The 72089-nt window shown below is 42.8% G+C and overlaps 1 long non-coding RNA gene across 1 annotated transcript; it reads left to right on the top strand.

The window, feature by feature from the left end:
- Positions 1-22838: 22838 nt before the first annotated feature.
- LOC308609226 lies at positions 22839-55068 on the top strand. Its single transcript, XR_014014290.1, has 3 exons — positions 22839-22905; positions 23474-23557; positions 54999-55068. It is a non-coding gene; the product is annotated as an uncharacterized lncRNA (long non-coding RNA).
- Positions 55069-72089: the final 17021 nt, after the last annotated feature.

The following is a 72089-nucleotide window of genomic DNA, read 5'->3' as shown; positions in this document are numbered from 1 at the left end:
TGTCAGTTATAGGTTAATAAAGCTGGGAAAAAAAGAGAAAAACACAAAAAGTACAATAAAACAAGCTTTAGATTATAAAATAATTTTTTTAAAAAAGAAAAACTTCTGAGTAGGAACAAATCATTCCACTCTGTGAAATCCTTAGTTATAGCCCTGTTTTATTAATCAGGATTCTTGGCACAGAAACTGCCGCTGGCCAGCTTGAGCAATAGTTAATTTGTTGCAAGGATTCAGGAGACAAAAAGGTTTGGAAAAGCCTGTTTAGCACTGGAGTGATGTGATAAATAACCTTTAACTAGTCTTCATATTCTTATATCACTCAGGCTTCAAAGACATGGGAGAGGGTATCCCATGGTCTAGCCTAGGTCACCTGCCCGCATCAGGGTGAGGGAGCTGGCCCATTAACTTCCACCGAAGGAGGCACATATCACCTCTCTCCAAGACAGGACAGAGCGGGAGAAAGGTGAGCACCCAAAACTAGTTAGGGTGCTATTAGGAAGGGAGATTAAATCCTGTTGACCTGATATGTGACATCACCACTCTCTCTCCTGTTGATAACTTTGCTTCTGAAGTATCTTCTCCATCATTCCTCTCCTATTCATTTCTCATCTCCCTGAAATGAGGCCACTCTCCCCCCATTCCCAACTTTCTCACTCAAGTCACCAATAGAACTGTTAGATCCAATGGATGTTTCTCAGGCCTTATCTTTCTAGATATCTTAGTTTGGGTTCCCCTAAAAGTAGAACGTGGGGCTTCCCTGGTGGTGCAGTGGTTGAGAGTCCGCCTGCCAATGCAGGGGACACGGGTTCGTGCCCCGGTCTGGGAAGATCCCACATGCTGTGGAGCGGCTAAGCCTGTGAGCCATGGCTGCTGAGCCTGTGCGTCCGGAGCCTGTGCTCCACAACGGGAGAGGCCACAGCAGTGAGAGGCCCATGTACCGCAAAAAAAAAAACAAAAAAAACCCCGTAGAACGTGAGGCAAAAATTCCAGTGTAAGTGTTTTATTTGGGAGGGGATCCCCGGAAATGCAGGTAAAGGAGTGAAGAAACGGGAAGGAAAGGGAAGAAAGTCAACACAGTGTGTGTTATCAAACAAGTTACGGCTATGGGCGACCAGACCTTAATCCTGTTCCAGGGAACTCTGGGAAATAGCATAGAACATGCATCTCAGAGTTACATCACTCAAGGGGCAAGGGAGCTGGAGTAGTTGTACACCAGCTTCCGTCAATCATCAGCTGAAGGCTGTTTCAAGGGGAGTGGTATGCCTTAATTCCCTGGCATTTCCAGCCCCCCATATCCATGGACAGAGCAGGTTCTGGAAACCAGAGAAAGTCCAGAATCAAAGAGATGCAGGTTTTGGCAGTTGGAAATCTGGCTGCATACACTGGTAAGAGCTGAGGAAACACGGGCTTGGCACCAACAGCATTTGCTTTATTAGACATTTCTGTGTGCTGTTTCACATTGCTCATGAGGCTTCTTGAAATTCTTCCTTCCCTTGGATACTGGAACATACTACCCCACTGGTTTTCTGCCCTCTTCTCTTGCCACTTCCTTCCATTCTTTTTCAAAGGCTCCTTGTCTTTTTTCCTATACTTAGATATTGGTAATAAGCCAGCCGCTGTCTTCTCATCTCATACAATCTCCTCATCGACCTCAATATATCCTTGCCATGGAGCCCACCTATAGACTGACTGATCCAGATAAATATTTCTAGCCCTCCTCTCTTTTGTGGAGTCCACACTCAACAGCTTAAAAATATCTCCACTTGGATCTCCCATGAGCACCTTAACCCCAACAGGTCCAAAACATACCTCTCCAAATCTTATCTTCTCTCTAAATCTCTCTCTCCTGAGTGCCCTCTCTCAAAATGGCAGCACCATCCATCCAGTTTCCTTTTCACTTCAATTTGCTTCTCAAAAGAAAGGAAGGAAGGACAAAATGAAGGAAGGAAGGAAAAGGTTTCTCTTGTATGACCACAGCGCTGTTAACACAGTTAGAATTATTAACGATTCACAAACACCAGCTATCACGTAGTCCATATTTAGATTTTGAGACAATTGGGAAAACAGAGGAGTACTTTTTTTTTTTTTTGCGGTACGCGGGCCTCTCACTGTTGTGGCCTCTCCCGTTGCGGAGCACAGGCTCCGGACGCGCAGGCTCAGCGGCCATGGCTCACGGGCCCAGCCGCTCCGCGGCATGTGGGATCTTCCCGGACCGGGGCACGAACCCATGTCCCCTGCATCGGCAGGCAGACTCTCAACCACTGCGCCACCAGGGAAGCCCCAGAGGAGTACTTTTTAAATGGTGGGACTTTTTTTTCTTTTACAACATCAGAGCAGATAGAGTTATAGGAATAAATTAGGGGAGCAGAGATTGTACCCTGTTAGACCCTCTCCAAACATCCAGTTGACCCAAACTAAGGTGGTGGAGTCTTGTTAAGCTGAAAAGGCAAATTTTCTCCTTATACTTCTTCAGTCCAGAAAAAAGGAAAGGTGCTCTTCCCAGTTTTCGCCCTGTGCTCCTATTCACAGGATTTTGTAAGGTACTGGGAGGTTACTTCTATCCACCTCCAAGGGCTCCTATCAGTCTCCCGCTAAAACAATGTGAATAAAAGACCCCGTTTACATTCTAAGGGGGAACATTATGGTGTCCACTTGTTGTTCTTTATATCAAAGACTCAGGGAAAAAATGATGAGGATTTGTACATTTGTATATTAGCCAGGAATTGTCCATTAACTTTCTAAATGATCCAGTCATAGTCTACTGAATTTGGAAGAACTGCCAAAGGTGAAACGGCTTTTCCTGCTCAACTGGAACTAAGGGAAAGTGGTTTGGGACAGAGAGTGACAAGTCAGGGAAAGACAAAACTCACCACAACTCCTACCAGCTTGCCTAGAAACAAGATGGCTTTAATTTTATCTGATAGCACTTCTCCTTGCTCGAAATGAGTGTTTTCTAGTTAGAGCTAACATTTAAAATTTTTCCTTAAGTCCCAGGCTCTATTCTCAGGACTCACTATATGAGCTCATGTCACCCTCACAACCCTCTGAAGTAGACCTAATTATTATTCTCACTTTTACAAATGAGAAAACAGAAGTGCAGAGAAGTTAAGAATAACCTGCACAAGATTACATAGCCAGTTATAATTGGAAGAGGTAGGCCTTGAACACAAGGCATCTATCTCTGGCCTGCTTTCATAACCACTATGTCGTATATACCACCTCAGGATGAAAAGCTGTGTTTTTTTGTACACATGGTCTCATCTGATATCATTGCTTAGTTCCATCCCAACACTTCTCACATTGTCCTATGTAATCTCTGCTTACTCTCCCGTTTTTCCCAATAAAGTTGTGAGCTCCTTGAAAGCAAGGGCTGCTGTCCTTAGTAAATGGCAGGCATCCATCAAATGTATGTAACAGGACCAGGACTCACCCCCAGTGCAAAATCTAAGAGAGCTCCAAAAAACTCAGCAATAACACGAGTAACGGTTTAATGAAATGTTTTTTGAAAAATCAGGGACTTCCCTGGCAGTCCAGTAGTTAGGACTCTGCACTTCCACTGCAGGGGGCACGGGTGCAATCCCTGGTTGGGGAACTAAGATCCCACATGCCGTGCAGCTCGGCCAAAAAAAAAAGGTTGGGGGGAAGGAAAATCAAAATCAGGATCAGTCACAGTGCCATGCTAAGCCATAACAGAACCTGAGGCCAAAGGAAAAATCAGCAACAGTGATCCCATCTTTTTAAAAAAAATTAATTTATTTATTTTAGGCTGACTTGGGTCTTCATTGCTGCCCCAGGGCTTTCTCTAGTTACAGCGAGCCGGGGCTACTCTTCGTTGCGATGCGTGGGCTTCTCATTGCGGTAGCTTCTCTTGTTGCAGAGCACGGGCTCTAGGCGCGCAGGCTTCAGTAGTTGTGGCATGTGGGCTCAGTAGTTGTGGCGCAGGGGCTTAGTTGCTCTGCGGCATGTGGGATCTTCCCAGACCAGGGCTTGAACCCATGTCCCCTGCATTGGCAGGCAGATTCTTAACCACTGCACCACCAGGGAAGTCCCTCCCAGTTTTAAAATACTGATGTTTTGGTCATAATAGGTTTTTTGCATTAATTTTGATTTCTTTAAAATATTGCATTAAAATATTACTTTTCTTGATAATTGAGGTTTTTTTGTGTCCTCACCCAACACCCCTTAAATTTTGTTCCCAAGGTGAGCGGCTCACTTGCCTTATCCTAGTTTAGGTCCTGGGTATAACTGAATAAATGGCTGAGTTCACACACCAGTGTCTACATTTTACAGATGGGAAAACTGCAACCAAAGTGCAGAGAAGTGGAACACTTTATTCAAGGCCACACAACTGACTGGTATCAATTCTTTTGGAATTGGAACACAGACTTTGTAACTTCTGGTATCTCAAATTAGTATCTTAAAAATGGAATTTATGCTTTAGCTAAGAATGATGAATAGCAAAAATAAATGAAGTTCACAGGTAGGACAAAAATGTGAGCCAATGGTTTTAAAGGTTGCACTAAACTGCATTATCAGCTACTCACATATGGTAATATTGAAAAAACATGACTATTGCCATCATTTAAAAAGAATTTATAATCATTAATTCATTCAACAAACGTTTATTCAGTACCTACCATGGAGATTTCTCCTTTTTTATTTTTTATTATTTTTATTTATTTATTTATTTATTTATGGGCTGGGGGCTACTCTTCTTTGCTGTGCGTGGGCTTCTCATTGCAGTGGCTTCTCTTGTTGTGGAGCACAGGCTCTAGGCGCATGGGCTTCAGCAGTTGCAGCACGTGGGCTCAGTAGTTGTGGCTCACGGGCTCTAGAGAGCAGGCTCAGTAGTTGTGGCACACAGGCTTAGTTGTTCCACGGCATGTGGGATCTTCATGGACAAGGGATTGAACCCGTGTCCCCTGCATTGGCAGGCAGATTCTTAACCGCTGCGCCACCAAGGAAGTCCTCCTTTTTTATTTTTTTAAATTTTACTTATTTTTTTTTAAGATTTTTTTTTGATGTGGACCATTTTTAAAGTCTTTATTGAATTTGTTACAACATTGCTTCTGTTTATGTTTTGGTTGTTTGGCCGCAAGGCATGTGGGATCTTGGCTCCCCGACCAGGGATCGAAACTGCGCCCCCTGCATTTGAAGGTGAAGTCTTAACCACGGGACCACCAGGGAAGTCTCCCTTAATTTTCTTTTTAATTTTTTTAAATTGAAGTATAGTTGATTTACAATGCTGTGCCAATCTCTGCTGTACAGCAAAGTGACTCAGTTATACACATACAGACATTCTTTTTTTTATATTCTTTTCCATTATGGTTTATCACAGGATATCAAATATCGTTCCCTGTGCTATATGGTAGGACCTTGTTGTTTCTTTTGCATTTTTTTTTTTTTTTTTTTTTTTTTTTCTTTTTGCGGTATGCGGGCCTCTCACTCTTGTGGCCTCTCCCGTTGCGGAGCACAGGCTCCGGATGCGCAGGCCCAGAGGCCATGGCTCACGGGCCCAGCCGCTCCGCGGCATATGGGATCCTCCCAGACCGGGGCACGAACCCGTATCCCCTGCATCGGCAGGCGGACTCTCAACCACTGCGCCACCAGGGAGGCCCTGCATTTTTAAATAGAATCCCTACTAGGCCATAAGACGACCCCAAAACACAGGTAATCAATTAATTTGTTAGATTAGCCTCTGGATAAACCAGCATTAATTGAAATGAATATATATATATGTACATATATACAGTTGCTACTTTCAATGAATAATGGAAAAGACAAATATAGCAACATATGTTAAATCAATAAAGCTTAAAGTCGTAAGAGACATTGTTTCTAGGAAATTCTTTGCATTTGCCTGAGTCATCTGAGGTTGGTTATCTCAATTATTTCAAGCAGGTTGTTAATGAGGTCACGGCCATTGACCAACAGTCCTAAAAAGCCCCTCAAAGAGCATGTCCTGATAACAATGACTCATTCATTAAACAAACATTCACTGAGCACCTACCATGTACCAGGTTGTGTGTTAGATGCTGGGGATGCAGCAATGTGGAGTCAAAGCCTGTTATGAAGTGGGGTGTAAGTGGGAGGTCAATAGGCAAGAGTTCAGAGGTCTATCAGGAGGGTTCTTGGAAGACTTCTCAGAAGGGCAAGGAGCATGCCAGTTTGGAGTTGGGGTGTTTGAAAGGGCCCAATAGATAACTCTCTCCGACCTGAAATCTGAATTACTTATAAAATAAAACAAAGAGTTGGCAGGTAGAGACAAAAATATTAACTTTATCCCTGATATAGCAGATATTGGAGAACGTAGCTTATATCTGCTAACAAGAGAGCTTCCCAATCAGAATTAGACTGACCCACCCACCCAGCATTCCTGGACCAGGGCAGACCTTGCCCACTGCATGGAAGAGAATGGTGGCTCACTGGGGCAGCTTGTACCCAAAAAGTTGGGATTAGACAATGCTTGCCCATATATTGTGTGTATGGTATAAACTGTGATGTAAATGTGTAAACGTGTATAAATGAACTTTAATCTAATCCTTAGAGGTGGTTAGTTAGCATTTGAACCCATATTCCAGAGTGATTTAAGCACTACAGATGTCATTATTTAAATCTATACCCAGAGGATTTGTTAATAAATACGTTAGAAACAATTTTGCATTGGTGAAATGACTGGTATTTGATATATACATGGCAGGCTAGAAAGATTATCCTGGCCCAACTGTCCTCGCATGACAGAAGAAGTGAGGGAGCTCTCTGGGGTCACTTTTATAAGGGCACCAATCCCATTCATGAGGGCTCTACCATCATGACCTAATCACCTCCCAAAGGCCCCACCTCCTAATACCATCACCTTGGGAGTTAGGTTTCAATACATGAATTTTGAGGGGGACACAAACATTCAGTCCATATCAGGGACACAAGTTTGTAGCATCACCTCCAATTTCAAAGTACACAGGTAGGCACAATTCACAGAGAAGTATTCAATCTATAAATATTTATTGAGCCATTAATATATAAATAGCAAATTTATAGTAGTAACTCTAGGTGGGAGATTGTATTTCCAAAGATACCCACCACAAACACAAATTTCCAAGGGTAAAATCCTTTTCTGTATGCTATGTATATAGTGCCCAGAAATGAGGGGTTCCTTAACATATGTTTCTTATGTTTGGTAGATGATTAACCTCTGCTTAGGCAGTGCTTGGCATGTGGTAGTTTCTCAGTAAATACCTGTTGAATAAATGAGGGAATAAATCTAGAAGCATAATACCCCCTGTGTGTTAGTAAGCCATTGCTGTGTAGCAAATTACGCCAAACGTTAGCATCTTAAAACAATAAACATTTCTTATTTCACAGTTTCTGCGAGTGAAGAATCAGGAAACAGCTTGGCTGGTTGGATCTGTCTCACAAGGTTGCAATCAAGGTGTCAGCTGGGATTACAGCCATTCAAAGCCTGATGAGGCTAGAGGATCCTCTTCCAAAAATACTCACAATGTTGTTGGCCAGAGGCTTCAGTTCCTTATCATGTGGGCCTCTTCATAGGGCTGCTCACACAAGGCAGCTGGCTTGCCCCAGAACAGATGATGATGGTGCGGGAGGCCACACTGCCTTCTATGACTGAGTCTCCAATCACTGTCACCTGGGCCTTATTCTATGCATTAGAAGCAAGTCACTACTAAGTCCAGACCCCATTCCAGGGAAAAGGATTACACAATATCAGGGGATCACTGAGGACCATCCTGGTGGCTATCTACCACACCTTGTGAATTGTTAACTGACTGTGCAAATAGCAGCCTCCAAATGCTCAGACAAATGTGTTCTTTGCTGTGAAAGTGGTTATAAATTGTTTATCAACTTTTCTCTCATGGTTCTGCAAACATGGTAACACTATGACCTCTTTTTTCTTCCAATGCAAAGGGCATTCCAGCAGGTACATGGAGAGTGATAACAACGACATTTGCACTGCAAAGACTCCAGGTAGGTTCAGATGAATTGCTTTGAGGCAGTTTTTGGTTCGTGTCTTTGAAGCACAAGATTGTTCCTTGACTAGAATAAAAGTTTAGTTTGTATTTCTCAAGCCCATCTTCACCAACCCAGCAAAGCTAGATACCAGTTTGAGCATTAAAGAAAAAGAACTATTGACTCTGATAATCCATTTTATTTAAATGCTTGGTCTAAGATGACCTGTAAAAACAAGCAAAGTATCGCTATAATCAGGAATTTATGAGTGAAAGTGATCGGTGTTTGAAATGTGGATTTGCTTCAGGGAAGGAGAAAAAATTTTTTTTCTTGGTTCTAAAATACACACACTTTCTCATGAAAAAAATCAAAGTAAGAAAAACTAAATGCTTTTTGCTTGTTAGTGAGTTTGCTAAACAGAGATTTTGGCTGAGTTAGCTAGAGGCAAAAGTGGTCTCACGTGAATATTTTCTAGCTGGTAAGCCTATATGGCCATTTGATGGGTTACAGATATGGGCCTTTTGTCTATTTTTAGCCCATTACTTCTGCAGCCTCAGCCAGTGGCTGTGCAACTTCACTCTGTGATGAGTCTCTTCATGCCAGTTCCAGATAAAGCTTCAGAAGAAGCAATTAAATGTTCGTGGTCAGTATACATGGTAAAGTGGAAAAAACAATTTTCCTCTTACAGATCATTTGAATAAAACTTGATAACAAACAAACAAAGATGACTGAAAGGAAATGTTCCCAATTATGCTGTGGGTATGAACATTTTCACAGACTTTCCCTAAAAACAGTTTTGCATGGTGGCTGCCAAACCTGGCCCAGCTGTTTCACATCAGATGGTATCTTCACCGAGGCCAGCAGAAACTCTAGCTGAATTTCCCTAAACTCTACACCTCCAAGATCAAATCAATCTTAGTCCTTAGAGTTTTGCACTACCTTGGCCAGTTCTGTGTGGCTGGTAACCTTAGCCACAAACAAAATGCTTTTAAATCATTTCTGTGTAATAATTAGATTAAGATTTGTCCTTTGAAGTCTGCTTCTAGTTGGCATTTTGGATATCACTTAACAAATTTAGACTCTGCTTTGGTGCTCATATGTTGGGCCATGTGGTCATAGGACCTATTAAATTTTTACTTCATTAGTGGATAGGAGCAAGTTTATTAACACCAGTACATCTATGGAGAAAGGTGCTTTTATTGGGTAGTATTTTCTCCTTCTCTTGACCAGCTCTCTTTTCTATCAAATGTTTAAATAACCATTCATGTTGGCCTACACTAGTACTTCTCAAACATTAATGTACATATGAATCATGAAACATCTTGTTAAAAACCAGATTCTGATTCAGTTAGGACTGCAGTGGGGCTGAAGAGTCTACATTTCTAATGTATGCCCAGATTATACTGATATTGCTAATTCCAAAGCTACTCTGAGTCTCAAGGGCTTAGAGGTAAACCAATTAAGGGCAAAAACTGCTTTGCTTTAATGGAAACCCAGTTCTTCTTCTTAGGTGAGGGGCCCTAGGATTGAAAAACAACAGCTTTTTACGTAAAGAATCTCTCCCTCTCTCTCTCTCTTTCTATCTCTGGCACAAGGCAAACTCTTGAATTTCCTTCCAGCTAAATCGGTTTGAACAAAGAAAATACTGTTTGAACCACTTTAGATCGATAAACACATTCCTTGTTTCTAATGACTGTAGTAAGTAATGGATATTGGATGGACATTTTTAGCAATTGCCTTTTCTCTTTAAAATGTCAGCACATTAGCTGTGGTTTATTTTCTTCGTTTGAAGTGACCTCCAATTCTGCTCAGGAAACACTCTACAAGCTACTTTAAGGTATTAATCATATTGAATTTGTGACTGGTTTTTAAAAGGCTTTCTAAAGTCAGTACATTCTCAAGGACTTTCAGTGTCATTTCACCTCTTTCTCCATGTCTCTCTGTCTCCGTGTTTCTCCCCCCGCCTCTCTCTCTGTCTCTGTCTGTCTCTCCTAATTGGCCCACGACCTACAGACTCCACAAAGCTTCCCATACTACTAATAATTTAAAATACACAGACAGAGGACGCCCATTTCTTTAAGGATGCTCCGCCTAGCTTCAAGAAGCAAACTAGCTACATAAGAGAGACAGGGGATGGCGCATCAGCTGTCAGAAGAACAGCAGGCTAGAGTAAAATTCCCTTTGCCTCTCACTGGAGAGTTTCAGGCAATTTCAGAGCACTGGCCACACTCTGTTTGAGACACACTATTTAATTTCACAGAATATGTTCCCTTTTAGGTCTTCCTTGAAGAATGTAGGATCTGCAGAGAGCGAAAAGCAAATGATTCCCACTGAATCTCTCCCTTGAATGGGATTTGTTTGCCAGGATCTTGCTGAGCAAATACCCAGGACAAAAATAATACAATTTCATAATTTCTATCTAAGTTACTCCAATGTCTTGGCTGGTCTAGAACATTTAATTTTTTCATTACTCTATTATTCTTTGAGTTGTAATTTCATGGTTGACTACTTCCCTTACTTAAAAAAAAAAAAAAAAGGTAGTAGCTACCTTTCTGCTACCTTACCCTAGACAGAGGAGCCTCAGGAACCACATTGCCAGGGATCAAACCCTAGCTCCTTCATCATTAACTATCTGACCTTAACTTCAGATGACTTAAGTTGCTTTACCTCAGTTTCCTCATCTGAAAAATGGGGATAATAAAAGTTCCTTCTCGGGCTTCCCTGGTGGCGCGGTGGTTAAGAATCTGCCTGGCAATGCTAATTCCAAAGCCATGGTCTTGGAAGATGCCACATGCCACGGAGCAACTAAGCCCTTGCGCCACAAGTACTGAGCCTGCGCTCTAGAGTTCGTGAGCCACAACTACTGAGCCTGCGTGCCACAACTACTGAAGCCCCCACACCTAGAGCCTGTGCTCCGCAACAAGAGAAGCCACCACAATGAGAAGCCCACGCACCGCAACGAAGAGCAGCCCCCGCTCACTGCAAATAGAGAAAGCCTGCACGTAGCAACAAAGAACCAACACAGCCAAAAATAAGTAATAAATTAAAAAAAAGAAAGATGATACACTCTCTTTAAAAAAATAAATAAATAAAAAACAAAAGTTCCTTCTCTATGAGGAGCTCGAAGGAATACAACTGGCTCAGTAAAAATGCTCAATAAAAGTTACCTATTGGGCTTCCCTGGTGGCGCAGTGGTTGAGAATCTGCTTGCTAATTCAGGGGGCATGGGTTCGAGCCCTGGTCTGGGAAGATCCCACGTGCTGTGGAGCAACTAGGGCCGTGAACCACAACTACTGAGCCTGCGCATCTGGAGCCTGTGCTCCGCAACAAGAGAGGCCACGATAGTGAGAGGCCCACGCACCGCGATGAAGAGTGGCCCCCGCTTGCCACAACTAGAGAAAGCCCTCGCACAGAAATGAAGACCCAACACAGCCAAAAATAAATAAATAAATAAAAGCCAAGCATTTGAAGCCCTTTAAAAAAAAAGTTATCTATTATTTTAATTCCATTCAACACAATTAACTGCAAAATGTCCAACATGGATCATCACAACATAACTAACTACCAGGTTCTGTCCAGGTAATTCTAAAAACAACTTGTCAATTGTCTGCATTAAGTCAATCCAATAGTTTGGTGGTATGACAAGGCAATCACATGTACCCATAACATCAGATGATAGCAAATGGAGTGGTCTCTACCCACCCTCCCACCCATGAGAACATAAGTGATAAAAACGCTTTGAAAAGTTGAATTCCTTGCACTGAAAAAACACATACACAATAATAATTGCTATAAACTACTAATATATTACAACCCTGGATTTTATTTTTAGTTTCTGGTTTTCTAAAACCCTGTGTGGTACAGGTCAACCAATATGCAAGTATATATTCGGTCCACTGCCCTGAATTAGGTATAATGAGAACTTCAAAGATGATATAAGACAAGGTTTCTGCCCTCAAAGGTTTGGCAATCTACACTGGAGAGATCAAGTTGTCTGCAGTTCACTGCAAGGACAGAGAGAGATGCTCCAGTACAGATTCAGAGAGCCATGGGGGGTTTCATAATAATCAAATGTCAGCTGAGGCATCCCTATTTAGAACTAAGCTTTACATCTTAAAAAATTCTCTCGTTCATCCCCACAATGGCCATAAAAGTGTGTGTGTGTGTGCGTGTGCACAAATTTGCTGCCATAGTCCAGTCTAAAGCCACTATTTTTCTTTTTTATATTCATTCAACAAATATTGATTGAGAGCATATCACATGAGCTAAGAATTGTGCCCTATATATTCTAGTCATAATTATACACACAAGTCCAGAGTCCTTTAGGCAGCGGCCTTTACAAAAATGAATAAACTGGGGTAAAAATCTTTCACTCTTCAATTACACAAAATATCCACGTAGGCCAATTTGAAGGTAGAGGATTTGTTTTAGAAACAGGCATGAAGACTCTGGCGGAGGGCTTCCTTGGTGGCGCAGTGGTTGAGAGTCCGCCTGCCGATGCAGGGGACAAGGGTTCGTGCCCTGGTCCGGGAGGATCTCACATGCCGCGGAGCGGCTAGGCCCGTGAGCCATGGCCGCTGAGCCTGCGCTCCACAACGGGAGAGGCCACAACAGTGAGAAGCCCGTGTACCGCAAAAAAAAAAAAAAAAAAAAAAAAAAGACTCTGGCGGAGAAATCCAAAGTTTCGTTATGAATAGATGTGAACCAAAACCAAGAAATGGGGACTTCCCTGGTGGCACAGTGGTTAAGAATCTGTCTGCCAATGCAGGAGACACGGGTTCGAGCCCTGGTCCAGGAAGATCCCACATGCCGTGGAGCAACTAAGCCCGTGCGCCACAACTACTGAGCCTGCGCTCTAGAGCCCATGAGGCACAACTACTGAAGCCCACGTGCCTAGTGCCTGTGCTCCGTAACAAGAGAAGCCACCGCAATGAGAAGCCCGCGTACCGCAAGGAAAAGTAGCCCCCGCTCGCCGCAACTAAAGCCGGCACGCAGCAACAAAGACCCAACGCAGCCAAAATTAACAAAAACAAAAAACAAGAAATGATTACAGCAAAAGCAGAGTTGGTTGCCTATCTGAATGTTCCAATGTCATTCCATTGATATTCATTTCATTTTTTGAGTATGAATAGCTACTAAAAGTCAGGTTACAATGAGACCCTTAGTGCAGGAGCACTGTAATAATATCCCAATTTGCTGGATACTGTGAGTAAAACCACCAGGCAGCTGAAGAGATGGGGCCATTTTATGTTCAGCTATAGCACACTCAACCTTTGACATGAGATCTGTTTGTGAACAAAGAAATGTTAGCTTAAACCCCAGGGCCTCTTAAACCCTTGACCTCTCTCAAAAATGCTGCAGGATATATTGAGGCAAATAGTTAGGTAAGTTCAAAATAGAAATAAATGCTCCATGAATGCATTTGAACCCTTGACATTGCAGCGCTGTTGGTCAGGGAAGATCTTGTTATTTTCACAGGGAAATCCTTTCTCCCTTGAAATCACTTTGGAGGTAACATTTTTTCCTTGTCACTCAAAAATTTTTTTACTTGTCACAAAATAAAGTGAAAAAACTCTGAGCCCAAGTACATAAAAGCCTTAAATGCATGAGCTTTATCATTATCTTTCCTACCATAGTTGTTAGTCCTTAAATTTCATGGTGCTGAAAATATCCTTTTTGCAATTCTTTTCTGGATTGTTCCCCCTCTGAGCAATGGTTACCAGAATCTTTTAGAATGACATGTGTTTGCTAATTGGATTAAAGGTGAGATAATGGAAGAGATTTTTTTCAAATATAGCTGTGACATTCTTAATCTGGGACACACATGTTCCCACATCTTTTTGCATCTTTGTGTTCAGTGATTACACTAAGAAAAGGTTTCAGAATCTTCCAAATTCTTCAAATTCATCTTCCACACAGTTGGAAGCAGGAAGCCATTAAGATGAAGGCTTTGAAACTTACATGTAATAAACAGGAGGTAAAGGAAGGTAGAAAAGGGAGGGAGGAGTCCAACTTGTTCTTAGTTGATGTTTTCTATATTTCAGCTCTCAAAATTGTCCTTTTGTTTAATTCATTTATTGAAGTAGTTAATGATTTTTATTATCTCATGCACACAGATAAAAATATTAAAATGCACTAAGTGGAAGATGAAAGATAATTCTCATTTAGGTGGTTACACTACCTTCACTGTAGGTAGTTCTTTTACCTAAAACACCATAAAAAGGCAGTTTATCCACTAGGGAAAAAATGTGCTAAATTTAAAACACAAATAAAACCTCCTGTGTCTCTTTCATCTTTCATCCAACAATGTTTATACACATTTTGTAGGCCATTGGCATTTGAGAAAATGGGAGGAAAATGGTTATTATCGAAATAGAGGTCTTAATGAAAAATATGGTTTCAAATGTTCAAATTATGTTAAAAAAAGGCAAAAAAAAATCTTATTACATTAGCATCCTTGTTGCAAGTTTCAACAAATTTAGTCTTTAAAAAACCTTCAGTGGGCTTCCCTGGTGGTGCAGTGGTTGGGAGTCTGCCTGCCGATGCAGGGGACACGGGTTCGTGCCCCGGTCCGGGAGGATCCCACGTGCCGCGGAGCGGCTGGGCCCGTGAGCCATGGCCGCTGAGCCTGCGCGTCCGGAGCCTGTGCTCCGCAACGGGAGAGGCCACAGCAGTGAGAGGCCCGCGTACCACAAAAAAAAAAAACCAACAAAACTTCAGTAATAATAACAAGAAAGATCCTTTGACTGCGTTTATCAGTGAGAGTGATTAATTTGGCGTTATAAAAACCTCACATTTTCCATAACTGTTACTTGGAATCAAAGATGTGCAGGACCTCTGTCTACATTTGAGGTTATACAAAAGGCTTGGTGTACATAAAAGTGGAAATTCTTGGGTCCTGCACCCAGAGATTCCAATGCATTAAGTCTGGGGGGTTAGCCTGTGAATCTGCATTTTTAACAAACAGCCCTAGTGATTCTGATGTTGGTGGTCCTGGAGAAGGGCAGTTCTGTAGCTCTTCTGAGATTCTAACAATGAACACTGCAAAGCCCTGCCTGCCATCCTCTGCTTGCACAGCTGTTACTAAATATCCTTCAACAAAGATCTTTAGGGAGATGACTTTCATATAGTTTGATATCTTGAAATATATTCTGAATTATCCTCAGTTATGACAAACACCTTTGATTTATTCACTAAAATCCTCCTGAAATTAGTGAACATGCAAGGGCATATCTGGTAACTCTCTATAACCACACTGCACATTTGGCCAGAATCCTCTGGTTGGGTAATAGAGGTGGAGCTGCCTATTCACCCAGTTTTGAAATCCAAATGAAATGTTAGAATTCAAATGAAGGGCACTTAGCCTACCACCATTATATATTGGAGAAGAGATTACATCATTTAGAGCAAATCCTAAAAGTGTCCATACATTAAAAAGATGTGGAAGCGGTAAAGAGAAGGGGTTGAATTTAGACCAAGACCTGGTTATTTTGACAACTGGTATATAGTGTAATCTGTTTTGCTGAATTTCACCAGCTTCTGCTTCTGTTTATCTTTCTAAATAAATTTAGATGTGTTGATGCAAGCAGAATTTGAGACAGCTTCTGGTGAATTCTAGATTGCCTCTGAGAAGTTTATCCTTCATCACAAACACCTGGAGGTGGGGAAGGAGCCAGAATGCTGCCACACCCACAGAATGGCTTTTCTCTACCTGCATGAATGCTAGACCAGCTCTACAAAGGAGGCTAGACAAGCACTTAAAAATGAGGCACAAGGCAGAGTTCCTATGGGAGCTAACCATTTATTTCCTCCCTCCTTACCCATCTTTCTTCTGTTGGCACCCTGCAGAAGGGAAGGCAAGTGTGGTAGAATGTATTGTTTGTTTACAATTCTTCCTTCTATTCCCTTTACTCTGCCATAGCTTCACGAGGCAGATTATGCTCCTCTGTCCCACTGACCTTGAGCTTGGCCATATGACATGCTCTGGCCAAGGGAAAATGGGCAGAAGTGATCGTGAATGTGTTCTGAGCTGAGATATTAAAAGGCACTGCAAATTTCTGCCAGGCTCTTCTTGTACTTGTCATCCACCATGAGAAGTGCATGCCCCAGGAAGCTGCTGATTGCAGAATGAGACACATATGGAAGAGATCTCAATCTGATTCACAGCCTTAAGCAGAGCTGCCCTAAGTGACCCATAGACACATGAGTGAGAACACAAATGATGTTTTAGTAAGCCACTAAGATTTGAGGGTGGGAGTGTTTCCTATGCAGCAGCATCATAGCCTTAACTGACTAATACAGGAAGGTAACTGCCATTTGCTCAGGACTCACTCCTTGCCAAGCACATTAGTTCCTTTAATCTACAAAATTTCCTGCTGAGATCTGCTAATGCTTCCATCTTTCATGAAACATCTGCCCAGAGAGGGCAAGGACTCACAACTAACAAGTGGATGAGTCAGAAATTCACATTCACATGTCCAAATGCAATGATTATTCCATGGCTTTTTCCTATCTTCCTGCAGTTTATACCACCAGTGACAGCAACAACAACATAAAAAATAATTTCACTCTTTTATGAAGGGCTTTACAGTTCAATGCTCTTTCATGTATCTTTTTTCATCAATAAGAAAATGTCCAACTACTAATTGGGGTACTTTGTTCTGTTTAGTTCTGCTCTAGATTGAATCATAGCCCATGAGATTTCAAATGGCTAAGTCTTCAGTTCGGAAAGTATTGTGCTTTAGAAACCACAGGAAGACTTAAAATAGACTGGAATATTCTGAGGTTATAGGTATGAGAGAAAATGTACCAGATAAAAACCAGTTGAGCCAGTGTTTGGAGCTTTTCTTGACCAAAGCAGACAGACTCCATAGAAACTACTCAGGATCCTCCCTGTGAGACCGCTGCAGGAGACAACCACTCAGAAAGCACCACCACTACTGTTGCTATCCACACGCAGAAGGAATGATATTTTCCAACTCTGGCTGCACATTAAAATCACTTGGAGAACTTAAGAAAAAAAAAAATCTGGGCCCTGCTGACAAACTGAATCAGTATTTCTGGGTGAGAGGTTGGGCATGTGTTTTTTTGCTGGGGGGAGGCAGGGAATTCGTATTTTTTAAAGTTCCCCAGGTGATTCTAATTGGCAGCCAGAGCTGAATCCCACTAAGCTAGAAGATGGGACACAGGAAATGTATTTGCTGATTTTTTTTTTTTTTTGGCAGCACGGCACAGCATGCTGGATCTTAGTTCCCCGACCAGGGGTGGAACCGGAGTCCCCTGAAGTGGAAGCTCGGAGTCTTAACCACTGAACCACCATGGAAGTCCCTTTGCTGATAATTAACATTAAAAACCAAATCCATTCAATGGCTCACACCTGGAGATTGGAGTGAGCCGTCAGCTTTGTCTTTGAAGTAGCTACCCACTCCCCTATCATCATTCTTTACCATTTCTCTTTCCTCCATTGAATATTTACTGAATGTATATTTATTTACTGAAATCCATATCTATGTCAATTCCTAAGGTGGTGTTTGACAAGGGTTAGACTGTAAAAGTCTATAGAGTTTGTTAAGGAATTCACTGTTATCGGCTAACAATAGGAGAGATGTCAGTGGCTTCACTAGCCAAATAAATAAATAAAAGCACAGACTGTCATTTGTATTGATTCTATATGTGGTTCACACTCTCCTATGAACATTGTGGAGCACTGACATGCTGGTTTAATTTGCACATTCAAGTTCCCAAGGATTAGCTGTGATTTGCATAGCCCCAGATTGAGACGGGTATGCTAACTTGCTCCTGCATACAGAGACCCCTTGTGGCACTTATCTGATTACCTCCCAGGTTATGTGGGAAACTTTCTATTTCTTTTACAGTAGGACACACAACTCCATTACTGCACTGGTGGCAACTGATTTCAATGCATTTGAATGAAAATAATATCTAAGATTTATGGAGTATTTTCTTTTTTAAAAAATTTTATTTGTCTTTTTATACAGCAGTTTCTTATTAGTTATCTATTTTATACATATTAGTGTATATATGTCAATCCCAATCTCCCAACCACCCCCCCCCCGCCCCTTTCCTCTCTTGGTGTCCATAGGTTTGTTCTCTACACCTGTGTCTCTATTTCTGCCCTGCAAACGGGTTCATCTGTACCATTTTTCTAGGTTCCATATATATGTGTCAATATACAATATTTGTTTTTTTCTTTCTGACTTACTTCACTCAGTATGACAGTCTCTAGATCCAGCCACGTCTCTACAAATGACCCAATTTTGTTCCTTTTTATGGCTGAGTAATATTCCATTGTATATATGTACCACATCTTCTTTATCCATTCATCTGTTGATGGGCATTTAGGTTGATTCCATGACCTGGCTATTGTAAATAGTGCTGCAATGAACATTGGGGTGCATGTGTCTTTTTATGGTTTTCTCTGGGTATATGTCCAGTAGTGGGATTGCTGGGTCATATGGTAATTCTATTTTTAGTTTTTTAAGGAACCTCCATACTATGGAGTATTTTCTATGTGCCAGGCACTCTTAGTGTTCTACATGCATTAACTCATATAATCCTTAACTCTATGAGGTAGATGATTTATTATTCCCATTTTACAGATGAAAAAACTGAGGCCCAGAAAAGTTAAGTAAGGTGCCTAAGTTCACACACTTATTAAGTGATAAAGCTGGAATCTGAACCCAGAAAGTCTAGTTCCAGAATCTGGATTCTTAGCCACTAGACTACACCACACCCCCTAGTAGGTAGGGGATTGGTGGAGTACATTTTAGGAGAGGATGTAGAGTAACCAGTAGTCTCATCACTGCTAGTGGAAGTGCAAACTGGTACAACTACAAACAAATTGACAGTATCTGCTAAGGCTGAACATATGCTTACCCTATGACCTAGTAATTCCTGGGTACATACCCCCAAACAGTCCATACTTGTGTTGATGAAAGGACATGAATTTGAATGTTTATAACAGCACTACTTGTAATAACACTGAACTGGAAACTACCCAAATGTCCATCAACAGTGAATAAATTCTGGTGTATTTATACTGCTATGCAGCAGTGAGAATAAACAATCTATAACTACACAGAGTAATAAGGAAGGCTCTCACAAACATAATGCTGACTGAAAGGAGTCAGGAAAAAAGAGCACAGGCTGTATGATTGTATTTATATAAAGTTCAAAGGCAGGGAAAAAGAATGTCTGCTATTAGGGGTCAGGCTATTGGTTACCATTAGGGGGAGAAGTTGTGTCTGGAATGAGTATTTGGGGGAGGGGCCTTCTGGGGTTGTGGGTACAGTCCTCTTTAGTTATTCGAGCCACAGGGCTTTCAGGATCTTAGTTCCCTGACCAGGGATTGAACCCGTGCCCCCTGCAGTGGAAGCATGGAGTCCTAACTACTGAACCTCCAGGGAAGTCCCAAGTCCTCTTTATTGATCTGGGTACTGGCCACAGCTCGTGTTTAAATTTTTAAAGTTCAGTGAGCCGTACACTTAGGTTATATGCACTTTTCTGTATGTATACTATATATCAATCAAAAGTTTGAAAGGGTACTATCTGTGATCAAATATTACCTAGAGTTAGGAGATTTCGTTAAATATTTTAAAATAAACAGTGCATATTCACGGAAAATAGTCATTCCAGGCAATCAAAGAGTAAGTTTCTGCTCTCTCTAGTTCTCCCCTGCTTTCCTACTTCTTATCACAAATGCCAACCTGATGACGTAACAATAATAAGAGAAAATGATCAACTCAGTCAGGTATATGGAACAGGTTCAGTCTGCTCGCCTCCAGACAGGAGTTCAAAGGCAGGGTGACTAATGAGAGTTGTATCAAAGTATGGTTTGGTAGGAGCCATCAGAACAATGGGTCCCTGGCTCACGCCCTTTGCATCTCCTGGAGCACCCACTTCCAGGGGTGTGGAAATAGGTTTCTTTTGTAGAAATCTTCAAGAATGAGGAAACTGAGGTCTAGGGTATGAAGTGACTGACTCCACATGACATTCTGCCAAAGGGCAGTCCCTCTTAGCAGGGACTCAATGGGAGCGGGTGGGAGCGGCTCACCATAAGAATTCTCACTATCCCTGCACACCTGTGGAATCAAATCATCAGCCGCCCCTTACATATTTGAGAGGTATAGCCCAATCCACAATGCCCCATTTATCCCCCTTCCGCCTTTGAGAGACAAAGACTTCATTAACTGTCACAAAGGCAATGCTTTGCCAGGGAAAGCACTAACTTCTGTTTGCTTTAAGAAGCATGCCTATTAAAAACTTTCATCACTACAGATGCCTTCAGCCAAGTTCTTTCCGGTAAGTTTCACAGGGAAGAACTTTTGAATCTAGATCAAAACTTACAATCAAAACAGCCACAAAATTCACTTCTGTTATCAGGCAAGACAATGATTCCCCTCCTTGTCCTAGCCCATGAGTCTGGCCACCTTACCAGGTTTTCTTTCTCTTCCTCTGTGCATGGCACAGAATTATGGATAATTAAATATGAGATAACTTTGGCAAATACTTTTCTTATAATTCTGCTGATTATTCTCAGGGGTAAAATCATATTTAAAGGAACTAGGTTAATTTAATTACTGAATTCACTCATCAATCATTTAGTGAATTTGCTTCCAGGTCTGATTTCCACTTGCATTCTATTTGGTTTTTTTAAAATTTATATTTTGGCTGCGTTGGGTCTTTGTTGCTGTGCGCGGGCTTTCTCTGTTTGTGGTGAGCAGGAGCTACTCTCCACTGCGGTGCGCGGGCCTCTCATTGCAGTGGCTTCTTTTGTGCCGAGCATGGGCCCTAGAGTACACTGCCTTCAGTAGTTGTGGCATGTGGGCTCAGTAGTTGTGGTGCACGGGCTTAGTTGCTCCGCGGCATGTGGGATCTTCCCGGATCAGGGCTCGAACCTGTGTCCCCTGCGTTGGCAGGTGGATTCTTAACCACTGCACCACCAGGGAAGTCCTCCAGCTCCATTTTAAATCTCCAGCTATTTTCAGAATCAGATTTATTCCCTCCTCATTCTCCCCATCACCGCTCCCACTCCTTCCCTCCCTCTCCATTATAGACTCATCACTACTCACCTGAAGTCTTTCTTTCCCACAAGGGCTTAGTGGGACTGAAGCTCAGAATTCCAACATGGCTTCTGTGGTGGGAAGAATTTCAAAGACTTCCCTGTAGATGGGTCTGGATATTTAAATATTGTAAAAAGGCCTTCATTCCCTTCTGAACTACTGCTTGGGGACATTGCTCACCACCTCATTCCAGTTGTGTCCTAGGGTTGGAAGTGAGAACAGTCACCAACTTTCAAAGCCTTTTCAATGCCCTTAAGACAACAGAGCTGTGGCTTCCCTTTCCCATCATTTCTGCAGACTCGATTTACTAAGGAGATACCAGGGGGCATGACGCATCTGTAACAGGGAAGAGCCTCTTTAGTTAATCACTAAAGGGGTGTTGCCTATAAGCTTAAATTATGCATAATGGCCCACCTCTGGGAACCCTGCCCCCCAGGTAATGAGCATTAAGCTAAAATACCTTTGCTCAGATCACAGTAAACATCCTGACCAGGCCCACCTGGGAATGGCCGCAGGAAGAAAGAAATTAACACATACCCTCTGGAGTCTGGCCAGAACCAGGATTTTACCACCTCCCCTTTCAGTATAAAAGAAGCCTGAATTCCAACTTGCGGAAGGTGGTTCTTTGCGACTCCAGTCCATCATCTTCTCAGTCTAATGGCTTTCTGGAATAAACTCACTATTCTTTGCCCGAGCAACTCATCTCTCCATTCACTGGCCTGTCATGCCGTGACGTGAGCTTCGGTAACAGGTCCTCCTGAAGCAAGGTGTCCTAGCTGAGTCCCCAGCCAAGAGTCAGTGTCAGCAGAACCACCAGGCTACAGGTACCTGCCATCCTGGTCTTACCTGAGTTGATTTGAGGTGTTTTCACTTGGGGGCAAAGAGAGGAGGAAAGACCCCTGGAGAGAGGGGTGAGGGAAGACAAATTCTTGGTCTGGTGTCTGCCCTGTGTCTGATCTGATGAGAGCTCTGAGACCCCAGAAAGGGAAGGGTCAGGGCCTAATGGCTGAAGGGGCTCCATTCATCAGAGGTTGGGCCCAAGAAGGGGTTATGTGATTACTATGCAGAGGAGATAAAATATGAAAAAAAAATTACTCAAGATAAAGTAAAAAAAAAAAAGGGGTTATGCTCTCCAGCCCTACTCTGCCAGAGACCATCACATAGCATTGGCACCATAGGGCCTTAGAGTGGGCACTAATGGAGAATGGCAGTTCATAGAAGCGAAATAGGTGGCTACCTGGCAACTATCAGAACTAGGTACTTAATAAGGACAGCTTAGAAGAACGTGGGCAAGTATTTTCTTGAATACCTGTAAGACACTTGCGCTGTGAAGTCCCAGGGACATCAGAGGGATTTCTTAGGGGTAGTTGTATGGTCAGGCCACTCAAGATAGCTGTTACCTCTCTCTCTCTCTCTCTCTCTGTTTTTTTTGGCTGTGCCGCGCGGCATGTGGGATCTTAGTTCCCTCACCAGGGATAGAACCCGTGCCCCCTGCATTGGAAGTGCGGAGTCCTAACCCCTGGACGGCCAGGGAAGTCCCAAGATGGCTGTTCTCTTGCTCTCTGTACACCCCTGCCCGACCAAGACCTGCTTCACCTACACCCTACTCACAGGACTGACCCTCCTACGTACGTGCCCCAGGCCCCAGCTAATAACTTATCCAAGGGGCAGTGAGGGGCGTGCCCCTCTACTGGTTTCCCTGGTAACTAATGAGCCCACCTGAGGTCAATTCCTGAATAATTGGTAATTCCTCCCCCCCTCCCCCCGCCCCCAGCCCAGGAGCGAAGGCTGCCGCCTTGTTCTGCCCGCGGGCCGCCGTACACGGTGGGGTGTCGCTCCAGGACCTTGCTTCAGACAGGTAAGCTCCCCCATCCGTTAAAGCATGATGTCTCTGTTGCTGACCCCGCCGGGCCCTTTCTTCGGTCTTAAAGCTGGTCAAGCGCCGGCCTCGTAGGCCTGCGAGGTGCAGCCTAACCGCGGGCAGAGCGGCCAGGAGACCGAGGAAACTCCCGTGAGCGCCGCGATGTCGGGACGGGGAACGGAAAGCCGCGGGGGCCGCCCACTACCACGTGGCACCCGAAAGTTGTGTGGGTGATCTCGGGGCGGCCGTCCACTAGTTTGGGGGGTCCTGTGGTGGCCGTCCTTGCTGAGTGGGGCTGCCGAGAGATCTGGACAACAGTGGCCTCCTATGGCTCTGCTGTCGAATCCAAGTGAGCCTTTTGTAATTGGTTAAGCTAGCTTTCTAGAAGGGGTTGGTATTTCTCTTGTGCCTTTGGGATGTAAATGATCCACCTGGGTTCTCGGGCACTTTAATCTTCTGTGATCTCTAAGAGTAAAGGAGAAGAAAGAGCTTGTAGGTAAACTCTCTGGAAATAATCGTGTTAATAACTGGTAATTCCCTGGCGCCACCGCGCGCCTCCCCCCAGCCCCTGGAGGAAGCCTGCCGCCACGTCCTGCCCGCCGGCCGCCGCACACAGTGGGGTGTTGCTCCAGGACCTTGCTTCAGACAGGTAAGCTCCGCCGTCCACTAAACCATGATGTCTCTGTTGCCGACTCTGGGCCCTTTCTTTGGTCTTGAGGCTGGGCAAGTACAGCTCTTGTAGGCCTGTGGGGTGCAGCCCAACAGTAGTGTGGGGCTAAGAGTCCTTAACAGGGCATAAATGTTGATGTGACATCATTTGTTGACGTAAACCACTGAGATTTTGGAGTCAATTTTTGTTGCAGCATAACCTAGCCTATCCTGATTGATACAGGGATTCAGTAGCCCATTAGCACATTAAAGGACATAAGAAGTTTTTTAGTAGAGACATCTGCTTGATGTTATTTAATCCTATGGGACCATGGCACATGTGGGGAGTGAGGGCTTGCATCCTGGCCCACCTTGAGTCTACCTCCTGCCACCTCCTCACCTGCCCCATGAGTTCTTGACCGCCCCCTCGCCTCCATCCACTGGAGCCCCAGCCTTGCCTGGCCTCCGCTGTCTGCCCTGTGAGCACTGCCACCCTCTACCCTGGCAGCGTCCAGGTAGCACTGGGGGAAGACGTGGAGTGGTGTGGGTAGGATAGGATAGGGGTTGGGGGGGACGAGGCTCATGTCCTACCTGACACAAGTGCCAGGAATGTTGCAGTGGGGGTCTGGGTTGGACATGTGCCCCATACGGAGTCTCGAGTGGGGCATGCCAGGCTATCCTCACCCTGGGCTGGCAGCACCACGGTGGGTTCAGGAGACAACTTGGCAAGTGTGAGCCTCTAGCCCATCTCTGATCCAGGTATGGAAGTTGCAATCCTTTGAGGGTTGGCCATCTGCCATGGGTTGGGACGGTGGGCTGTGGGAAGGGGGATTGACTTCCTGGCTGGGGCGGGGACCCTGCACAGGGGCCCAGTGGCTGGTGGGAGGGGGAACCTGGCAGCTAGCAGACCACGTGCACCTCATCACAGAATGGGATCCTCAGGTGCCTGTGAGGATTCAGTGTGACGTTAAATAGGAACTGAGAGGGCTTCCCTGGTGGCGCAGTGGTTAGAGTCCGCCTGCCGATGCAGCGGACACGGGTTCGTGCCCCGGTCCGGGAAGACCCCACATGCCGCGGAGCGGCTGGGCCCGTGAGCCATGGCTGCTGAGCCTGCGCGTCCGGAGCCTGTGCTCCGCAGCGGGAGAGGCCACAACAGTGAGAGGCCCACGTACCGCACAAAAAAAAAAATAAAATAAAGGAACTGAGAGAGAGGAAGGGGAAGTGGGGTGGGAGGGGAGGGGAGGGGAGGGGAGGGAGAGGGAGAGAAAAGAAAGAGAGAGAGCAGAGGCAAGGAAATATTTTATATTTTAGGACCTTAACGGCACTCTTTTCCTGCTTTTTGAACAAGTGGCCCCACATTTTTATTTTGCACTAGGCCTGACAAATTATGTAGCCACCCTAGCCTACAGAATATATTTTCCATAGTTACAGTGAAAGGAAAGGGAGCCATGTCCACCATCTTGCCACAGACTGGCCTGGAGACGGGGGCAGCGCCCACTAGTCTACATATCCATAAGCGTATAAGCAGCCCCTCTCAGCCCACACTTACATATTTTGCTTCTGTTTCCTATTGGCTGTGGGACCGCATGTTGCTGCCTGCTGTAGGACCTGGGAGCAAGGATTTGGAGTTGTTCTTGCTGCTGGTCCTGATCCTAAAACTTGAAGTTCTAAATCTCATCGTTTTGCATTTAGAACATTTTGGAGCTTGTACCAGCTCTCTCTTGCCTTCCTGCCTTCAGCGTGCATGTGCCTCGCCTGTCTTCCAAGCCAGCTGGAGCACATGGGCTAACATTCAGGCACAGGCAAAACTTTCTCGCTTTAAATGGTCTTGCCCCACAGGCGGGTGACAGCAGAACGGAGGTGTTCATGAGACTCCCCCAAAGGTTGGAGTAGCGTTTGGTGGAGGAGGGAAAGAAGGAGAAAGGGCACCACATTTGTAAAGTGATGCGCAGTTGTTTTACCGTTTTGCCCCTTTAAGTGTTAAAATGGAAGTGTAGTTACTCATCTAAGAATTAACCAAAACGCACACTTCCGTGGACAAGGCTGGGTGGAACCTGAAGGTGTCAGGCGGTTGGAGAAAAAGAATACCACCTTTCTGCTTTGAGAGAGGTAGAGGCATTTCCCATTCCAGATTAAAAAACAAAACAAAATAAAAAACTCCAAATGAGCTTCAGTTTCAGGATTCATGGGTAGCTCAGGAAAGAACTGTTGGGTCAGCTGTGCTGAACGTTTTTTTCGGTTACGCCCATCAGTGGTTGAGCTCATCAATTTTGGAAGGCATCCTAGTATGTCTCATTAGGCTGTTTGAAACTATTGATGTCAGAATATAGCACTCTTATCCCTTCTCTTTTCATTGCTAATTAATGAATTAAAAGTCCACTATAAGAGTGTTAGAATCTGTAGCCTAGGAAGAAGGTGGTCCTGGACTGTTGCCTAGTTGCATCTGATCACATCCAGTGCCGCCAATGCCTGGCCATAAGTGTGTATTCTGAGGGAGACAACAAAAACCCACCGGTGAGACATCTGGAATGCTTGCTAAGTTTAGAGGCATCCATTAACAGACTCTTGCTCTTAGCAAAATAGAAGTTTGTTATTTTGAAATTTTGTTTTGAATTATTAATTTATGTAGAAATAAGAAATGCTTGGCTTTTTAGCCAGGTCAGCTTGGGTCCGCAAAATCATTCTGCCTATTTTAAGGTGAGGAAAGGCCATCTGTTTGGCCGGAAGAGAACTGACCAGCTCTTGAGTACCTTGTAAAGTAGCAAATGATGAACCATTTTAAGTGGGTTGGTTTAGTTAAGTCTACAGCCCATTCAGTATTTTAACTGTCTATTTATAGATAAGCCATAAGGTGAAATGAGAATAAACCCTAGTTCTGGTGACATCTGGCTGTTCATACCTCTTGCTTAGGACCTTTAATTCTAACCATAATAGCTTCTACTTAGTGCTTACTCTAACCCAAGAATCACATTCAGTGCTTTCAATATGCTGGGCTTTTTGTTGTTCTGTTTTTTTTTTTTGTTTTTTGGCCACGTTGTGCTGCTTGCAGGACCTTAGTTTTCCAACCAGGGATTAAACCCGGGCCCTCAGCAGTGAAAGCTCTGAGTCCTAACTACTGGACCGCCAGGGAATTCCCTCAAGATGCTGTTTTATTTTCACAAAAATCTTAGGAGCTAAATATTATTATCCACATTTTAAAGATCAGGAAACTACCCTTTAATAGGGTTAAGAACCTGCCCAGGGTCCTACAGCCATTAAGGAACAGAGGCATGTTTGCAGACTCCTAAATCCAAGCTCTGGGGTTTGAAGAAAAAGGGAAAAGTCCATATAAAAAGTGTTGAATTCTAAACTCTCAAATGGTAAAACTTAGATGATCGTCATAGGACCAGTCCTTCTGACATATTTGGAAACCTGGCAGAATCCACCTTGTTCAAGAGGAAGGACACACACACACACACACACACACACTCACACAAAGATACACTTTTATACATATGCACACACACACAATAGCCCTTGGCCATTCACACCAGGGCAATCAGCAGACACCCGTATCCTGGGATCCTCCATGCTCAGAGCCAAGGTAAAAGGCAGACCAAGTGGATAAATGCTCTGAACACCAATCTATAAGGGTAATAACATTCCCAATGGAAATTAGAAATATGGTACCATTTAACTCAGACCTCCACGTGTGACTACTTCTATAACCATCAAATTATAAATCAGTCTCGCTCGTAGAAATGAAAAAAAAATTATCTTGGTGCCAGTTCTGCTCCCCCATTAAGAAAATGTTGCATTAATACTGAAAGGATATCATCAGAAGTACACGTAATTCTTAGTCTGCCTTGAGCTCCAACATATCTTGGTCCAGACCTGTTTGTGCTATGGGTGGTCTACTTTACTTCTGGCATCAAAGTACCAGAGTCTCGAGCACTATGCCTAGCCTTCCATTCCAACTACACTGTTGTCTTCATCCCTCATATGTGGTCTAATGCATGAAGTCCAGTGCTTGTTTCTGCACTTGGACTTTCCTTCTGATCCAGTACGGAATTTGGAGAACAGATCTTGGTTGCCTCGCTGGCCTTCAAGCCTCTCCCAAGTTTGACTTTACATACTAGATTTCCATTTTGGCTTGGGGTAAACTACTTTTCTCTTCTTGTTATTTGGGCAGCAGTCATGCTGCTGAGTCCATCAGCCTGGGCCTGGCCTGGCCTAGCCTTTGGCCACGTGGGGCCAGTAGCCTGCTCTTGCTTCCCAAGCATCCCAGGAATGCTCCTGGGGTGCCCCTGCTTATAGAATGTTCAGTATCTGTCCTCTCCTCTGAATGTACACTCTTTATTCACCACTCTTTCCCCAGCACCTTGCATGGGGCCTGCTGTGTAGAAGGTGATAAATAAGTATTTGTTAAATAAATAAATGAATGGATGTTTATTCACTTACTTTGCAGGTACATGGCACTTACTATGTGCCTGGGAATGTTGTACAGATTTTATACACATGAAACTCATTTAATTTTTTTTTTAACTTGCTGTTTACCCCACTAGACTTATTTGTTTCTTGAGGGCAGAATTTGTGCTGATCTCTAGTACAGTGTCTGAAAATAAATATATATTAATTACATGAAGACTTTTATAGTTTTAATTGTTAAAATTACATTTCTGAATCTCTTTCTACTGGAAGCAACATGAGGACTCACATATCTTAATTTGTAAATTCTCATATTTAAATAGGATGTCATGGCCAAATTATCTTAATTTGATTTTCCTGCGGGAAAATTTCTGCTGCTGTTAAGTTTCATGTTCTGTTCTTCTCTTTTATTGAACTCTATTTGTCAATATCCTTTGCTTTGAGTCAGATTTACTTTGAAAAATGTAAAATAAAGGATATTTTTTGGGGGAATTCCCTGCAGGTCCCGTGGTTAGGACTCTGCACTCTCACTGCCAAGGGCCTGGGTTTGATCCCTGGTCAGGGAACTAAAATCCCATAAGCCCTGCAGTGTGGCCAAAAAAATAAAAAATAAAATAATTTTTTTTTTTGGAAGGAACTTCAGCAGCTGATTGTAAATGATGTGGACCATGGAACTTCAAAAGATGCTATGTTTTCTCCCATTTTTTTCCCCATGATTGTTATAAATAACTTCTAGATCCCATCAATCTGGACGATTCTTTTTCTTAGAGAAATTCTCTGCTGGCAGGACACACTCTGCTTCATCACAGGTCAGGTGTGTTCAAAATGTGTCCAAAAAATGTAATAATTTAGGTGGGTCGCTCAATGAAACACCACTTTGCTTCCCCTGCAGCATGTTTTGCTAGGATATTCAAACACTATTTTATTCAATTGAAGTTAGGTGTTCCCTTCCTACCCTCAAAGTGATTTCTGAGAGAATATGAGGGTGTTGAATTAGTTCTTGGTCACTGCTTTGAGACATTGGAAGGAAGGTAAAAGCTTGAAATCAAGGACTATGATTTTGGAAGATCAGCTGGAACCTGCCTCTTCTCTTCCTCTTGAGGAAGAAAGTTTTGAAAGGGTAGTAATATCTTATGGGGCCAGGAGCCTTTTAGTTTTTGCTGGAAACAAAACTTCTGAGCTTTTTTTTTTATTATTTAAAGGTAGGATTATAAGAAAAATAAACATGACGAATTACCCTCAAATTTAGGGTTATTTTATACATATTAAAATTTCATTTTGCTCACCATTGTGTGAGTCAGTCATTTAAGGAAGGTTCAGCCATACAGTTCTCTCTGGGATCTCTCACACAGTTGCAGTCAAGTGTCCACTGTGCCTACAGTCATCAGAATCTTGACCAGGCTGGACATCCATGGCGGCTGGGCCACAAGTCCTGGCTAACAGCTAGGACTGCAATTAGGACTGTCCACTTGAGTACCTATACCTGACCTCTGCATGTGGCCTGGGCTTCTCAGAGCATGGTGGCTCTGAGAGAGAGAGATCTGGAGAGCAGGTATTAAGAGAGAACTAGCTAGAAGCTACAGGGCCTCTTCTGACAAGGCCTTGGAAGTCACATAGCATCACTTCTCCTAAATTCTGTTGCTTCCAAATAAGGCCAGCCCAGATTCAAGACAGTGGAAAGGGAAAATTAGACCCTACCCTACCAGTTTATGGGAGGAGTGTCAGAGAATTTGTGACCATCTTTTTTTTTTTTTTTTTTTTTTTGCGGTACGCGGGCCTCTCATTGCTGTGGCCTTTCCCGTTGCGGAGCACAGGCTCCGGACGCGCAGGCTCAGTGGCCATGGCTCACGGGCCCAGCCACTCCGCGGCATGTGGGATCTTCCCGTACCGGGGCACGAACCCGTGTCCCCTGCATCGGCAGGCGGACTCCCAACCACTGCGCCACCAGGTTAGCCCTTGTGACCATCTTTTAAAGCTTCCACAAGGTTAGCACTGGACAGATGAATGAATGAATGAATGAATGTGCTGCGCGGCTTGTGGGATTTTAGTTCCCCGACCAGGATCAAACCCAGGCCTTTGGCAGTGAGAGAGTTGAGTCCTAACCACTGGACCGCCAGGGAATTCCCTGCATTTATTCTGAAATATTATTAGGTCCAAAATTAAGACAGTGTTTTTATCATTAGAAAGGGTCTGCTTATACTAACTTCTGGGCATAACGTAAAAGGAAGGAAAGAAGAAAAATAGAATGAAAGGCAGAGCTGGCATCTACTCACCTGGAAGGATCTACCTCCCCAGATATCTCCTCCTTCATCTATTTCCATGCTTGAAATCCCTCCAATGAAGGCTTTTCCTTCTACTGGATCTTGAGGAATTTGTCTCTATAGAAAACACTCATTGTGATACAACACTTAGAGATGAATAGCATGTTAGTCTTTTAAAATATCACCCCTTGGGGGTTAGAGTGGGAGTGAAGAGGAAGTGGAAACTTTGGGTGGGGGAGGTAATGAAGACGTTCGAGATTTTCCAACTGTGATGACTGAGAACAAGAGCCTCCATACTGTGGAAGTGGAATATAAGACAGACTAGGAGTAGGAGGAGAAAAATGAATGGTGAGGTAAAAAGATTCTAAAGGTTAACGTCACATTTCAAAATGCCCAAAACTGACCCTGTGTGGTAAGTTGACAGGTTGTCAAGAGAACTTATCCTGACCCACTAGGGAACGCCTAACAATACTGATCCTCCTGTGTACCAGGCATATATTCACATATTAATCATTACAGTAGTGCTTTACAAGAATAGTGTTGTTATATTCATCTTACACATGAGGAAGACAGAGCCACAGGGTCGAAGGAGTCTGGGCCCCTGGATAGCCATGTAGGAGGCTGTTCAAGCAGAACACTCCTGTTAGACTGTGATGAGAGTGAGAAATAAATCCACTGAGTATTCAAGGCTTATTTGTTACAAAACCATTGCTACCTTTAACTAATACAGCCTTGGTTAATTCTGCATCTCCACTAGTCACAAAGATAGCATATTCCCATTGGTAATAATACTCTAGAGGTGGGGGGAGACCTGGAGAGGAGGAGGGGTGCAGAAGAATGTCTTAGGAAAGGCGTATGTATAGTTTTAAAGTCTCCCACAATGCAGTCCCCTCCCACCCCCACCCCTACTCCCCAGGTAACTTGTCTTCTACTCACCCCTAGGGTTACAAACCATTGCATTGAAGGTTTTAGAGTAGGAACACCACGTGAGCAGAGGTGTGCAGTTAAGAAAATGAGCATGGCAGTGGGACGTTGGATGTATTGGGGTGGTGGAGTGGTGGGTGGAAGCAGAGTGACAAGTAAGGATTATCCGGGAAAGAGTTGTAGGTAGCTCTACAGTGCCAGATGAGAGAAGGCCATGAAGAGTATGGGTGCAGTAAGGATCGGGCAGTTAGAAACATACACAGGAAGACATGGATGGACTGACTGGACGGGGGGCCTAAGGAGAGAGAAGAGCTTTTGAATTTTGGGGACCGGGAAAATGGTAGTGTAATAAACAGATTACAAGAGTCAGGCTTGCTCAGTATGCTCGTTATATCATATACGTGAATGATTTTGGACAAAGATTTTACAAATCATTTGGCTAAAAAGGAATGCAACAATCAGCCTCTACAACAGCTGAAGGAATCCGGTTAATCTCTTCCACTAAAAAGCTGAAAAAAAAAAAAAAAGGCTCTTGGGCTTCCCTGGTGGCGCAGTGGTTGAGAGCCCGCCTGCCAATGCAGGGGACACGGGTTCGTGCCCCGGGTCCGGGAAGATCCCACATGCGGCGGAGCGGCTGGGCCCATGAGCCATGGCCGCTGAGCCTGCGCGTCCGGAGCCTGTGCTCCGCAACGGGAGAGGCCATAACAGTGAGAGGCCCGCGTACGGAGGAAAAAAAAAAAAAAAAGCTCTTTTCCCTCTAGGGGGCCCAATAGACAGGACTCAAGGTGAGCCACAAGACCCTCATCTGATCCCCGAGAGATACTCCTATATCCCTTGACAAAGTCTGGATTTTAAGCTGGTCCAACACAGTAGCCCCCTCCTTACCGGGCCCCAGAGCAGTGGACCTGCCCTTCTTGGATGCTCTGGATGCCCGGGCCCGAGCCCTCCACTTCGGCTTTTCATATCTCTGCAGGAAACACTTTCCAAAGCTCCCAAGCGGCCCTCCAGAAGTCTCCCCCACAAGGCTAAAAGTGAAGGAGGTTGTGGTCCTTCCGCCCTCAAAGCACAGCAAGAGTTCTCTCCAAAGAAACTTCTTCACAGATCTCCTCCCCTCCCCACACCCTGACCTCTTATGATGCCCTTGTTCTGGTTGAAGATCCCAGAGCCTTAAAACAAAGCTTGAACACTTCCCCTGTAGTTTCTGCTTCTGGGGTTTCGTCTCCTGCTCACTCTCGTATCTGTTATCTGCAGTTCAGACACCTCAGCTGAAACTGTGGTGGGAAAATTCCATTCTAACCTGCTGTTATATAGATTACACTATTGTATTAAAGCTAGACAATCATTGATTTTTTTTGAATTTTATTTTTTTATGTAGCATGTTCTTATTATCTATTTTATACATATTAGTGTATATATGTCAATCCCAATCTCCCAATTCATCCCAATCATTGATTTTTTTTTTTTTTTTTTTTGGTGGTACGCGGGCCTCTCGCTGCTGTGGCCTCTCCAGTTGGGGAGCACAGGCTCTGGACGCACAGGCTCAGCGGCCATGGCTCACGGGCCCAGCCGCTCCACGGCATGTGGGATCCTCCCGGACCGGGGCACGAACCTGTGTCCCCTGCATCGGCAGGCAGACTCTCAACCACTGTGCCACCAGGGAAGCCCCAATCATTGATTTTTAAAAATCATAATTCCTGCCTTCAAAAAAAAAAAAAACACCTCAGCCTACATTTTACAAAGTCCAATGCCATTTAAGACTCCAGCTTCTTCAACTCAGTTGTATCCATATGCCAACAGTCAGTGTAATTTTTCTCTGATCCTCGGCAATTTCTTAGCCAGAAATCACTTTTCATTATGTAACAGTCATTTCCAAGCCATCTCTGAGATTTGTAGGGCCAAGTACAGTGGCTTACATTTTTGCATTTCTTATTCCAACCAGATTAATCTAAATGGAGAAGTCCATTGGGAAACAAGTTCAGAGGAACAAAAGCAATTTCAAGTGGCCTGTCTGAATCAGTGCCAGTGCTACTTTGTGTAGACTTCTTTACCAGTGGAATGTTTAATATAAATTGTGGTGTGTTCATAAAAGTCATGCTTTAACAGGCATTTTAATTACAAGAAGGAAGAATGTTTATCTCGGTATTTCTTTCTTAGTGGTTTTTACATAGTCTACTTCTTTTACTTTTTGGCCGCACCGCGAGTTGTGTGGGATCTTAGTTCCCCGACCAGGGAGTGTTAACCGCTGGACCGCCAGGGAAGTCCCCCATAGTCCACTTTTTAAAAGAGACCATATCTTACTTTGATAATCAGAATATATATTTACACATGTATAGGTTTACATACAACACACAGACACATGTAAAGAGTGAGAGAATGGGATAGAAAATTCAAATGGTTTTTACAGTGCTGTCCAATAGAAATATGCGAAACACAATGTAATTTTAAGTTTTCTAGTAGCCACATTAAAAAAGTGAAAGAGGTGAGCTTAATTTCAATAATATATTTTATTTAACCCAATGTATCCAAAATATTATTTTAACATGTAATCAATATAAAAATTATTAATGAGATTTTACATTCTTTTTTTTTTCATACTAAGTCTTTGAAATCTGGTGTGTATAATACACTTAGGGCACATCTCAACTTAGAGCAGCCTCATCTCAAGTGCTCAAGAGGCACGTGGGGACCTCCCTGGCGGTCCAGTGGTTAAGAGGTCCAGTGGTTAAGACTCCGCGCTTCCACTGCAGGGGGTGTGGGTTCGATGCCTGGTCGGGGAACTAAAGAGGCACATGTTTATATTGGCTACCAAATGGGACATCACAGCTCTATAATCTCAATGATGAGCTCCTTATCATACATGAATATTAAAGATCTTATTACGCCTTGTTGACTGAACATGGATTTGTTTTTATGTGCTTGATCAAAATTCTGGGAAAATCCAAAAATTTGCAAAAAAAAAAGAACTCAGTTATTTCAGTAGAAAATTCTTGTATTTGTCATCCTAAGAAAGTTATATTTATGAACTGAACCTCCCATTCTCTTTAGTGATTTGGTAAATCCCAAAGCAGTGTCTAGATAAACAATAAATTGCATCTCAACCCTAAAGGAGAATGTATTCGTTCACATCATCATCTAATGTATGGAGACCACTGCTCTCCAGTATTTATTGGTACTTATCTCTTGAGGTAACAACTTCAAATCAATGGTTCTTTTCTATTTTTAATGTCCTTTTGCCATTAATCTGTTCTTATGTCCATTTTTCTTACTCAACAAAGATTTGTGCAGAGGCTTGAGTGTTTTTCTAGGTTTTTTTTTTTTCTTCTGTAGGAGCAGATTGTATTTCATTTGGAGTGTGATGAGTCAGATCAGGCATTAAAGACTGGCAGTGTACCTTCATTTTAGAAAAAAGGGAAGTAATTCTCAGGTCTGCTGTATGAAAAATAAAACTTGGGTCTTATGTCTCTTTTTATATTATTGTGGTAAAAAACACATAACATTAAGTTCACCATCTTAACTGTTTTTAAGTGTACAGTTTCAGTAGTGTTAAGTATGTTCACATTGTGATACAGCCTTTTGCATCTCTGTGTACTTTTTTGTGTACATCTTGGTCAGAGAAGCAAGTAGCCTCTTACCGTCTGTAGACAGACTGATCTGTTGTCTAAGACCTCAGACATGGTTGAATGGAGACTTTAGAATTAGGTCATGGGCCTCTAAGAAACCAGGGAGGCATTAACTCCATCTTACCCACTATGCAATGGAGGCAGACAAGCCATCCTCTCTCGTCGTTATGAGGTTACAGGATGGGGTATTATCTTTACTACATTACTGCTTGAGTTTCAGAGCACTCTGTGCAAGGGTCAAAGTGATCACCTGTGCCCCTAATGTTTCTCCTGTGATACTCTCAGTCAGCTTGCATCCTTTAGCTTTTAGCCGTCAGTAGATTGGTGAGACTCATCTGATGGTGACAAAGCCAGAATATACACATGTAATTTCAAAAGCTTAGATCCTTCAGTTAATCCACATCTTAATACCAACTGTACAGAGGGACCCAATAAATGTGTTTTTAGGTACTGATGTTCAGATATTTGCATGTTAATAGGTTCCCACGTTAAACAACGTTGGCTTATGACTCTCCTAAAGAGTAATTTTCACTGCTAGAAATCTTAACCGGCCAATGAAGTAAGAGTTGCTCCTATTTTTGACAGCCAGTGATCAAATGATAGATATGAAACTGTATGAATTTTAGATTGCAACTGGTGGCCTCAGTTTTGCAATATCACTACATGATTTCTTAGTTTTCTAGAGATATTTTATTGTTATTAACTTTTTCTTTTGAAAAATTTTAAACCTAATAGAAAAGTTGCTCGAATCATACAATGAATTCCTGATGGTCTGTACCTAGATCCACCAATTGTTAACATTTTGCTACATTTGTTTTTTTTTCTCTCTCACTAGACATGTATTTTATTTATTGAGGTGAAATTTACATGACATAAAATTAACCATTTTAGGGCCTCCCTGGTGGCGCAGTGGTTGAGAGTCCGCCTGCCGATGCAGGGGATACAGGTTCGTGCCCCGGTCTGGGAGGATCCCATATGCCGCGGAGCGGCTGGGCCCGTGAGCCGTGGCCGCTGGGCCTGCGCGTCCGGAGCCTGTGCTCCGCAACGGGAGAGGCCACGGCAGTGAGAGGCCCGCATACCACAAAAAGAAAAAAAAAAAAAAAAAAAAAATTAACCATTTTGAAGGGAATAATTCAGTGACATTTAGTACATTCACAATGTACTAATCTCTATCTAGTTCCACCTCTATCTAGTTCTAAAACATTTTAATTACCTCAAAATAAAACCCATATCCAGTAAGCAGTTACTCCTTATTTGCCTTCCCCCCAGCCCCTGGCAACCACCAATCTGCTTTCTGTCTCTATGAATTTGCCTGTTTGGGGTATTTCATATAAATGGAACCATACAATATGTGACCTTTTTGTCTGGCTTCTTAGCATAATATGCTGGAGGTTCACCCACAATGTAGCATTTATCAGTACTTTCACCACAGATACTTTTCATTGAGTTGTCAATTGAGTGTGGGGCAGCCTTCTATCACCTATGTTCTCCTGGTCCCACTTCTCCCCACAAACAGACTGGATAGGATCTAGTGGTCTTGAAACTGAGCAGGATTCTGTGGGACCTTCCTGGGGACAGACCACACCCCCCAACATGTCCTCTACCTCTTGTTTGTAAAAAAAAAAAGCTTTAGCCTCCCAGGCTGTCCCTGCATTCCAAAGAGCAAATTGAATCAGAGAAGTGAGAAAATGCAGAAACAAAAAAATAACAAGCAAGACAAAATAATAATAGTTTAGCCATAAAATAAAGTCAAGGACCTTTAGTTCCTCCTTAATGGTTATAGGTAATATCCTGAGCCATATCCTTGAGTTGTTTTGCAGTTACTAAAACCCCACCAAGTGGAAGAACTTAACTGCTTGCTGACCACAAGCAAGTAGACCCCAGACTGGTTGGAACCAGAAGGTTGATTTCTTTTTGTTTTTAATACTGTGAAGGTTGATGATGTTAACTCTGGAAATGCCACCCAGTGACCTCATCACCAACCAATCAGAAGAATGTCTACGAGCTGATCATGCACCCTACAACCCTCAAACCTAATGTTGCCTTTAAAAACCCTTCCCTGAAATCCATCAGGGAGTTCAGATCTTTTGCACATGAGCTGCCCATTCTCCTTGATTGGCCCTGCGACAAATGCTGTACTTTCCTTCACTACAACCCAGTGTCAGTATATTGACTTTGTTGCACGTCAGGCAAGCAGACCCAAGTTTGGTTCAGTAACAGTCTCTTAAGTCCCATAGTTCCTTTTAAATCAAGTGCCTCTTTGGGGAAAAGGTGGGTGTTTATTCAAGTATATGTGTGTCACATTCCATAAACTTATTTAATAGTTTAAATGGGCATAAAGAAGAAAGTACCCAAAGGTAACCACACTAAATAGCTATATCACTCTGGATATGTCACTTAATCTCTCTTACTCTTAGTTTCTTCACAACCAGACTGGATCCAAGCCCTAAGAGTCATTGTAATGAAAATTGTATGATTCTATTCCCCAGACATGCTGGCTTACCCATTCCTAAATCTATTATTCCAGAGAGCTACTTTTCCTCTGTGGTATATCAGAGTAAAATTGGTATTGATGAACCACTGGGTGTGTGACCCTGAAGGTTACAAACTATGGCTTCGATGAGTTTACAATTCAGTTGGAGCTAAGAGATAGATGAGCATGTGACAACAGGGGTATTTATAATTGGAGGACAAGTCTTGTTAAGAGAGATTAAATATTCATTGTTGAACCACATACATACCCTGTAGAAAACTGGTAAAAATGACAACAAGAAATATCAGACTGCCCTTATCTTCACGTGTCACTACCCTCTTTGATTTGATTGGTCATCTGTGGGTCAAATGGCTACAGAATGCTTCTGGAAAGCAAGTGGCATTTTAAGATTAAAGTTTACCTAGCTGGTACTCCAGACAGAACATTCTCTCTTGAGTTTTAGTGCTGGGTTTGTTTTTATTTGTTCCAAAATTTTATTATAAAACTTTTCAAACACACAGCAAAAGTGAAAGAATTTTACAGTGAACCCCTATATACCTACCTCCTAGAGTCTACCATTAACATTTTCCTGTACTTGTTTTATCACATATTTATCCATCCTTCTATCCATTCATTGATCCATCTTATTTTTTGAAGGATTTCAAAGTAAGTTACAGACATCAGTATGCATGTCATTAATTAGAATTTTTGTATTTGTTTATCGATTTTTTCTTTTGACGTAAAATGTGTATACAATGAAATATGTACATCTTAAAGTATACATTTATTGAGTTTTTAAAAATTAATTAATTTTTGGCTGTATTAGGTCTTCGTTGCTGCAGGCGGGCTTTCTTTAGTTGTGGCGAGCGGGGGCTACTCTTTGTTGCAGTGCATGGGCTTTTCATTGAGGTGGCTTCTCATTCCGGAGCTTGGGCTCTAGGCATGCGGGCTTCAGTAGTTGTGGCACACGGGCTGAGTAGTTGTGGCACGTGGGCTCTAGAGCAAGGCTCAGTAGTCGTGGCGCATGGGCTTAGTTGCTCCGCGGCATGTGGGATCTTCCCAGACCAGGGCTCGAACCCGTGTCCCCTGCATTGGCAGGAGGATTCTTAACCACTGTGCCACCAGGGAAGCCCCACATTCATTGAGTTTTGACAAATGCACACACCTGGGTAATCCAAAATCCTATCAAGCCAAATAACATAACACTTATTTTTAATTTAATTTTTAATATAAATATGTTGTTTTTAAAAATATGATGGTGGGCTTCCCTGGTGGCGCAGTGGTTGGGAGTCTGCCTGCCGATGCAGGGGACACGGGTTCGTGCCCCGGTCCGGGAAGATCCCACATGCCGCGGAGCGGCTGGGCCCGTGAGCCATGGCCACTGAGCCTGCGCGTCCGGAGCCTGTGCTCCGCAACGGGAGAGGCGAGGCCACAACAGTGAGAGGCCCGTGTACTGGGGAAAAAAAAAAAAAATATATATATATATATATGATGGCATGACTAGTCTTAAACTAAAAGACTGCAGTCACCTGCCCCTTACTCCCAATCCCATTTTCTGCTTCTCAAAAGCAACTACTTTCAAATCTTTTACATGCTTCTTCTGGTAATTCTTTATATATTCCTGTATAGAATGTTATTACTTCTATTTCTTAAGTTTTCAAGTTTAGAATTATCTATCAGTTAGCTACTATGGAAGAATAGGATTTAGCTATCTCAGACAATTCCCTAAACATATTCTTTTTCTTCCCTCCATCCCCAATATATTTATAGCATAGATTTGGTTAAGTTAATATTGAGTGTTTATATTATTTTAACTATATAAATATTGTTCATAGTTGATAGTAGATATGATCACATTCTATATCCTATGTAACTTTGGTTTTTCCCCAGTTACTTATCACCTATTTTTTGTTTGCTTTTTATATGTCTCATCAATTCATCTCTAAACTCTCTAAGAAAACTTAAGAATTCCTTTCAGTGTGGTTTAACACATTAAATAGTGCATCAGTTCCATTTTCTCTTGGAGGCATTGCTCCAGTCTGTATTATTTGTTCCCTAGGCCCATAGCAGGGCTGCCCCCAGGACTCTCCTTCACCTCTTCTAGCCTGTGTTGGATTCCTTATTTCTGGGTCCTACATCTTCCTCATGGTTTCTTCCCTCCTCTTTTTTTTTTTTAATATTTATTTATTTGGCTATGCCAGATCTTAGTTGTGGCATGCGGGATCTTCATTGCGGCACGCGAACTCTTAGTTGTGGCATGTGGGATCTAGTTCCCTGACCAGGGATCGAACCCGGGCCCCCTGCATTAGGTGTGTGGAGTCTTAGCCACTGGATCACCCGGAAAGTTTCCCAGGTGATTCTTATCAAGTAAGTTTGGAAAATGCTGCTTCAAGGACCGGTGGACACTAAACACTGAGCTTTTGAGCCATTTCGATGGCCTCACAGATCCATATGTAATGTTGGAGGGGAAGATGCCTTGGAGGTTGTGTGGCACAATTTCCCCCTTTTACTGATGAGAGAACAGAAGTAACTGATTTGCCAAAGTCGTGTGGTCTGCTGGAGTCAGAGCTAGAACTAGAATCCAAGTCTCCAGATGTTCTATTTTTATTCTTTCCACTGCATTTATGTGTGTTCTTCAGACTGAATGGGTGGGAAAAAAAAAAAGTGCAAGTGATATCTGGTGTACCTACCTCAATCCACATTTGATTTTGAGGCAATAAAAAGTACCACTTACTGAGTGCCTACTATGTACCAGGCACTGTACTCTGTGTGACTTACATGTTAAGTTTAAACCCTCACAACGAACGTGTAAATATTATGCCCATTTTAAGGATGAGAAGAGTAGGAATATGTTCAAGTTCACAAATGGTAAGTGGCAGGGAGGGGGTTTGAAATAGGGTCTGGCTCCTAAGCCATGTCCTTCCCAGCCTGCAGTCCTCAAAGACAGAATGTCCTGCCTACACATGCTGCTGAGGCAAGGGCTGGGGGTTCTAACACTGCACCAAAACAGAGTAATGAGCTTCCACTGGCATGTGACCCAGTCACTGCTGCCATGGCTCTTCCCGATGCTTGGGAGCATTTCTCCACCACAGCCCCCCTCTTCTGAAGGTTGCCAATCCCCCTCAACCCCCTGCTGTTTACATGATCTTCTGGTTCTTACAGCCATCATAGCAAGGATGGGAAAAGTCATCCTGCCCTTTGCCTCTACCCTAGCCAAATCTCCATCCATAGCTCCAGTGTCTAAAGCTCTGCTGGTTGGACTCCCAGGTTCTCTGTTCGAATTGCAGCTGGGAAAGATTCCTCACATACAAATTTGCCATTCGTTGAATTTGGAAAGTACATCCGCTGGAGGAACATGGTGAGGTGGCCATGCCTCTGTATTTGGCTTGGCAAACATCTGGGAGACCTTTCAAGTATTTGGGGTTGATATAATCTAGAACCTAGTCACTAGTTTGGAATTCAGTGAGTATTTTCAGGAAAATGAAATTGTCATGTTCTGATTCATATACACACACACAACTCAGGAAAATGTGTGTGTCTGGAGGGGGTTGATGAAAGTCTTAGAATTGGTATTCCGTGTTCAGAATAGGCAAGGTGATCCCACTTCCACTTCCTAGAAGGATGGGGAGCTTAGAGCAAATACAATTTCTAACCTTGACCCACACCCGGATGTTTTATAAATGGGTAAAAATCAGGTCAAAATCTACAAAAAGTGATCATGGAAATTAGCCTTATGAGAGAAAGTCAAGAACAGCATGCAGAGGGGTAAATACCAAAAGTGGGGGCAACCACAGCTCTTTGCCTTTGGGACTGGGTGAATGGATTGACCACGGGGATAGTCTCCAGGACAGACGAGCAGCACCAGCATCAGCATGTCTTGGGAGCTTGTTAGGAATGCACATTCTTGGGCCTCACCCCAGACCTACTGCACCAGATCCTCTGGGGTTGGAGTCTGGCAGTCTTTGATTTCACCAGTCCTCCAGGTAATTCTGACAGTGCTTTTGGACAGTAGTTCTCAGCTACTGGTATATTAGCCTTGTACCATGGGGCACTTTGGGGGAAAAATGGCATTCTGATTTAATTGGTCTGGAGTGGGGCCTGGGCATTTCTAATGTGCAGCCATCCTCGATCCGAGGCCCAGCTCTGCCCCAGCTATGTGACCTCAGACACTTCACATATCTGCACCTCAGCTTCTTTCTCTCTCAAAAGGCACTGGGAAGCCAGTTGTTGTCATCTCTAGGACATTGTCCAGCTCTAACAAGCTTGGGAGCACTAGCTGGTGGTGACCCCTAAAGCTTCCTCCTAAATCCCTGCCTAGTGCTGCTAACTGGGGAGTCATGCCCCTAATGGGTGGCATCCAGGACTGAAAGGGCTGACTGACCGGCGGCTGAATAATGACATCCCCAAGGAGTTGATATGATCTGTCCAGCTTTCAGAAATGACCTCTAGAAAGGCCTCAGTCTCATCATCTGGAATGATACATCAGTGGGAAGAATTTCACTTTATTTCTGTAAAATTGTTCAGAGGCCAAAGTTGTTTTTTTTTTTAATTATTATTTTGGGGGAAGGCTTTGCCTTGCCAAAATGTGCTCCATGGATGGGTAGTGTCAGCATTACCCGGAGCTTGCTAGAAATGCAATCGCAAGGTCCACCCTAGACCTATTGAATCAAAATCTCTCTCTCTCTCTCTCTCTCTCTCTATATATATATATATATATATATATATATATATATATTTTTTTTTTTTTTTTTTTTTTTTTTTTTGCGGTACGCAGGCCTCTTACTGTTGTGGCCTCTCCCGTTGCGGAGCACAGGCTCCGGACGTGCAGGCTCAGCGGCCATGGCTCACGGGCCCAGCTGCTCCGCGGCATGTGGGATCTTCCTGGACTGGGGCATGAACCCGTGTCCCCTGCATCGGCAGGCTTACTCTCAACCACTGTGCCACCAGGGAAGCCCCAAAATCTATATTTTATCAAGATCCTCAGGTCATTCGTATGCACATTAAAGTTTAAGAAGTGATACTTAGAGCAGGTAGGAGACTTTTTAGTTTGGGGCCTGTTACAGACTGAACTATGCCCCCCCAATTCATATGTCAGTGCCCTAACCCCCAATACCTCAGAATGTGACTGCATTTGGTAATTAAGGGTAACTGAGGTCCTAAGGGTGGGCCCTAATCCAATATGACTGATATCCTTATAAGAAGAGGAAAAGACACCAAGGAAGCTAATGCACATAGAAAGGGCCATATGTGGACACAGCAAGAAGGTGGCTGTCTTCAAGCCAAGGAGAGAGGCCTCAGGAGAAACCAAACTGCAGGCCCCTTGATCTTGGACTTCTAACCTCCAGCACTGTGAGAAATAAATTTCTGTTGTTTAAGCCACCCAGTCTTTTGTTGTGGCAGGCCTAGCAGACTAATGCAGGGCCTCTGCTAGAACATAAGCCTCAAGAGATTTTGCTCAGTGATGTGTATCCCCAGTATCTGGCACATAATAGGAATTCAAAGAATATTTATTGAATACAAAATAAAATGACAAATTCCCACTCATTTGGCATAATTAATCCAGGGACATATTCATAGAACACATCTTTGAGAGGGAATGATTATAGGGTGTTCTGTTCATCTTTTCAAAGAAATAGTATAAAATGCCAAGGGCTATTCTTTTTCCAAATAAGGCCTTCAAGAAATCTGGGAACTTGCACAAAATCTCCAGTACTTATCTTCTTTTCTCTACGCTAACCTCTGCAGCACGTTTTGCTGTGTGACCAGTATCTTTTTAATCTCAAAGAGGTCTCTGCATTCTCAAATTTTTTTCCAGCTTCATTGAGGTATCATTGAGAAAAAAAGGTTTTGTATATTTAAGGTGCACAATGTGATGGTTTTATATATGTATACATTGTGAAATGATTACCACAATCAAGCTAATTAACATAGCCATCACCTCACATGGTTACAATTTTTTGTGTCGTGAGACCACCTAAGATCTACTCTCTTATCAAATTTCAGGTATCTGATACAGTATTATTTTATTTATTTATTTATTATTTATTTTTTATTTTTTGCGGTACGTGGGCCTCTCACTGTTGTGGCCTCTCCCGTTGCAGAGCACAGGCTCTGGACGCGCAGGCTCAGCGGCCATGGCTCACGGGCCCAGCCGCTCCGTGGCATATGGGATCTTCCCCGACCGGGGCACGAACCCGTGTCCCCTGCATCGGCAGGCAGACTCTCAACCATTGCGCCACCAGGGAAGCCCTGATACAGTATTATTAGCTATAGTCATGATGCTATACATTAGATCCACAGAACTTATTCATCTCATAACTGGAAATTTGTACACATTGACCAACATCTCCCATTTTCCCCACCACCCCCCAGGCCCTGGAAACCATCATTCTACTCTCTGATTGTACGAGTTTGACTTTTTTAGATTCCACATATAAGTGAGAGCATACAGTATTTGTCTTTCTCAGTATTTGTCTGGTTTATTTCACTTAGTATAATGTCCTCCAGGTTTATCCATGTTGTCACAAATGGCAGGATTTCCTTTTTCATAGCTGAATAATATTCCTTTGTATATGTATACCACTTTTCTTTATCCATTCATCCACCAGTAGACACTTAGGTTGTTCCCATATCTTGGTTACTGTGAATAATGCTGCAATAAACATGAGAATGCAGGGCTTCCCTGGTGGCGCAGTGATTGAGAGTCCGCCTGCTGATGCAGGGGACATGGGTTCGTGCCCCAGTCCGGGAAGATCCCACATGCCACGGAGCGGCTGGGCCCGTGAGCCATGGCCGCTGAGCCTGCGCGTCTGGAGCCTGTGCTCCACAACGGGAAAGGCCACAACAGTGAGAGGCCCGCGTACCACAAAAAAAAACCCCAACAACATGAGAATGCAGATATCTCTTAAAGGTAGTGATTAAATTTCCTTTGGATGTATATGCAGATGTGAGGTTACTGGATTATATGGTAGTTCTAATTTTAGTTTTTTGAGGAAACATCATATTGTTTTCCATAATGCCTGTACTAACTTACATTCCCACCAACAGTGTACAAGGGAATTGTACTCTTTTCTCTATACCCTCACCAACACATATCTATTGTCTTTTTGATAATAGCAGTCCTAGCAGATGTCAGGTGATATCTCACTGTGGTTTTGATTTGCATTTCCCTGATGATTAGTGACGTTGAGCACCTTTTCGTATACCTGAGGGCCATTTGTATGTCTTGGGACATACATGTTTGGGAACATGTCTATTCAGGTTCTATGACCATTTTAAAATCAGATTATTTGGTTTTTATGCTATTGAGTTGTATGAGTTCCTTATATATTTTGGATATTAACCCCTTATCAGATATATGGTTTGCAAACATTTTCTCCCGTTCCATATGTTGCCTTTTCATTTTGTTTATTGCTTCCTTTGATGTAGAGAAGCTTTTTGGATTGACGTAGTCCCCACTTGTCTACTTTTGCTTCTCTTTCTTGTGCTTTTGGTGTCATGTCCGAAAAAATCATTGCCAAGACCATTGTCAAGGAGTTTTCCTCTAGGAGTTTTATGGTTTCAGGTTTTATATGTAAGTCTTTAATCCAGTTCAAGTTAATTTTTGTGTATGGTGTAAGATAGGGGTACAATTTCATTCTTTTGCATGTGAATGTCCAGTTTTCCCAACACCTTTTGTTGAAGAGACTATCCTTTCTCCATCGTGTATCCTTGTCTCTCTTGTCAAAGATTAGTGACTATATATGTGCAGGTTTATTTCTAACACTTTGGTGGAGTCTTTAGGGTTTTCCATATATAAGATCATGTCATCTGCTAACAGATAATTTAACTTCTTTTCTGATTTGGATGTCTTTTATTTATTTTCCTTTCTAAATTGTTCTGACTAGGACTTCTAGCACTATTTTGAATAGTAGTAATGGAGTCAGGGCTGCTTCAGCATGCACAGACTGAGGTCAGTGGGCCTTCCTCTGAGGGCATGGACAGTCTCCCACTAGGTCCCCGAGCCAGCAGGACTGCTCCTCAACCTTGGCTGAGAGGGGCTAGGGGCTGCTTCAGGGTCCACAGCCAGGATTGAGACTGGGGGGCCTGTTATCCAAGGCATGGGCAGTATGGCTCCTTCCAGGTCCCTTAGTGGGTAGTGCTGATGGCAGGACCAAGGCCAAACAAGACTGTGGCCAAGTCCACAGGGAGACAGGGCTGTTTCTGGGTCTGTAGCTGGGGCCACAGTCTGCAAGTCTGCCCTGGTGGCGTGGGCCTTCCTTCTCAAAATGGCCCTCCTCAGTCTGGGGCTCCACCAGGGTTTTGCAACCTCCTACCTGGATCCCGAAGCTGCCATGAAGGCACTTTTGTCGGTGGATGGCTGCCAAATTATTGTTGCTGTGGGGGAATGTGTGTAGGGGAGATCTCCCATTCTGCCATCTTGCTGACATCACCCCCTGTTACTCAGAAATTTTTTACAAGGATGGTTAATGCCTCCCCAGGGAGAAAGGTAAGCCTTGGAACTATTTGCTCACCAAATGCCAGGTTATCTGAAATTATGGAGATAGAAAACATATACAATACATGGAAGCAAATAAAGACTGTTTAACTGTAGCTGAAGCCCACCCAGCTTAAATGTTCTCTTGGTGAAAGGCTGGAAAAGGAAGGAAGGTACTCCCAAACTCAAGTGTAACAAACTTGTTCAATAAATTAATCCCATTCATACAATGGAATACTACACAGCTGTGAAAAAATTGAGGCGGCTCTAAATATCTTAGATGTTACAACTTACTAGATATAGAAAAAAACCAAACTTTGGGGGCAAAAAGGGGACATATGAACTTACATATACTTGTATATATATAGAATATACCTAGAAGGAGAAACAGGAGTGTTTCTCTGAGGATAAAGTCTAGGGTTCTAAAATAGAAGGAAGAGTTACGTTTCATCACATGCCCTTGTGATCCATCTGCACATGTTACTTTGAATTTGTATTATGTTTTTAATTTAAAATTTACTTACGTGAAAAGAAATAAAAATTTGACAAGTTATTCCAGAGCTTGAAGCAAAGTACAGTTCCCAAGCCCTCCCTGGAACAGAAAGAAAAAAAAGATACTTTCTTCTCCTCTGTGGCGCCTGCCTTATGATACTCAATCCCCAAAGCCATAGTTAGTGCCACAATGACACCTGGCCTCTGCGTCTTGTTAGTGTTGCAGGAAGGGAGACCCCTTCCAGGGCCCACTAACAGTAGTAGCACTTTTCGGTCAATCCTTTGACCAAGATTTTTTTTTTTTTTTTTTTTGCGGTATGCGGGCCTCTCACTGCTGTGGCCTCTCCCGTTGCGGAGCACAGGCTCCGGACGCACAGGCTCAGCGGCCATGGCTCACGGGCCCAGCCGCTGCACGGCATGTGGGATCCTCCCGGACTGGGGCACGAACCCGTGTCCCCTGCATCGGCAGGCGGACTTTCAACCACTGCGCCACCAGGGAAGCCCCTGACCAAGATCTTTTAAATGTCCAAATATCCATGACTGGAATCATTAAAAAGAAATCTGAAACTAACCCTTCGTCCACCTGTATGGTCAGGCCACTCAAGATGGCTGTTCTCTTGCTCTCTGTACATCCCTGCCCGACCAGGGCCTGCTTCCCCTACACCCTACACACAGGACTGACCTTCCTAGGTACCTGCCTCAGGCCCAGCTAATAATTGTTCTTATCGAAGGGGCGGTGAGGGGCGTACCCCTGGGCTGGTTTCCCTGGTAACTAATGAGGCCACCTGATGTCACTTCCCCTATAACTGGGAACCTCCCCCTCTCCTGGGGAGCGAAGCCTGCCACCATGTCCTGCCCGCTGTCCACAGCACACAGTGGGGTGTCACTCTAGGACCTTGCTTCAGACAGGTAAGCTCCCCCATCTGTTAAATCATTAATGTCTCTGTTGCTTTGGTGCAGCTGAACACCACCCAAAGTCCCTCCCACCCCATCCCCACCCCTAGCTTGAGAAAATGTTATTTTTTGTTCATATTTTCCCTCTTCGTGAAATCAGTATGTTTAGGCACTTCCTTTTCAGAAGAGATGCAACTCATCCTCATGAGGGTTCGGAGGGCAGCTCCTTGGAAGCCATACCCCCTAGAAGACAGGGCCCTAAACTTTGAAATAAGCAACAACTAAAAAGGCTCCAGAACACCTGAAATAGCAGTTGTCACCAAACCCTATGTTAACATTCTGGACTTTGTTCCTTAAACCAGTGATTTTTAAACTTGAGTGTGTGTCAGAATCACCTGCGGGGCTTGTTAAAGCACACATTGCCGGGCCCCAGCCCCAGGGGTTCTGATTCAGTAAGTCTGAGGTAGGGCCCACTTCTCATTTCTACCAAGCTCCCCGGTGAGGCTGCTGGTCTTGGTCTGGGGACCACACTTAGACTCTGGAAATTGTAAGGAATTAGCCTAAGGTACTGATCTTCATTAAAATCTTTACTAACTGAAATGTATGTATTCTTAACATCTTTATCATAAGTATAGTGCATATTCATTAGAGGAAATTTGGTTTAAAAATGAAAAGTAGAAAGAAAAATATATCACCCATAATGCCAATATTCCGACCTAACCACTCTTGACTTTTTTGGGATGTACAATTCCTGATAAGCCTGATTATCCATTTCACCAGGCCACTGCAGATTAGAAGCTGCTACCCAAAATGTCATGGGAGTTAGGAGGCAACTGATAATGTGCCCAAAGATGGCCTTGGTGAGAGGCCGCTGGGAGAGAAAGCAGGGAGAGGAAAATGTGAGTGGACTGAGCTATATCATCACGCGATCAAATTAAGCATGGGCTTCACCTTGACCCCATCATATGCACAGGACACTATGGGACCTCAAAGGAGGAGCATCCATCTCAGCCAACAAGCATGGGCAGGGAAGGAGGTCTTTCTGAAAGAGGGGACTTGAGCCTCAGCCTAAAGGGAGAGTTGGAACTGAGGTGGCAAAGAGAAGGAGGAAAGGTATTCCAGGTCCAGGAGTCAGGAGGAGCAAGGCCTGGAGGCTCCTGTGTGCAAGAACTTAAGCAGAGCTGTATTTCAATCAGAGACGAAGGGAAGGTTAGAGGGAAAAGTTTGAAACTCGGAGGCTGTGTCACTGAGGGTGTCGTATGCTCTTTTGTCAAGCTTGGGCTTTATCCTTCAGGCCACTGGAAGCCATTGAAAGATTTTCAAACAACAGCATGACATTAGCAGGTGAGTATTTCACATGGACCATCAGTGAATGCAGAGTGGAGATGCGGCTTTGCCAGTAGTCCAGGTAGAGGGGGTGGTGAGCTCCAGAAATGGGGCAGTGGGAATAGAGATTGAAATGAAGGAGAGAAATAGGTGACAAAATCAACAGGGTTTGAGGGCTGACTCAGCAGGGTTGGGGTGCGAGAGATGGCGCTGTGGAGGCTGGTTCTCTGAGGGGCTGTGTGGTTGGTGGCACCTCCACCTGGGACAGAGGAGGATGGAAGCAGAGCCTGCTCTGCGGGGAAGAAGCTGCGCTCAGGCTGAGTCACGGTGAGGAGAGGCTGGAAATGATGTCCCCCTGGATGAAATCATTTTCCATATTCTCTTTTAAAGAAAGCAGCAGTGTAGATCACACTTCGAAATCATTTCATTTTTTTTTTAGAAAAAGAAAAGATTTGGGCACCCAAAGGAACTAGCTCCAGTAGTTTTCAGAAATTATGGTCTGTGAGTGTCCTCATTCCCTGAGAAGTCAGATAAATGAGACATTGCTATGATATAAATATGCCTGCACATGAAGTGAATTAGATGGGCAGCTTGTCCATCAATCTTTTCTAAGACTCTTTGGGACTTAGAAGTTGAGTATTTTATGCATCTGAATCTCTACAAAACTGTTTTGGAGAAGCTTTGGCCTTAGCTCAGCTTTTCAATGACTTGCTTGAGGGCAGAGGTGAATGTAATCATCTTCTTAGAACACAGGTGGATTTCCTAGAAAAAGAGCAGCAGGGAACACCATGAACAGAATTGCCTCATGCTCTTGGGACAATCTATTCACCACCCAGGTCACTTGAGGAAAGAAACCCAAATCCATGTCCAGAAAGTGAAAGGGGAGGGAAAGGCAGAATTATCGGAGCCTCCAAGTGCTTCTGCTGGTCGAGTCCACTTCAACCTTCACCACAAACCACTGATAAATGAAAATGGGGCTTACCCACTTCTATTTGCAATATTATGGGATGTAGAAAGTCTAAATGAGTTTGTTAGCATCCTTATCAATGGTTTTTTACATTTGGTGACCTTCAGTGAGGTGTTTGAAAAATCAGTCTACCTGTTAGGCTTGCTGCCAACATGAACCCCCAAATCAACCCAACAGGATGTGTAGCAAGCGCCGAACACATGTAAACTCCCTGCTTGTGCTTTCCTTTTGTTAGGTGAACTGAAATTGAACTAGATTTCAAAAAGTAAGATTCCATGTAACTGTCACTAGGGTGTATTGAGAACTAGTCACTGTTGTAAATCCTTTACGTTTGCAAACTCATTTACTCGCACACACAATCCCATTTCACAGATGAGAGTGTGGAGGTGCAGAGAGGGTCAGTGAGTTGTCCAAAGCCACAGCCGAGAGGTGGAAGAACTGAGATTCAAACACAGAACTCTGGAGCCTGCATTTTTAACCCCCATAATATACAGCCTCTGCCACAGAGCAGAGACCCCGAAAGAGGAGAATGGGGAAGGGGATAACGTGCATTCATACTGGGGGTTCTGGCAGGTGCTGGGTGGGCATGGCAGGGGATACAGCGGTGAACCAGGCCATGCCTCCAGGAGGTCACTGGTTTGTAAGAAAGGGTGAGGCAAAGACACAAAGAGCGCCACCAAAAAGTAGAGCAAGGGAAGCGCCGTGAGAGAAGCACAGATCAATGTGGACGTGGGAGCAAATGAGGAGAGAGTTCTTTTTTCATCAGTAAAAGCTCCCTGGAGGAGACAGTGTCAGGCAGTAAGTAATTCCTTCCGGCTGCAGTGCATGCCAGAGGCAGGAAAGCAGCAAGAGGAGAGGTGGAAAGAGGGGCTGGGGCCTTGTTTTAGGGGGCACAGCCCTGTCCCCGCCCTGCTCTCGAAGCCAGCACGCCCGCCCACGGAGTGGGAACTGAGCTGAGCTCCAGAGGGCGAGTTTCCAGGTGGGAGAGTCGCCTCTGCTGTCTCCTGGCCCGGAATCTTACCCCTCCCTCGCACTTTTGTCTCGTTGATACATGTTGCTGCTCCTGGCCCAGCCCCATCTGTGCCCTGACGCTTCTCCTCCTTTAGAATTCAGGCCAAGCATGGAGAAAAGCCTCTTTCTTGGCTTCTTTTGTCAAGTAGGGGCATGCTGTCACTTTGAAGAACTGCATGTCCCAATCCCAGGGTCCTCTCAGTTTGAGTTTCATCTCTAAACTCGGGATAATGAGTAATGACTAAATAGGTCTTGTGTATAAAGTGCCTAGTATGGTATCTGGCACATAGTAGATACTCAGTACATGGTAGCAGTTATTAAGGTGATTTAGGAAGATAATTCTGAGCAGCATAAGGATAGCTAGTAGGGGAAAGGGAAGCGAAAATAACACACTTATCGAGAGCTTACTGTGTGCCATGCACTGTTCTGAGGACTTTATATTTAACTCAAATCTTACAGCAACTCTCCAAAGTAGGTACTATCTTCCCATTATATAGGTGAGGAAAATTGAAGCACAGAAAGATTAATTTTTTGAGATCACACAAGCTAGGAAGCTGCAGACGAAGAATATGAACACAGGCAATCTGGCTCCACAGCCCTTACTCCTTATTTTTTGTTGAGGTATAATTGACATATAACATTACAGTTGACTCTTTTAAAAAAAATATTTATTTTATTTATTTACTTTCGGCTGCGTTGGGTCTTCGTTGCTGCACGTGGGCTTTCTCTAGTTGCAGCAAGCAGAGGCTACTCTTCGTTGCAGTGCACGCGGGCTTCTCATTGAGGTGGCTTCTCTTGTTGCGGAGCACGGGCTCTAGGTGCGTGGGCTTCAGTAGTTGTGGCTCTTGGGCTCTAGAGCACAGGCTCCGTAGTTGTGGCGCACAGGCTTAGTTGCTCCGTGTCATGTGGGATCTTCCCGGACCAGGGCTCGAACTCATGTCCCCTGCATTGGCAGGCGGGTTCTTAACCACTGCACCACCAGGGAGGTCCCCATTACGCTTGACTCTTGAATAGCATGAGTTTGAACTGCACGGGTCCACTTATATGCAGATTCTTTTTCAATAAATATACGCTACAGTACTACACAATCCGCAGTTGGTTGAATCCAAGGATGCAGAACCTTGGATACAGAGGGCTGACTGTAAAGTTATAGGTGATTTTCAACTGCATGGGGGGGGGTTGGGGCCCCTAAGCCCTGTCAACTGATTAGTTTCAGGTGTACAACATAATGATTTGATATTTGTGTATATTGTAAAATGATCACCACAATAAGCCTAGTTAACATTTATCCCCATAGTTACAAATTTTTTTTCTTGTGATGAAGACTTTAAAGATTTACTTTCTTAGCAACTTTCAAATATGCAATACAGTATTATTAACTGTACCCACCATGGTGTACACTACATCCCCACGACTTAATTATTTTATAACTGGAAGTTTGTACATTCTGACCTCCTTCACCCATTTAGCCCCTCCCCCAGCCCTTGCTGTTAATCACTAGGTGTACCACCTCTAAGCAGGGAGGCCTTTTATTTATTTATTTTTTTTGTGTGGTACGCGGGCCACTCACTGTTGTGGCCTCTCGCGTTGCGGAGCACAGGCTCCGGACGCGCAGGCTCAGCGGCCATGGCTCACGGGCCCAGCCGCTCCGTGGCATGTGGGATCTTCCCGGACCGGGGCACGACCCCGTGTCCCCTGCATCGGCAGGCGGACTCTCAACCACTGCGCCACCAGGGAACCCCAGGGAGGCCTTTTAGAAGGGAGGATGAGGAGTTCACATGAGCCAAGAAGGAGACCTGGACTAATCTAGTGCCCAAGGGCATGCAAAGTGGGAAACAATGAAAGACACAGTGCAGACACTATAATCTAGCAAGCTAACTTGGTAACCAACTGCAAATAGTGAATGTTGGATGAAGAGGCAGACCTCATTTCTACCGTGTATGATTTTCACAAATCATGAAAAGATGAAAATCAGTTGTATGTTACCAGGGGATGGGGGGGGAGGGATAAATTGGGAGATTGGGACTGACATATACACACAGTACTATATATAAAATAGATAACTGATAAGAACCTGCTGTATAGCAAAGGGAACTCTACTCAATACTCTGTAATGGCCTATGTGGGAAAAGAATCTAAAAAAAAAAACCAGAGTGGATGTATGTATATGGATAACTGATTCACTTTGCTGTACACCTGAAACTAATACAACATAGTAAATCAACTATACTCCAAAAAAAAAAAAATCAGTTGTATGTTCTAAGACATTACATCACATCCTGTTAAGTTTTCAAGAGATATTTGAGAAACTTGAAACATCTTATACAGTGGATGGAGAATCAGTCTGATTTTGGACTGCCATTGTTGAAATATGAGAAGACAAATGAACCTCTACTTCCTCCTCCTTCAACCTAGAGATTCTACTTCTTCTATGGTTATGCCAAAGCCATCCATGTCAGAAGTGTCTTCTGTGTTCAAGTCTTAAGTAAGTGAAAATTAACAATATGCACATCTGACTCCAATATGGCATGTCTGTCTGAAAGTCAGTCACAACTCTCCACACCTTCCAAAGAATGACTCCCTCACACGCCCTCCACCAGCATCACTCACCAACAACTCTTCTCTCTTCCTTTCTTATATTACGAATTCAAAGTTATTTGCTTTAAAATTGTTGTTTATTACACATAGAGACATGTTTTCACTGTACAATTGATCTATTTTTCTATCTGCAAAAAGTTGTTTCAGTATCTCGGGTTGGGTTAGGTATATCATGATTTTTTCCATTGAAATTAATGGAAACATTTTTTTATTTAATAACTTTTCACTTAGCAGCAGGGCTTTTAGGATAAAATGAAGAATGACTTATTTTGGTCATGTAGTAGAAATTCAGTATGTGTTTGAATGAATAGAATGGGTGCATGCATCAGTGAAAGTCACAGGAGGAAGGAGTTTCTAGATGGAGAAAGAGGGCTGGTGCTACTCCCTATGGCAAGAGCACATAAATGGTACATTCTTTTCTTTCTACTCTCTTATTTCAGTCTTTTAGTAGCTATTTGCAAGACTTATTTTTTCTCATTTGGTCCTTTGAAAGCTAAGATTATGAGATCTAGAGATCAATAATCTTTGATTTTTATAAATAGTCTCCTTTTGAAATGATAAAGTCCTACTACGTTCATCTCCAGGTTCTACTAGGCTACCCTCCCTCGTGAACCAGACCAGTCCTCAAGACTAGGGATTATGCTGTGAAAGGCCTGTGTTACAATGTGGACATTGCCTTGGAAAGGTAGAAAATGAATCCATTAGAAGCCATTAGTTAGTGCCCTAAGGGGTGAGCTCTCCTCTGCCACATTGTCCAGAGGTTGAAACTTGGCCAGAGAAATGTAGATGGCTGAAAAGAGGCCCCTGAAAAAACCAGGAAGGCCGTGTGTAGGTGCTGGATTCCTGGACCTGAGAATGGGTTGATGGGGAAAGCTATAGATTGAATGTTTGTGTCCCCCCCCCGCAAATTCATATGTTGAAATTCTAAACCCCAATGGGATGGTTTTAGGAGCTAGGGCCTTTGGGAATTGATTAAGTCATGAGAGTTGAGCCTTCACAAATGGGCTTAGTGCCTTATAAGAGACATGAGAGAACTTGCTTCTTTTCTCTGCTCTCCGCTGTGTGAGGACACAGCAAGAAGGCAGCCATCTGTAAAGCAGGAAGAGGGTTCTCACCAGAACCCGACAATGCTGGCACCCTAATCTCAGACCTCCTAGCCTCCAGAACTGTGAGAAATACATTTCTTTTGTAAGCCACCCAGTTTCTATGGTACTATGTTATACCAGCCCAAACTAAGATAGGAAGCCATCAAAACAGAGAACAAATATGCTAAAAATAAGCAGTCAACTTCGTTAGTTTCACTAGAGTTGGCTGTACTCGTTGCATTTAATATTGTTTAGAATGTGTTATCCATTGGCCGAAGATTAGACATATGGTCATGGAGATTTTTCATTGCAGTGGTGTTTGTTAGAGTGAGCTTTGAATTCTTTCTTAAAAAAACCAAGCAGTGCCCATGTAAATTAGAAGTCCAGCCTTGGACATTGCTTGTGGCAGACACTCTTGGCTGCCTACCCAACAGCCCTGTTACCTCCTTTCTCTCTAACAAATAGAACTCTGATTTTGTTCAAGCTATGTGTTTCAAGGAAGGTCAGGACACTTCCTAGCCTCAGAGGATGAATCTTGAGTAGTCAAAGGCAATCACTGGTGATTGGTTTGGGAACACATTTGTGACACACAATTCTGGTCAGTTGGACATAAGGGAAAGTCTTCTGGGGGTAGAGTGCAAAGTCTTCTGGGAAACTCAAAGAGATACATAAGGTCTTTCTGCCTCTGTCTTTGGCTGGGTGAGTAGGTGATAGTAGGTCCTGCTGCAGCTATCTTGCAACCATTAGGGGGCAAACGTGGACCAATGCCAACATGCTGAGGATGGCAGAGGGGAAAGAGAAAAAACCTGGGTTCTTGATGACATCATTAAATTTCTGAATGAACTAACCCTAGAATGTCCTTCCTTTGGACTTGTTGCATGAGGTAATAAAGGTTTTTTCTGTTTAAGCCCCTGCTACTCAAGATGCAGTACGATTACCAGTAGCATCAGCATGCTTGGGAGCTTGTTAGAAATGCTCCAGACCTAATGAATCAGAAGCTGCATTTTAAAAAGAGCCCCTGGTGATTCCTAGCCATGTTAAAATTTGAGAAGTGCTGGTTTAAGCTGTTCCTAGTTAGATTTTCTGGTATTGGCAGGTAAAAAGCAAACTGACATGCTGTCTTACAAAGCAATAGCAAAGAGCTTGTTTCATAGCACCAAGAAGAGGATGCAAGGAAAAGACAAGTGTTTCTATCTATGCAAGTCTTTGAGACCTATTAGAAAAGTTCCCTTGCTCTTTAAACTGCTTTATTTCTAATATCGAGAGGAAACAACTTATCACATAGTGGCTGTACTTTTTAGCTTCAAAAGGCAGTGAAAACTTTTTTTTTTCCATCTGTTTATTTTTTTAAGGGAAATTTAGTTTTTTTTAAATTAAAAAATTTATTTTATTTATTATTTATTTTTGGCTGCGTTGGATCTTCGTTGCTGTGCGCAGCTTTCTCTAGTTGCAGCAAGCAGGGGCTACTCTTCCTTGCGGTGTGTGGGCTTCTCATTGCGGTGGCTTCTCATTGTGGAGCATGGGCTCTAGGCACGTGGGCTTCAGTAGTTGTGACACACAGGCTCAGTAGTTGTGGCTCGCGGGCTCTAGAGCACAGGTTCAGTAGTTGTGGTGCACTGGCTTAGTTGCTCCGGGGCACGTGGAATCTTCCCGGACCAGGGCTCGAACCCATGTCCCCTGCATTGGCAGGTGGATTCTTAACCACTGGGTCACCAGGGAAGCCCTGTTTTGTTTTCTATGTTTTTTTTTTGAAGTATAGTTGATTTATAATGTTCTGTTAATTTCTGCTGTACAGCAAAGTGATTCAGTTATACATATATATACATTCTTTTTCATATTCTTTTCCATTATGGTTTATCACAGGATATTGACTATAGTTCCCTGTGCTATACAGTATGACCTTGTTGTTTATCCATTCTGTATATAATAGTTGGCATCTGCTAATCCCAAACTCCCAATCCATCCCTCCCCAACTGCCCACCCCCTTGGCAACCAGAAGTCTGTTCTCTATGTCTGTGAGTCTATTCTCTGTTTCGTGGATAAGTTCATTTGTGTCATATTTTAGATTCCACATGTAAGTGATATCATATGGTATTTGTCTCATTCTGACTTACTTCACTTAATATGATAATCTCCAGGTCCATCCATTTTGCTGCAAATGACATTATTTCATTCTTTTTTTATGGCTGAGTAGTATTCCATTGTATATATGTACCACATCTTCTTTATCCATTCATTTGTCGATGGACATTCAGGTTGTTTCCATGTCTTGGCTCTTGTGAATAGTGCTGCTATGAACACAGGGGTGCATGTAGTTCTGTCCAGATATATGCCCAGGAGTGGGATTGCTGGATCATATGGCAACTCTACCTTTAGTTTTTTGAGGCACTGCCATACTGTGAAAACAGTTGTTACAGTCACTAAAAATGCAGGCTGTGTGAACACCTCTTGAGTTCACATCTCCAGGTAAATGAAGACTAAAAGGGGCAAGAAATGGAAAGAGAACAAGACACCAAAAGAAAAAGAAGTTCTAAATCAATTACTGGGTTTAGATCAATAAGACGTCTCAGATTTCCTCATATATATAGTTACTCAAGAGTAATTGCAGTGTCCATCCAGATTGCAAATATATTAATAGCACAAAATGAAATAATTCTGAGTTGTTAAGAGAAAACAAGATATTCTCATAACATTATTCCTGAAAAGACTACTCAAGTTTTCCAAGGTTGTCCAAAACAGGCAATTGCACAAGTCATTCTGTGTTTATCCTGAGTTTAAACAACTGTTAAAATACAAGAGGCCACTAAATATGATTACTTAATGGTCTATTGGTGGACTTTTAATTTCAACAACAAAATTTCAACAAACAAAAATTCTGCAGCTTTTTTTAGGGAAACTACTCTGTTGTGATTATCTTTCAACAACAAGCTATTGGGAAATCATTTAGGTTGGTGCTTATTGTGAAAACACTGTTATTAACATTATTTCATAGCCTGCATTCCTGAAATCTCATTTATTATATTTGAGAAGGAAACAGCTGAGCAAAAATTATGCTGAGGATTTAGAGATTAAACCAATGTAATATTTAGTGATAATCTTTAAAAAATTAAGGCCTCAGGTTCCCAAATTTCATTGGCATTTCACATTATAAAATCACCCTATTTATACCATAGAATTGCTGGGAGAAAAAATGGAGATACAGTATTCTACAGTGTTCCTAAAAGCTGTCATGTGGTATGATACAAACCAAAAGAGACTCCAAAAGAACAAGCAAGCAACTTCAAAACCTTGGTTCGACCAGTTTAAGGATCTGTGGAATATGATAGCCAAAGCCAATCAGAAATAACTTCTGAACAGGATGTTTGCACATTCCCCATTAAAGAACTGATAGAGACAACTTTTCCCCAATAAGTCACTTGGAAGTTCATGGCTCTATTTGTACTTTTGCTTCATGATCCTTTCCCTTCTGGTTGCCTGCTTTGCTTTCCTCTTGAGCATCTCCAGGGATGGGAATGTACCTGAGAAAGAAAAGGAGAAAAAGTTGAGACACATCTTTGAGTGGTTTCAAGGTTTAACTGAAAGATTTGCCTCAAGAGAAGGTGGCAAGACATGGACGGTGTTTGTGCACTGTGCATGGAGCTCACATATCGTGTCCTCCTGGACTCTGTTCTCGTGGGAACCTGGCTCTATTTCTTCTGTCGGTTGCATTTATAATCCTCAGTATTCAGACAAAGATGAGGCTGAAGAGTTTCACGTGGAGTTATCAGATACTTGTATCTACTGTATATCTGCCGTGAGACCCTCTAGCCTGTGCAGGATGTGGGGATGCAGGTATATAGGACTTGTTTCCCTACCCTCAAAACACTTAGAGTCTAGCTAAGGAATAAAAAACTAAGTCATACTGAAGTTTTCACTTTTGCTTCTTTTCTTCCCAAATTTTATGGCTTAGAGGAAGCCTTTTTTTTTTTTTTTCGGTGGCCCTGCGCCTCCAGCAGTGAAAGCGCAGAGTCCTAACCACTGGACCTCCAGGGAAGTCCCTTAGAGGAAGCTTTTGGGTCATTGAGTTTAGCTGTCCCCTTACACCGATAAACTCTCTGGGCTTCAATTTTTTTAAATTAATTTATTTATTTTGGCTGCGTTGGGTCTTCGTTGCCTCATGCGGGCTTTCTGTGGTTGCGGCAAGCGGGGGCTACTCTTCGTTGCGGTATGCAGGCTTCTCATTGCAGTGGCTTCTCTTACTTCAGAGCACAGGCTCCAGGCACGCAGGCTTCAGTAGTTGTGGCGCACGGGCTCAGTAGTTGTGGCTCACAGGCTCAGTAGTTGTGGTGCACGGGCTTAGTTGCTCCATGGCATGTGGGATCTTCCCGGACCAGGGCTCGAACCCGTGTCCCCTGCATTGGCAGGCGTATTCTTAACCACTGTGCCACCAGGGAAGCCCCTGGGCCTCAATTTTATTAAGAGACGTACTTAAGGTCTCATAATTGATAAATGATGGCAATAGCACCCTGGGCTTTTTGGTTCTCAGAGTTGTGCTCCCTTTCTGTCCCTCAGTGCCTGTCGGTGAATAATCTTGAAATACTTTGTTCACGAAGCTTCCAGGATGCCAAACTCTCTTGGCTTTCCTCCTACTTCACTGAGGGCTTTTTCTTGGTTACCCCTGCTGATTCCTCTTCAACTGCCCAAACTGTAAATGTTGGAAGGCTCCAGGTCTCTCTTCTTACAGCACTTCTCTGTTTACCCTCCCTCCCTTCCCTGGTGATCTCATCCAGTTTATAGCTTTATATTATCTGTGTGCAGATGCATTTCCCCCTTCATTCTAGGTTTACATATCCATCTGTTCCTACCTGGCATCTCTATTTGGATGTCTACGAGGCATCCTCAAAATTAATATACCCCCAAATTAACCCTTGCTCTTCCCCCAAACCTGATCTTCACAGAATCTTCCCCAATTCAATAAATGGCAACTCCTTTCTTCTCTATTCTCATTATGCTTTTATTTTTCTCCATTGCATTTATCCTATATGACATTATCATGTTTTACATATTTATTTGTTTATTATATTAGTTAGGGTATTGTCAAATGACTATAAGCAAGAAACCCCAGAGTACCATGGCTTGAAGAATATAGAAATGAACAGTCTACACCGGTGGAGTATCTCTGCTCCAGTCAGTCAGAGGTCTGGGATCCTCCCACTGTGTTGCTCTGCCACCTCCTACAGCACTTTTCTCATATGCATGATTGAAGCTGGGTTACTACCAGGTTCGGGTCCCTGCTGGCTGAAAAGGGGAAGAGAACGTGAAGGAGGCACAGCCAAAGTCTCAAAGCCCAATTTAAGAAGTAGCGTAAGTCACTGCCACTCACATTTCATCAGCGAGAACTTAGTCACATGACCACACCGAACTCTAAGGGAAACTGGGAAATAAAGCTTAGCATCCCATTTTCCGAGGGACAGGTGGAAAATGGATTTTTGGTGGACAACCATGAACATTTCTTTTTTTTTTTTTTTTTTTTTTTTTTTGCGGTACGCGGGCCTCTCACTGCTGCGGAGCACAGGCTCCGGACGTGCAGGCTCAGCGGCCATGGCTCACGGGCCCAGCCGCTCCGCGGCATGTGGGATCCTCCCGGACTGGGGCACGAACCCACGTCCCCCGCATCTGCAGGCGGACTCTCAACCACTGCGCCACCAGGGAAGCCCCCATCAACATTTCTTAATCTGTATCCTTTCTCCTCATTAGAATAGGAGCTCAATGAAGGTGGAGATTTTTGTTGGTCTTCTTCATTTCTGTATTCTGAAAACCCAGAATAGCTCCTGGCACATGAAAAGAGCTCAGTAAATATTTATTGAATAAGTGAGGGAATTGCAGCTGTGAAGGCTTTCCTCCTGGACTTTACAGGAGAAAACATATCTCCCCTAGGACAACCTGGCATTGAATTTTTTTACTTTATCACATGAGAGCTCAGTAGAATACTTCCCTCAGGGAAATGGGATCTAAGATTTCTCTTCCTGCATCTCACTAGTGAAGCAGTTTCAAATTCTTCATCCACTAGTATCATACAGAAGCAGCCCCACAGACGGTCCCCCTGTATATTGAAAGATGGCCAGGGCTAAAGGAAGAGGAGTATTCTCCTTGGTTCAGTAGGGAGTCCTAGAACTAAGTCCTACAGTGATTCAGGATGGCAGGAGTCAGAAGAAATTTTTGCATCAATTAAGGACTGTTGGTTGAAATCTTTATCTGTTGCATGTTTCCGAACTCAATAATTTTGTGTTAACAATACAGCTGCCTGCCCCTAACCATGGGGGATGTTTGTGCTAATTAACCAAAATTGAAAGGATCCAAAGAGCCTGAAGAGTGGCCAGAGAAAGTCTCTGATGGTCTGTGAACTCAAGCTCCTGTCCCTCATACTGCCCCCCCGTCCCCGAGCAGACAGAACCCTTCCTCAACTCACTCCCATTCACAGACAGAGCATATTCCCGCAACACTTGTCCTTCAAATGTTCAAAATATAGCTTTTTAAAACTTACTGAGTAACCCAAAGCTCCTTGCAATAACCTTATAGGGCCAGTCATATTTTACCAAAAGTTTCCTAGTGCAAACAGATGCCTCTGATGTAAGGGTTGGCTCTGTCAGGCTCCAACAGTGGAAGAGAGGAAATAACTATGAAGCCCAGGAACAGAAAAAAGTTTCCTTCCTTCAGGAGAAAAAAAAAACCCAACACTATTTTCAGTTTAAACTGAGTAATGCAACAAAACATGGCACTGCAACATTTGTCTCTTTAACAGCCTTTATTTATCTGTGTTTGTACTAACATTCTCAATGGGTGTTGTTTTAGCTATCAACTCAAACCCAAAGAATTAGGCTCTAGTGTTAAGCTAGCTAAAGTCATTTAAACAAATAATAGTGAGGTGTTTGGGGGTGTGATTTTTGTTTTGCTCTTCACATCTCAAACTGCGAAGATTGAAACTCCAAACCCTCCAAGTGATTTTTATAAATAGAGCCAAGTGTGAGGCATCATCCCCGCCTCCTTTCCAGAGAATATGTTGCTAAGTCACAATATGTTGATGAGCTCTGGTGTGGAATCCATCTTACTAAGAAGACCAATGGCAAATTTGTTTTTGGAAATTATTGAGTTATTTATCTATGGTCCCGAAGCCTTTTTTTCGGGTCTTTTGGAAAATGGTTAAATGCTTCAAAACTCTTTAAGGATACTGACAATTTAATTTGTATGCCTCCCTTGTTGAATATTCTGGGGGCACTGCACAAAACTATTAGAGAGGAGAACAGCAGTGAATGAATAGAAAGATTCAAGACAGGGTTTTTTTAAAGAAAGGAGAAATTAAAAACGCACACAAGAGGGAGACACAAGAGGGAAGAGATATGGGGACATGTGTATATGTATAACTGATTCACTTTGTTATAAAGCAGAAACTAACACACCATTGTAAAGCAATTATACTCCAATAAAGATGTTAAAAAACAACAACAACAACAACCCACACAAGTCAGCAGACCCATTATCTGTGGTTAATGTTTGCTTCCATCCATTTCCAAATGATTTGATTATCTTTTGGCCTGTTTTTATGTTATGCTTTAATAATTTGATTATTCTTTTTAATCCATTCTTTCAAATGTTAAAAAAGATATGCTTGCATTTGTCTTTGTGTTTGAATTCCATGAAAGTCCTGAAAAACACTACTCAGTTTGGGGGAGCTGAAGGAAGAACCTGCCATGCAGACCCAGATCTGCAAGAAAGAATACACTGGTTCCTTGTTTAGTTAGAAATTTGTTAGGACAATTTTGAAGGAAAAAAAAACTAACAGCTGGGCTTCCCTGGTGGCGCAGTGGTTGGGAGTCCGCCTGCCGAGGCAGGGGACACGGGTTTGTGCCCCGGTCCGGGAAGATCCCACATGCCGCGGAGCGGCTGGGCCCGTGAGCCATGGCCGCTGAGCCTGCGCGTCCGGAGCCTGTGCTCCGCAACGGGAGAGGCCACAGCAGTGAGAGGCCCGTGTACCGCAAAAAAAAAAAAAACACCGAAAACCTAACAGCTTCTATTGAACATATTGTATTTCTGGAAATACAATTAGCATTACCCTTTCTGAGTTTCCTTTTCGTGCTTCAGTTTAGATATTGGGTGGTAAAGGCTGTATGTTAGCCATGAAAGGAAAGTCTGTGTCCCCAATTTCCAAAGAGCACCTAAAAGTTGAACCTTAAAAAATAAAGTATCAATCATGAAATGTCCAGAATGGGCAAATCTATAGAGACAGAAAGATTAGTGGTTGCCTAGACCACGGGATGGGGGGTGAAGGGAGATGGGGAGTGACCACTAATGGGTGTGTAGTTTCTTTTGGAGGAGAAGAAAATGCTCTAAAATTAGATTGTGGTGATGGTTGCACAATTCTTTGAATATACTAAAAAACATTGAACTGTACACTTTAAATGGGTGAATTGTATGGTATGGGAATTATATCTCAATGAAGCTGTTTTTTTTTGTTGTTTGTTTTTTTAAAACATGAGCCATGACAGGCTTAAAGCAATGCTTTGGGCAGTGCCAAACACACAGACACACATACACCTTTCCTGCCTCCTCCCCTTACCAACTCCATCCCTGGCTCATGAAAGCAGGACAGACCTAGGCATCCACTAGGCTGGCCTAAATGGAAAGAACAGACTTTCTTCAGCAAGAGAGAACTGAAAATAAAAAAAGGAAATTTGGATCATTATTGTTTCCATTTGTGAGAAAATCCATTGTTTACCTCAGTCACCACACACATTTCTTAAATGCTGAATGCAAAAGTCTGTGAGTCCCCTCAGAAACATGGGTGATAGACAAAGCCTCACCCTATACACCTTTGTTCACACTGCTGATTGGGCAAGTGACAGTGTGTCATTTATCTCCAGGGATGGACAGTAAAGGATTTCAAAATGTTGGAAGTATGTTTTGAGTTTTATGAGAGAAACTAGCATGTGAGTAGGGAGGACTTCTACAGACGCCATAGAACTACCTGGGTATGTGGAATTCCCTGGTGGTCCAGTGGTTGGGACTTCGTGCTTTCACTGCCGAGGGCACGGGTTCAGTCCCTGGTCAAGGAACTAAGATCCTGTAAGCCTCACAGGGCAGCCCCAAAAATAAATAAATAAATAAAAAGAACTGCCTGGGTATGAAATGAAGAAAGTTAAGAAGGAAGCAAAAGGAATCCTCAGTATTTGATCTGCCTACAGTTGGTCAGAGTTAAAGGAAGGTACAATGGCCCTGTTCCCCCCTCATCCTCTTTGCCCCCTTTGGGATCTTAATTCCAGAAATGAGGAAGGTTAGCTGCTTTGGGGTACAGGAGGGTTTGTTTGTGTGTGTGGGGGTGGTGTTTATGATGGTGTGTGTGAATACATGTTAATTCTGCACTTACCACTTCTGTCACAGCCTGCCTCAGGGAGGAAATGAAAATCACAGACTGCTCAAAATGTTCAAGGTAGGATAATTAAAAAAAAAAAGAATTCCTTGAATATTGACTGGACATTTGATAAGGACTTAGTGTTAAACATTTTTAAGAAGTGATAATGGTATCATGATTATATTTTTGAAAGAGTTCTTATCTTTCTGAGATATATACTGGAATATTTATGAGTAAATATTCATAACTGAAACAAATATTATATTATAAAATATAACAATATTATATTTTGGATTTGCTTCAGAAATTTAGGTGAAGAGGAAGTAGGTGGGTGTAAAGGATGAAACAAGACTGGCCAGGAACCATTAATTGTTGAAGTGAGTGCAACAAGTGAAGGGGTTCATTATAATGTTTTGTCTACTTTTATAAATGGTTGATGTTTTCCATGACAAAAAGATTAAAAATTTAGAAAAAATAGATTTTCACAAACATTCATAACAAAAGTTCTAAAGAGACTAAAGTTGCTAAAAAGGGGGCATTCAGTAGAAATGAAACACTTGCCAAAAGAATATTCTAACATTACAATAAAAGAACAGTTGCCAAACATGAATGGTAATGCTACTTTATAATCAAGTTCAAGTGGATGACAGTATTCTAGCAGTGTCTCCCTCTGTCACCCATTGAGAAGGGAGTTGACCCAAATAGGAAGTAGCCCCTCTGAGGCTAGGTGGGAGTAGCAGGCTGACGCCGGACAGTGCAGAGAGCACTGGCCTGGCGGCCTCTTGGACTGCACATGCTGCCAATCCAAGAGGAGTTTCCCAGCTGAGAGCAGGAAGAAGGGATTTAAGAAGAAAAACAACCTTTTTTTAGGCTGGAAATTATTCTTTTTTTTTTTTTTTTTCTTTGACAGGAAGGAGAAGAATTAAAGTTAAATTCTTGCCTACCTCAACAACATAAATGTCCTCCCTCATAAAATGTTTTATTCCTTCACTTCTCATTCATGCAGTTTGACCTTTCTATAGTGTGATACACATTGGGATTTCAGCTCACTAGCATGAAACTGATGAGGGCCTTCTATTAACTGGAATTTTGCTACATTTTCTGTTCAAGAGAAATTTTAGACTACTAACCAAAAAAAAGGTATAGGAGGATTTGTTATTTTTCTCAAAGAAATTTTGTACATTTTTTACACCTAATTTGCATCCAGTTATAGTGTTTTATCTATAACTATACTGTACATCAGGGGTCTCTTTCTATAAATAGTTTGGGCTCTGAAGGCCCAATGGTCTCAGCTGCAGCCACTCAACTCTGCCAGTATAGCAGCCTTGGACAATACGTGAACTAATGGGTGTGGCTGGGTTCCAATAAAACTTGATTTACAAAAACAGGTGGCAGGCCAGGTTTGACCTGCAGGCCATTATTCACTGACCCCTGATAAACTTTATCAATAATGGGCCTGTATTAGTTTCCTATCACCACTGTAACATATTACCACAAACATAATGACTTAAAACAATACAGATTTATTATATTACAGTTCTGGAGGTCAGAAGTCTGAAATGGGTATCTCTGGGCTAACATCGAGGTAGTAGGAGGGCTGTGTTCCTCTGGAGTCTCTACAGGAGTGTCCTTTTCCTTGCCTTTTCCAGTTTCTTCAGGCTGCTGGCATTCCTTGGCTCATGGCCCCTTCCTCCATCTTCAAAGCTAGCAATGGCTGTCAGTCTTTCTCACATCACATCACTCTAAAACTTCTCTCTTCCCCATTTAAGGATCCTTGTGATTACATTGAGCCCTCCTGGATAATCTAAAATAATCTCATTTTAAGGTCTGCTGATTAAGCTACCTTAATTCCATCTCAATCTTAAGTCTCTTTTGCCATGTAACATAATGTATTTACAGATTCTGGGAATTAGAACATGGACATCTTTGGGGGAGTCACTATTTTCTCTATCACAGGGCCTAATAGGAAATAACCCATCAACTAATCACACTCTGGTTAGGTTTTTGCTCATTCTTGGCAGTTGGCTCATGTCATTGGCTAGGATGAGGGTACATCAGCAGAGGAAGAGTAACACTTCCAGTTTTAAAAACAGGACAGCTAGTTCAGTGTGATACAGAGGACTGTGTGTGCATCAGTGTGTATCAGAGCACACTGGGGAAGCAGCATGGGACACAACTGAGAGCATGGAGTCTGGAGTACAGTGATTCACATCCCTGCTGCAGCACTTATGAGACCTTGAATCAATTACTTTCCTTTTTTGTGGCATCAATTTCCCCATGGATCAAATGGGAATAATAACACTTACCTTACAGGATATTGTGCATATTAAATGAGATTAAATGGGAAGCAACCAGCACAATGCCTAGCCTATAATTTATTGCTATTTCTGCAGAACAATGGGATTCTACTTTGAGTCGAACCCTGTCCCTTTGAACACAATAACCACTTGGAGAAAGCATGCTATGGCCTAATTTCCCTGCAAGGCCAATTTAGGTTCTGCCCCCACTATAGCATTATAATTGGGTCCTAATTATGAAGTCCAAAGCAACATTCAGGACTCCCGTGATGGTGCAGTGGTTAAGAATCCGCCTGCCAATGCAGGGGACATGGGTTCAATCCCTGGTCTGGGAAGATCCCACATGCCGCGGAGCAACTAAGCCCGGGCGCCACAACTACTGAGCTTGCGCTCTAGAGCCCCTGCTCCGCAACAAAGAGAAGCCATCTCAATGAGAAGCCCACGCACCACAACGAAGAGTAGCCCCCGCTCTCTGCAACTAGAGGAAGCCCACGTACGACAACGAAGACCCAACGCAGCCCAAAATAAATAAATAAATAAAAAATAAAGCAACATTCAGGGGGCCTTAAAATAGCACTATACATAAGCACCTAGTTCATTAAAACCTTCTCAGGGTGATAATACCTCAAAATATCTACTCTCAAATTACTCTGGCAGATCATTCACTGGGGACACTGCTGAAGGCTTGCCAAGTACAGCGTTCATCATATGTTAAAAATAGATGTCAGAAGGCCATTCAATAAATGCAGCAGCTTTTATAGTCTTAAGAAATGACATTAAATTGGTTTAGCCAGGATATAGGATAAAGCTTGTTCAAATATAACAGGAGAATTATTGTTCTCATTTTGAGAGTCAATCATGAGATGTTTTCAATAAACAAAGTTTCAGCTATTTTGGTGCATAATACATGTCCTCTGCCAGTAAGGTGTTTGTAAAAATCTCATTGGCATCTCAATTATTTGTGTCTTAGCATTTTGCAGGACCTGAAAAAAAGGGCAAAATTTGTTGCCCAAGGCTACCAAAAAAAACAAAAAACAAAAAAACAAACTAATGGCAAACCAGAGAAATGTTGGCTTGCAAACTGGCCCCAGACACGGAGGGCAAGGAGAGACCTAAGAGAGGCAGCCCGCTCCAGATTGGTAGGTGGCAAGTTTAAGCAAGGGAACTTACCTACAAGGCTTGTCTTGGGCAGTCACAAGACAAGTAGATCTCCACAGCTGCCCACCAGAATATTAAGTTTATAGAGGACTTAACTGGATTTAGTCACATACACAATCCAGATGGTCTCATCACCACATGGCTATCTCAAGGCTGTATCCTTGGGGCAGCTTCTGGGAGCAGGGAAGGCAAGTGGAACACACATTCCAAGGGCAGGGGAGGGAGTGAGGAGCTTCCAGTTGCCCAGATCCAGCTGGAGGGTCAACCACCGGTCACATCTTCTTGACTACCTCCCCCAGTAAGAAAGGAATCCTAAATCCCATTTTGATGCCCCGACCACTAACATACTCACTTGTAGCATTAAGTGAAAATAAATCATTCCCTCATGGAGAACTTCCATAATCTCAGGAGAAATATTGACATTGCATCTGAGTCATTTTTCTGTGATCTGTCTGAATATCAAAATCTGAAGCCCTCCGAGCTGCTCCAGATGCACACCTATTTTGTTTTTATCCTGAACAGCAGCTGGAATGAAGAGATCATTCTCAAATGCAAACAATTTCAACATTCAGATGGTTTTCATGGCAGTTCATATAGAAAGGAATTTTTTTCTTTGAAGAAAATTATTCCAACTACTAATAGCTTTCTCCTTCCTCATCCCTAGGGCTTCCCATGTTTTTTGAATTCTCCACTTCAGAGTAAATCCTTAAAGTGAAGCTGACTCATGTACCCCATGATTAACTGTAACTTCTTTTCCTTTTTTCCTTCAGATCCTTTCCACAATGTGAATATTTCCTGTGGCAGCTAGCCAAAATTCCTCAGCCAGCCAAACTAAGGGAAAGATGATGACCAATTTTTAGTAAGTGAAAGGTCTTTGAAAGCAATTTCAGGATCTCCAGTGAACTTGGAGATAGGCTACTGTCTAATTATATTTTTAAAAATCTGCTTATACTAGCAATAAAATGAGGACAGGGCATGAATGGATAAAGTGGCTGTTGACTGCTTCACCTAGCTATTTAAATCAGCATCAATGGTTTGGATGATTTGTTTATCAAAATAGATTTATAAAATATAATCAAAAGTTATCTTATGTCCAAGGAATGTATGTAATTCAACCAGATTCCAAAATTTAAGCCCTTGGAAGAACTGGCCACAGGCATAAAAGGATGTCATTTCCATGCTGTGAACATTGTATTTGTTCCTTCTTCATATTTACCACTATCATTTCATAACCATAACTTAAGTCTTGTTTCTCTTAGGTGACACATGAATTTAGAAGTATGCAACTCTCAAAAGAAAAACACATTTTTTAATGATAATACCCATTGGTAGTGAGAACACGAAATGAGCCCCAGACACTTCTGATGGAAACTAGAATAGCCTCTCTGCTTTTTGGCAACAGTGTGTTAAAAGCCTTAAAACTATGCATCATCTTTTTTGTTTGTTTGTTTTTGTTTTTGCAGTATGCGGGCCTCTCACTGTTGTGGCCTCTCCCGTTGTGGAGCACAGGCTCCGGATGCGCAGGCTCAGTGGCCATGGCTCACGGGCCCAGCCGCTCCGCGGCATGTGGGATCCTCCCGGACCGGGGCACGAACCTGTGTCCCCCGCATCGGCAGGTGGACTCCCAACCACCGTGCCACCAGGGAAGCCCTATGCATCATCTTTGATCCAGGTATTCCATTTCTTGAAATTTATTCTAATAAAACCATCAGCAAGGCATGGGAAAATGTATACTTTTGTACAAAGAGGTTCATCACAGATTGTTTATAATATCAAAAAAAACCAGTCCATCCCAAAACAGCTAAATACATTATAACATGTTCATATCATGTGATACATCTACCCAATAAAAATTATATTTTAAAAGAATTTGGTAAAATGATTTAAGGTATAGTATTGAGTTAAAAAATAAATCACACACAACATGTACAGGTCCCATAACTGCAGGGAATGGGGGAGTGGGTCTTAGGCATTGGCAGACAAGGCCAGTTACCAGAAATAGGACATAAAGTTGAGGCTAAACTAGCAGCCATGGTGACAGGCTGAGTCGGAGAGAGATAGGCTACATTTCCTTAAATCTCTCCTGAAGATGTCAGAATTGTTCTCATTATACTCCCGAATTCTTGTTCCATTCTTTTTATCCCCCCTTTAAACTTATTTATTTATTTATTTAGGCTGCATTGGGTCTTTGTTGCTGTGCACGGGCTTTCTCTGGTTGTGGTGAGCGGTGGCTACTCTTCGTTGCGGTGCGCAGGCTTCTCATTGCGGAGCACGGGCTCTAGGTGCATGGGCTTCAGTAGTTGCAGTGCACGGGCTCAGTAGTTGTGGCTCACAGGCTCTAGAGTGCAGGCTCAGTAGTTGCAGTGCACGGGCTTAGTTGGTCCACCGCATGTGGGATCTTCCTCGACCAGGGCTCGAACGCATGTCTCCTGCATTGGCAGGAGGATTCTTAACCACTGTACCACCAGGGAAGCCCTTATTCCATTCTTATATAGGCCAATTTATCATCTCTTTAGTGCTTCCTTCCAACCTATGGCTTCAGGGCTTCCCTGCCACCTGCATAAGCTTATCAAAGGCCTTTCTCAAACAAAGACATTTCCTTCTTTTAGAGAACTTGGGTACCAGCTGGAAAACATATTTTTGCTTTCCCCACAGCACGTAGATACCTTTTGTGTCAAAACCTGCTAGAAACCCCTTAGAACGGCTAAAATGAAAATGACTGACAATTCTAAGTGTTGACAAGGCTGTATAGCAATTAGAACTCTCATAAGCTGCTAGTGGGAGTATAGAATGATAAAACAATTTGGAAAACTGACAGTTTCAATAAATTTTAACACACATGTGTCTTTTGACTCAGCAATTCCACTGCTAGATATTTATTCAAGAGAAATGAAAAAACATATGTTCCCAGAAAGATTTGTACAAGAATGGTCATAGCAGCCTTAATCATAATGGCCAAAACTTGAAACAGCCATGTGTTTTTCAACAGGAGAATGGATAAACAAATTGAGGTACATCTGTACGATAAAATACTACTCAGTATTCATAACATGGGCGAATATTACATTATGCTGAGTGGAAAACAAATGGACATAAGAGTACATATTGAACAATTCTATTTCTATGAAGTCTTAGACTAGGCAAAACTAATCTATGGTTATAGGCATAAGAAAGTGAGGTAAGATAAATTTTCTATATCTTTTGCTGGGTGGTGGCTACATGGGTGAATATAATAGGAAAAAACTCATCTAGCTATGCACTTACAAACTATGTATTTTATTATATGTAAATTATATCTCAATTTTTATAATCAGAAAAAGAACCACCCCAAAATATAACCTGCTAGGACACATTTGGACCTTAAAACGAGTCTTTAACCCCCATAGGGGAAAAGGTGGGAATTAATTTTTGGGTTTTGCTGTGTACCAGGCTCTGTGTGAGACCCTTAACATAAAATAAACAGACTTCCCCCTGAAATACTAGGTAATTCCAGGAATCGAACGCAGTTCTGTGACATTTCTTATCAGGCCCTTTCAAGAGTAAGCATTTCAGGCATTTTAATGGCAGATGGAACTTTTAAGGAATTTTCATTTCTAAGTGGACTAATAGTTTTCCCAGTAGTTTATCTTGAAAATGATGGTAATACCCATCCAATTTACTACTATAGTAAAGAAAGTATTTCTACATAAATGCCTGACGAATTTTATTTGTCCCAACAAGGTTATATTTGTCAGTTGAAGGGTGTAAATTGGGATTGAAATGCTAAATTTACATATGACAATGGTAAGTGTTCCACCAACTTGAAAGCGCACCAAACAAAATAATAAATTTTCCTTTGAACCACAAGAAATCTTTTAATAAAATTTTATTTCAAGAATATAACAATCCAGGAAAATTCCAGATGTTCATTTTAGAAAGCAAAAACGAAGGATAGAGCAAGAATAATCCAGAAAACAGAAGTTGCTCTTTGGGAGACAAAAAAATGAAGTGTTCAGGCAAAGAAAAATGGATTTAGGTTTTCTTACGAGATAAACAGAAGATGAAAGGCTGTTGGTGAATAGAATCTGTTATCACTGTACTTGTTGACTACGCAGATATGACCCTTGGCTCTTTAAATTAGTGCAAAAAGACATTTGTGATTTCAAGGAATTTACTTTTTACTGTCATTCCATATTTATATGATACCTTTTGGAAAGAAATTAAAAATTCTTTACTCTCAGCTGCCAGTACTTCTCTTTTGTCCATAAAAGGAAGTCTAAACTTGAAGCCTGCTATTTGAAGTTTTTTATAATCTGACCCAAAGTTATCTAACCTTTATCTCCTACTGCTTTTCTACGCTTGCACTTTGGTCTAGCCAACCCTATTTAGTTGATGACTCCAGAGTGACTTACTGATTCTCACCTCCAAATTTTGCTCATGCCATTATCCTTGGCAGGGTAGAAGCAGAAAGAGCATGAATTAAGTTATCATTCCATACTCAGTTACTAATTAGCCATGTTATCCACTCATTAGCCATGTCTGTAATCTTGGGCAGGTCTCTCAATCTTCCCTAACATCAATTTTCTTATCTCTAAAATAAGAGTACTATTGTCTACCACTATTTTGATATTTTAATACTCTATTTTGAATATTAAATGAGATGGCTGATGTGACTGACACATCATACATAATAAACACTACTTCCCTATCAGGTTTCATCCTCACTTCTGCCTAGAATTCATCGCCATCTTGATGCTTTCCTAAATTCTATCCTTCCTTCAGAGTCCAGCTGAAGTCCCACATCTGGAAAGCTTGTCAAACCACCCTTTACCACTCAATTGGCCCTTAATACCTTACTGTCCCATATTGCTGAAAACTTCCCAAATTTGATGTACTACATGATTATAAATATCCAAGAAGTTCAAGAAATTCCAAGTAAAATGAACTTAAAGAGACCCACACCAAGGCTCATTAGAACCAAACTTTTAAAAGATGAAGGAAGAATTTTGAAAGCAACAAGAGAGAAGTGACTTATCACATACAAGGGATCCTCAATAAGATTATAAGCAGGTATCGCATCAGAAACTTTGGAGGCTAGAAAGCAGTAGGCCAATATATTCAAAACGCTGAAAGAAAAAGCTGTCAACCAAGAATCCTATATCTGGCAAAGCTTTCCTTCA

Source organism: Mesoplodon bidens (genome assembly GCF_964165515.1).
Source record: "Mesoplodon bidens genome assembly, chromosome: X".
In the NCBI taxonomy this organism is placed as follows: domain Eukaryota; kingdom Metazoa; phylum Chordata; class Mammalia; order Artiodactyla; family Ziphiidae; genus Mesoplodon; species Mesoplodon bidens.
The sequence above is the reverse complement of the archived record's forward strand: the minus strand, read 5'-3'. Positions and strand labels throughout refer to the sequence as shown.